Genomic DNA, 72,089 nt, shown 5'->3' on the forward strand with positions numbered 1-72,089 from the left:
AGCTCCTGGCCACACGTCTGAGCGCAAAGCGCCTCCTGGTGCAGGATGCAATGAAAACTTAGGATGGCTCTCTTTTCATGTTCACGGAGAAGCGCTACAAATCCTTTGTTCTTCCCCAACATACAGGGTGCACCATCAGTACAGACAGAAATAAGTTTATCCATCGGTAGTTTTTTTTCTTTAGCAAACTCCATGAAAGACATGAATAAATCCTCTCCTCTTGTTGTCCCTTTCATTGGCAAAACAGCCAAGCTTTCCTCACGCAGTGTGTCACCTGCAGCATACCTGGCAATGATACTGCACTGAGATAGATGGCTAACGTCTGTTGACTCATCTAACGCGAGAAAAGTATGTCCCGGCGTTTATGTCCTTAATTTGTGTTTCCTCGACTTGATTTGCCATCATGATGCTACGATCGTGCACAGTTCTTGCTGACAGGGGCATGTCTTTTATTCGTTTGATTATCTTGTCTTTATTTGGGAAGTCATCAAACAGTTCATTGGCCACATCAAGCATGAATGTTTTGGCGTACTCGCCATCTGTGAATGACTTTCCATTCCTTACTATTGCCAAAGCCCCCGCAAAGCTAGCGGAATTCCCGTCACCTTGCTTGGTCCACACACGTAGTTGCTGCTGACTCGTCTGCACTCTCCGCTGTAGCTCCTCGCGTGCCCTTTTTCTGCTGTCCCCCGCTGGATATTTCGATGCAAATGAAGCATGGTGCGTATCGAAGTGACGCTTTATATTTGACCGTTTCATCGATGCAATTTTATCATTGCATATTAGACATACCGCAGATCCTGCTCTCTCCACAAATGCAAATTCCTCTGTCCACGCAGCCTGGAATGCACGGTAATCATCGTCTTTTTTTCTTTTCGCCATCTTTTCCGTTACAAGGGTTGAAGCGGATAAACTAGTTGGCTATCTGATAAAATTGATTTCTTCACCTTTACAATGACCCGGACATGCTCGCGAGCCATTGGTTCCCGACCCGACCCACGGGTGACCCGTGACCCGTGAAATTTATCTTCAAAACTAATTTCTGTTTACTTTAAAATGACACAGTATTATTAAGAAATATCACAAGTATTTTAAAATCAGTTCCAAACTGATTTTTTTGAAAAAAAAATAATTTTCAACTCAAAATTGTCTGGGAGCCATATGCCGTCACCGGAAGAGCCATATATGGCTCGCGAGCCATAGGTTCCCGACCGCTGCCTTAACGTATAGCTTTATCTGCTTCCAGATTTTTATAGTACTGTCAACTAAAAAGCGGTTACTAAAATATAGCTTGATAACTGTAGTGAGGCTATTGAGGAGAGCAGGGAAGGGAGTCTTTTTGCAAAGCAATCATTCTATGAGTAACCATGTGGGCAGGAGTCTGTGGTAGAATGGGGGCCTTTTTTCCACCGTGCACAAATTGATAAGTGAGCAGCCCAGTAATACATTTTAAAGTTTGGTAGGGTAAAACCACCTGCATCTTTTTGTTTTGATAAGTGTTTTTTAGAAATGCGGATGGCTTCATAGTTCCAAATTTATAGTTAAATAATAAAAAAAATCAAATCAAAAATCAAAATAGTTCTAAACGAAGGCTATAATAGTTGAATCCAATTGCTGAAGTAAGACTGAGTGATAAAACATGGCTTTCACTGGAAGAGATGGAGAAAGTACAATCATCTTGATTGCGTTAATCTTCCTGACCAGAGAGACTGGAAAGTTTTCCAAAAGTCAATATTACATTTAACTTGCTCAATTTTATTTTGCCAATTCAATTGTAAAAGATTATCTGGATTTTTTTGTTACAATCACGCCAAGATATGAAAACTTTTTATATGCTTTTTTTTTATTAAAAGGAATGAATTGTAAAAAAAAAGTCATATTAACTACTTTAGAAACCGGAGTTAATTCACTCTTGTCCCAGTTGATAGAAAATCCTGAGAGACCGCAAAAATTATTAATTAGGGTCATGGAGTTTGGGGGGGTAATGATGGTTGTGGGTTGGAGATGTATAAAATGATGTCATCAGCATATAACGAAAGGTGATGTTTATATCCATACATGTCAATGGGGGGTATTAGAGGGTTCTGTTTGATGCTATCAGCCAATGGTTCAATGATAGCTGAAAACAGAAACAGGGAGAGAGGGCAGCCTTGATAGGTTCCATGATGAATTGCAAAAGGGCGAGAAATATTTTGGCATTTGGGTGTGAATAAATGATTTCATGAAGGAGGGTCCAAATGCAAATTTCTTGAATGTAAACGTCATACAGGGCCACTCCACTTGATCAAACGTGCGTTGTGGGTCTAATGAAATAACAACAGCCTCTTCTGTATGCTTTGTATAAAAAATATTGAAAAGGCGGCACAGATTGAAATACATACTATGTACTAAAGTATTAGAACACCTGGCCATTACACCTACAGAAGCTTTTATGATATCCCATTCTACATCCATAGGCATTAATATGGAGTTGGTCCCCCCTTTGCAGCTATAACAGCTTCCACTCTTCTGGGAGGGCTTTCCAAAAGATTTTGAATTGTGTCTGTGGGAATTTTTGCCCATTCATCCAAAAACAGTATTTGTGAGGTCAGGCACTGATGTCAAACGAGAAGACCTGGCTTGCAATCTCCATTCTAGTTCATTTCAAAGGTGTTCAGGGCTCTGTGCAGGTCAGTCAAGTTCTTCCACACCAAACTCACCCAACCATGTCTTAATGGACCTTGCTTTGTGCACTGGGGCACAGTCATGCTGGAACAGAAAAGGGCCCTCCCCAAACTGTTCCCTCAAAGTTGGAAGCATAGAATTGTCCAAAATACCTTGGTATGCTGAAGCGTTAAAATTTTCCTTCACTGGAACTAAAGGGCCTAGCTCAACCCCTGAAAAACAACCCCATACCATTATCCTTCCTCCACCAAACTGTACAGTTGGCACAATGCAGTCAGGCAGGTTGTGTTTTCCTGGCATCCGCCAAACCCAGACTCGTCCATCAGACTGCCAGACAGAAGTGTGATTCGTCAGTCCACAGAACACGTTTCCACTGCTCCAGAGTCCATTGGCAGTGTGTTTTACACCACTCCATCCGACGCTTGGCATTGTACTTGGTGATGTAAGGCTTGCACGCAGCTGCTCGGCCATGGAAACCCATTCCATGAAGCTCCCGGCACATTGTTTTTGTGCTGATGTTAATGCCAGAGGAAGTTTGGAACTCTGCAGTTATTGAGTCAACAGAGCATTGGCGACTTTTACGCACTATGCGCCTCAGCACTCGTTGACCCCGCTGTGTGACTTTACGTGGTCTGCCACCTTGTGACTGAGTTGCTGTTGTTCCTAAATGCTTCCACTTTTCAAGAATACCACTTACAGTTGACCGTGGAATATCTATCAGGGAAGAAATTTCACAAACTGACTTATTGCAAAGGTGACGTCCTATGACAGTAGCATGCTTGAATTCACTGAGCGCTTCAGAATGACCCATTCTTTCACAAATATTTGTAAATGCAGACTGCATGGCTAGCTGCTTGATTTTATACACCTGTGGCAATAGGTCTGCATGAAACACCTGAATTCAATCATTAAGAGGTGTGTCTCAATACTTTGTACATATACTGTATGTCTACCTGGCATAAAAATGTTAATGAGGTTTTTAATCAAGAATCTCACTTTGAAGGTCAATTTGGTCTGAATAATCCTAATCAGAAGCAGAAAAAGAAGGACAGCTTTAGGCATCAATAAATTTCATCTCCTGTGACGCACCTCACGTTGCCAAAGCATTTCATCATTTTAAGTTTTGGTTTTTATTAGTCCAAGCATTCTTATACTGGAGAACAGTTTTCACGTTGCCTCTGTCTTTTGGATCGTGAGTCTCTTCAGGAAATTTTAGGTGTGAATTGAAGTCAGGGATTCATCAACACCATAATAAGAGTCTTGTAGAGTGAGAAGTTGCCCGTTGCTTTGTAAACACATTATCTTGTGGATAGTTTATACTTAGTGACTAAGCTGAGACACAACCTTTCTCTGTTGACTAAACAATCATGACACCAAAAGTTTCTACTTGGCAATTTTTAGCTTCAATAGATATAATTTTCAGTGTGAGAAATATAGTTTTGTGGGAGTGCAGGAATGAGGAGACAGCGGGATCGAGTCGAGTTAATTCCGTTTACTCGCCACACAAAACGACACCGATACAGCACAATCTCTCGTGGCAACCAGCTAACTGCTAGGCTGCTGCCAACATGGCTCCACCGCGGAAACTCTAAGCAGTGCCTATGTCAGCACTCTGAATGTCTGCCTTAAAGGAGCAGCAGCCCCTGGTGAATCTACCCTGAATTGTGTATAGCCACAGTTTCTTCTTTGATAGTAACATGCATTCTGTTTGCACCTCATTGAGAACTATGTCAGTTAGTAATATGATGAGAAAATGCTCAATATGTAATTTAAAAAAAATCATTTTTTGGTTATTTTTTTTACCTTCATTAGACAGTGACAGTGAAGAGGCAAACAGGAAATGAGGAGGAGGGGGAGGGGGAGGCGGAGGTATGACATGCAACAAAGTTCGCCGACTGGAATCGAACAGGTGATAGTTGAGACCATGAGGCCATATGCGCTGTGACCATTCGGCTACGGGGGCCTCCCTCAGCATGCAAATGATTGTATTTTCTTTTGTCCTTTCACGTGTAACATTAGCCTTTTTGACCTTTACAGGATTACTTCACCCTTTACAATCGGTAGGCATTACAACAATCTAGACGTTTAGATCTAGTTTGTAATTTTGAATGGAAGAATTTTATTTGCTATTGCCTATTATTATTGACTTTTTGAAGTGCATTTGCATTGGAAAATGAGATGCTTTACAACTTGTTGGATTCTCCGCTAATCAGCCCCTGATTATTTAAAGGCACAGCTGATGGTTATCAAGCACAGAGCGATGCTGATGATGCAACATGTGAAACGCATAGTTTGCTCCTTTCCTTAAGAAAGTAGTGTCAATCCTAGCATACTGGTGTGCTTGAATTTTGTTTTTGGTATACATTTTCTCCGTTTGTGTCTCTGTCTCACCTCCTCACCTGTAACTCAAACACTGGAGGTGTTTTTCCTCACTCACACCCTCCTTAATATTCCAACGCTGTATTCTCTCAATCCCCAATCTCACTTTATATTTCAAACGTTTTGCTCATCCAGAGTAATCTAAAATCATTGTGGCGACAGGCATGGGCGCAAGTCCATGAATATTGGGATGGCATCCAGTCCATAGGGTTAGTTGTTGTGTCAGGAAGGGCATCCGATGTAAAATTTTGTCAAACAATCTGCGGATTGACAAGACCATATCGGTCGAGGCTCCATACCGAATCAGTCAAGGCCCGGGTTAGCAACAGCCGCCATTGGTGCTGTGCCCTCATGAGGGTACCGATAGAAACTGTAAAATCCACTGTGGCGACCCCTGAGAAACAGGGAATAAGCTGAAATAAGAAGGAGAAGAAGAGTAATTTAAGATAATTTTTAAGAATAACAGTCCAAACAACAGTAACAAATACCAAGACAAAAAACAAAACGATAGGCTGACACAACAACAAGATTTGCTACGAGCGGTGAAAGGAACTGGGGGGGGGGGTAATGTGTAGCCAATCTCTCTCACTCAGTCTGCCCATTCTCTTCCTCCATCTCCGTCTTTCTTTCTCTGGCAGTATTTTCATTTCATATCAGGCAACCTTTCACCTCCTTGTCAGACTCCCTCAAACCCCTGATACATTCCACTTGACCTCTATAAGGGGGTTTGGGGGCATAGAAACTGTGTGCATGTGAGAGAGAGAGAGAGAGAGAGAGAGAGAGAGAGAGAGAGAGAGAGAGAGAGAGAGAGAGAGAGAGAGAGAGAGAGAGAGAGAGAGAGAGAGAGAGAGAGAGAGAGAGAGAGAGTGACATTGTATATGTTTGTGTGACTTTGGGAAAATCAACTATACACTACCAGACCTCCTTAGTTGTTCCCTTAAATAGCAAAGAGAGAGAGAGAGAGGCAGAAACCAAGCGGGGGTGTGGGTAATTTGGAAAGCTAGAACAGAGGAGAATGAGTAAAGAGAGAGAGAGAGGGTAAACTAAAAAGGAGACAGGAAGATGTTGATGAAAAATGATGTGACAAAGAGGAAAACGAGCAAGAAAAGCAGAAAGAGGAATTGAAACAACAAAGGCAGAGCGAAGGGGGCCAGGGCAATGACATATATACCCAGGGAGAGAGAGGGGGGTGGTAATCTCTCATGTCAAAGGTGAGAGGTCGAGACAGAGATGGTTTTCTGGTCATATGACTGAAACACAAGAGACAGATGATAGCCAGCCTGGCAGATCGAAAGATCAACAGACCCAATGCGAGACAACAAGATAAGCTGGCCTAACAGATAGGAAGAGCTGTGACCGGTCGGCCAATCAGCCTTACGTGTAAAGAGCTGAGGAGGTGAGACGTGCCAGTTCTGTGAATTCGTTAGTCGGTTGAGAAGAACTCAAAGCAACTGGTCTGGTCTGGAGACATACTGGTGCCACTGACAGCCTGGGGGTAAAATCCTCCATTGGAGAGTTGCTACTTGAGATGAGACTGGTAAGGAAGGATATTGATGGCCGTTCGGTAAATACAGAGCAGAGTAATAAGGGAGGGACAAATGATGTGAATAAAGGATGGGGGGGTGATTTTTTTTTGTGTGATACTTTGGATATTTATTTAATGTGGTTTCAAGGGCTAAAACACATTGAAAGACTAGTTTGTAGACAAATGAGCACACAAATTACATTTTTTTTTGAGAAGAACGTCTTCGTCCTTGGATCCATCTCTCATGTCCTCCAAGAGTCATACTAATGGTCCTGTGAGACATTACTAGGCTTAGCCCCATGGGAGTAACCAGACTGCAATCTATGAAGCAGGACATAGACAGAGAAACACACATGTGTACCCACATGTACACACAAGTGCGTGCATGCATGCATGAGGGTATGCACATACAACTACGCCACAAAGACATGGCTGCGCACACACACACACACACACACACACACACACACACACACACACACACACACGCTTTGTTTAGGTGACCTCTGTCTCTTTGTCCTCTGTTATTTTTCTCAAAATATCCCTCTGTCTCATGACGTCTCTCATCAGTATTATTAAAAGCCCATTTGTGAAATGCTTTTAGTCCTAGTTATTCATTAGGGGGCTAAAATCTCTCTCTCTCTCTCTCTCTCTCTCTCTCTCTCTCTCTCTCTCTCTCTCTCTCTCTCTCTCTCTCTCTCTCTCTCTCTCTCTCTCTCTCTCTCTCTCTCTCAGTTCTTTCTCCTCTGGTCTGCTTGTTTGATTTTCCTTCCCACCCTTTGTGGTTTCTCTTACATCTAACACTTCTTTTTCTTAGCGGCTTGTTGATCAAGCAGAACGTATGACTGAATAGAAAATATATTCATTGTGGACAAAGGTGATCACAGGCCGATCAATTAATGATATAAATAATCCAGAGCTTAGTTTCACCCTCCAGTTAAATGCCGTCATTAGGCTTAAGCATGCTGCACATCCCCTCCACGGTTGAGCAGCAACCACGGCCTCTGTGACCGGTGTTTTACTCTGACAAGCAGTGGAGGTGGAGATAGACAACGAGCATCATATCGAGGCAACAGACTCTGTAACCTATTAGGCCACAGGGAGCTGTGATGCATGAATATTGGTATTCACTCCTGCAAGGGGAAATGAAGACGGTGTATTTATTGAAATATACCCTGTTGTCTGTGAGAAATGTTCCAAATATACATATACATTCGTAAAGGTTTTGGATGCACCAAATGTAAGAGCCTTTATTTTGTTTATTATCAAGTTATATTATCAAGTATTATTTATTATTTTATTGATTAGTTTATTATTATTTAAGTATTTATTATCAAGTTATATTATCAAGTACTATTATTTATTTATGTATTATTGTTATTTATTTATTGAAGTATCTGTTATGAAGTTATATTAGCAAGTATTATTTATTCATTTATTTTCATTTAAGAATTTATTATCAAGTTATATTATCAGGGTAACAATGGAAAGTATCAAATCTGCTGTGGCAACCCCTGGGAAACTGAACAAGCCAAAAGAAGCAGAAGATCAAGTTATATTATCAGGGAATATTGAAGATGATGTTGATAAATGATGATACCTCTTTATATCGTGTGTGTGTTGGGGGTGAGGCTATTACAAGTTTTACACAGTTGTCAGTATGTGTCATCATTGCAAAATCAAAAGAGGTACTCCAAGTCCCTTACACCAGCTTCTCTGATCAATAACAGCCTGTGACCGAGAATGAACATTGAGAAGAACAAAGTGCTTTAACAGCTAGCACAAGGCCTCACTCTTGAGTGAACAACTGGAGAATGTGGAACACTTTGTCTTTGTTGGCAGCCATCTCTTGCAAAGAGCCACATTTGAGGAGGAAGTGGTGTATCTTCACAGTCTTTAGATGACTGAAATTTGTGCGTAGCAACCACGTCCTTCAGACTGCCAGTGAACTCCTGGCCCCTAAACCCATCTTTAAACAATTACTGTGAGACAAAACCTTTATTGCTGTGAGATATGTGTTACCTACAGAATGTGATCAAGTAAACTAGGACATAAGTAGTAGTATTTCCTTCACAAGATACTCCACATCAGATTGGAGGATAGAAGAACTAATGCCAGCATGCTGGCTGAGACCCAACAGCCATCATTTTGGATGGGCAGGGTATTGTGCACATATATAAATGATTTTTAAGTTGCTAAAGTAGCTCCTGTATCAGGCAAGCATGCACAAAAAGGTTAGAAAATTATCATTTGGAGGTCAACCTGAGGTAAAGCAATGTGGACTCAGATATGGGAACATATGGCCTTGGACCAAGACACCTGGCAACAGCTGACACTTGACGCTTTGCACTTAGAGGAAGGGTATCTCACCTTTGCCATTGGTAGCCGGGTCTGCCACTCTCAGATGGGCCTACACAGTCATTGCAGTACTTGCAAACCCTGCTCAGATTTGCATCTTTTGCAGCTACTAACTGGAGTCGCTTATGTTCTGCGTCTGTACTCACATGCAAATTTATAAGACCGAGAACGGTTGCATGCATGACCAAGTAACAGGATTTGTTCCTGTATCTCCAGCAATGTCACAAATAGGGCTTTCACACTATAGATTGGAATCCGTCCATGTAAATCCGGTACCATCCACTTTTTTTTAAGAGTGAATGCCGGTGAATTTCACGAAGGATACGGGGCGGATATGCAGTGGCTTTGCTAGCACTCGAACAGTGCTACCATTTCGTTTAATTTTCTAACTCTTTTCTGTTCTTATTTTTATTTACTTGTTTTGTTTTTGTATTTTCATGTCTTAAAATGCCTGGATGTGTGTTCTTTTTAAAACAATTTTTTTTTTACTGTGCCAGTGTCTACACTATGCTTTTAATGTTGCACCAGAGAGACTGGTGTACAAGTCGTTTTGTTATACTGGAATGGTATGATGACAATAAATTGAATTGAACTGAACTGAATAGAATTGAACCCAATTGAATTCAACTGAATTGAATTGTGAATGCATCTGAATGCCATACCATCCAGATGAGTCCAGCAGAATGTTTGCTTCGTTAGCATCAATCTAGGAATAAAAATAATTCTTCAAAATACCAACTGACAATGAAAGAGACACGGTATGGATGCAGAGTCTTGGCCCAGTGAGGAGACGAGCATAATGCTTGATATCTGTGGGATATTTGTGTGAGATTAAGCACTAAAATGGGGAGTGACAACAGCACTTGGCTCTAGTGTGAATGGATCTGCGGGGAATCATCAGATACTAATAGTCTACGAAAGGAGATCATCCCACTTTCTGAAGGAGAGAGTGTATGTGTCCCTATGTGGTGTGTGTAAGCGGGAGAAAGAAAGAGACAAATGTTATCAATTTTCTCATCTTATAGATGACACCCAGTAAAATCCCCTTTCTGATTGCATATAATGAATGGTTTTAGCTCAACCCGGTATGCAGAAGCCCTGACCCTGTTTTAAATGATGCAGTGATGTATGGTCTGCCTCCAGGCACTGCATCTCTCTGTCAGTTGGTGTTGTGTGCATTCACAGCAGTACGGTGCCTGAGAAAGAGCTTACATGTATTCTAGTTGGCGATACCGCAGGTCTTTTCCTTCTATCATGGGTTAACTTTATGTGCGATTCAGTTTTTAAATGCATTGAAATGCTTTACAGTTGAATTCTGTGGTGACTGGAGGCATTAAGGCTTCATTGTACTGCGGCTTTACACAGCCGAGGAATTTATGATGGAATTTGAATGAGACATATTTTAAAGGAAAACAGCGACATGAGCACCACAACAAATTTCATCCCAAAAAAGTAATCAACATCAGAGTAACATATACATGAAATACGCAATGCCATTAAATTTCACCTTACCAACTAGCATCACAAAATTTTTTTAAAAAAAATAAAAAAAAATAAACAAGCAGACAAACAAAAACTCTGTTGTATGATATTTGGTCATGTAGTTGTTTCTTAGCTGTAACATTGTGTTATGTGAGCGCTCAGGTTGGCTTTGAAAAGCAGAAATGCAGCCAAATAAGGACCTTATGGATTCCTGTATTTGGGATTTCGTTTGTGTGTGTGTGTGTGCGTGTGTGTGTGTGTGTGTGTGTGTGTGTGTGTGTGTGTGTGTGTGTGTGTGTGTGTGTGTGTATGTTGTGTATATGTGTGTTTGTGTGAGTTTTATAATAAAGTAGTTGCTGACCCAGGCTTATGGAAAAGCACCCACGGGAAGGAAATTGGCCTTAATGGGAACAGAAAGATGTTCACTGGGAAAAATGTTCATGATTATGGCTACACACAGTCAGCACTTAGCTACTTTATATAATTTCTCACACAATATGCTGCTACCTTCTGACACTTTGGTTAAAAGTACTGTGCACATTAAAGAATTCATGTATCTCTTGCAAGAAGGGAAATGGCTTTAGCTATTTAGGCAACAAGTTTTTCATGCCAATGCTGAACAATGGAAATGAAATTGCTTTAATCACATTGCTTGCCAAATTTCTCAGCAGCAGCAGTGTTATTGAACAGATATGGTTAACTATGCAGTTCATGGACTGATTATTTTTTTAGTGACACGTCTTCCTGATTAGTGCACATACACACACACACGCGTGTGCGTGTGTGTGCGTGTGTGTGTGGCATGAAACAGGCTTGTACTGTCTTCTTATAAAGAATTTACTTGACTCACTGGGTCATTTTGCTCCTTATTTTTTGAGCACTTTCCTTACCATTGAGTGTTTCTTTTAACAAAGTTATGTGTGTGTGTGTGTGTGTGTGTGTGTGTGTGTGTGTGTGTGTGTGTGTGTGTGTGTGTGTGTGTGTGTGTGTGTGTGTGTGTGTGTGTGTGTGTGTGTGTGTAAATATGGCTAGTGAACCATTGTATCTGGTCATCAACATTATGCAGCAATTACCTAATATTGGTTGGTAGCTGCACATTAACATTAACTTCAGTTGCTTTACTTCCAAAACTGATACACAACCAGAAACAAACAGATGGCTCTTTTCTGAGGAGGCTAAGGCCAGTGAGTGTGTAACTGACTACTACGCAGACTACACTTTTGCTGACTGGGCAGGAACATCAGGGGTATCCAGGCAGGCTACGCAAATTGTCAACACAAAAGGATAACCCCTTCATAGGGGCTGAGCTTGCACACGCAGGAGATGGTTGCAAGGGGCAGGACAGAGTCCACAATAAACTTGATGTGGATCAGATGAGATGTGCTCTTCAATTAACACATAAGCCCACTGCCATGCCATGCTACGAGGAGGAACAGCCCAAGTCTCAACCAAAGCTGAGGGTGCCAAAACCTAAGTGCATGTATAGCATGGGCGGATCCAGGAGCGGGGCCAGAGGGGCACTGGCCCCAGCTGAAAGCTGATTGGCCCCTGAAGCGCCCCTGTCCTGTCACTTGTCACTTGACTCTTTACAGATGAGTAAACATCACAATCTGTGGGACCCCAAACATTTCTTGTAATTGTAGTGTGGGAGAGAAGGTAATAATGGGAAAGATTCACATGTTTAGGACTTGGATGCAGCTTGGATGTTAATGAGAATCGTGTTTACACGTGGGTATGGTGATTCCGGTGTGACATGAACGCAGCAGAGGCGGGAAACTGGTAATTCCGATGTGACTTGAACGCGGCACGAGACTGCGCGGAGAGCTGAAACGAACATCGGCGCGCAGCATCACGCCCGGTCCACCACAGGAACTTCATGGTAAATTACGTTCCCCACATGCGTTATTATTTTTCCCACCCGGATTCCGGGAAGACCCGCCCCTACTCTATCTCTGATTGGCTAACCCTAACCCCACCCTAACCCTAACCGTAACCAACCTAATCAATGGAGGCAACGAATACTAGCCAGTCAGAGGCAGAATTCCCGGAATGCGGGTTGGAAAAAAAAGGCTCCCCACATTAGTTTGTGTTGACGTGTGAATTAGCGTTTACTTGCTTCAGTCACTGAACTTAGGTTTGTCCAACGTTAGGTAGCAGCAAGCTACTTCGTCACTAGTTAACTACTCTATTGCTGGAATGCACTGTAGCTTGCTGGCTAACGTTAGCTCGTTCTCACATACAATTGCTTCCTAACTTCGGTCTCTTTCTGTTAACCAAAGTTACAACCACGAATTCACAATCTGAAAGACACTTCTTATTTGTGAAATAAAGTTTCAGTCATGCCGCAGTCATTGCTAAGTAAATGAAACTGTAACGTGCACGGATAAATAGACTCGCTAGGCCTTGTCGAACGGGTCGGACCCTTCAGTCGACTGGTTAACGTTGTCGCCCATGGTGCAAGAAATCCGGGTTCGCGTCCCGGCTCTTGCGATTCTTGGCTGCTCTCTGAATTCATTACAAAGTAATGCTGCGTCCCAGACACCTTCAGAAATAGGGAAATATCTGATCTCCCACTTGAAAAAGTATGATGGAAGTGAGTTCCGTCTTGAATTCAGCATGCCACTAATGTTAATCCATGCAGTGTTTAGTAATCTGCATTTTTGTCCATCCATTATCCAAATGGCTTATCCGAAGTCGGGTCACGGGGATGCTAGAGCCTATTCCCAGCAGTCATTGGCGGCAGGTGTGGAGACACCTTGGACAGGCCGGTATGATGGAAGTGAGTTCCGTCTTGAATTCAGCATGTCACCAATGTTAATCCATGCAGTGCTTAGTAATTTGCATTTTTGTGTTAACTATAATATTTGGCAGAGATAGAAAGGATGAAAAGTAAGGGACAGGCGGACATTCAATGGTTTTAGCCAAAAAGACACACAGCCAGCCAACCGGCCAAAATGAGTCAGAGCAGTATCAGAGCAGAGAGAGAGCAATGGAGAGTCCAACAGGAGTCAGCCAAGAGCAGGGCAGCTCCAACCGCTCTTCACCAGGTCAGAAAACATATAGGCACAGCAAAATAATAACAGGTAAAAAATAACTGCATTCTATATAACATGACATTGAAGTTTACAAATGGACATACTGATGTGAGATTATTTAAGCAAATGCCTAAATTCTTGTCCCTTAAGGTGATGAGGCTGAGCAGTGCATTCCCATGTCTACCAGAGCTCTCACGGAATGTTTCAAGCATTGAGTCTTTTCCTTAAAATTTGTACTAATATTTGTGATGGTGTAGTTGTCAGATGGCATGGTTTTAGCTGAATACAAGAATGGATTTTTGTGACGTGTATTTGTGTTTTAGCTACAAACTTGGATGCCTCGGATTCAGATGAAGTCAGCCAATGAGGTTGGACCAGAACCATCATCTCCAGAACCTCTCATCTCAGAGTCACCAAGCAGTTTTTCTGCTGCTGTAGGACCTGCTGGTAAGCTATTGTTTTCATACTGCTATTGTAGTGAGCAGAATATAAATTAGATAGGCTACTTCTGGATCAACATTTAGGTAATTACTGTTTGTGTATGTCATGATGACAGTTGGGTTATGGAAAAGGAGGTGCATTAAAATTTGAGTAAGCATTAAGTAAGTCTTATTTCATTTGCTTCTTTCCAGACATTCCCAGTATATTTTCTATGCACCCTAGTTTAAAATGAAATAAACATGAAAATTTAGAATGTTTGTTTACTTTCTAAGTTTTTTTTTTGGAAGTACACAATGTGCTTGAACAAGGCACAATTTCCAAAATATAGTCAATGATGTGCCTCTGCTCAACGCTATAGAGCCAACAGCAAACAAGGAATGACCGAGGAAATGTATATACACACTTTACTCACTAAGGAATTGTGCATGGATGTTGGACATATTCTTGGTCCCTCTGTTTAAAATGTGGCCCCTTTATGGCCCCTGCTTTACAAAAATCCTAGATCTGCCCCTGATGTATAGTAGCCATAAATCTATATGGACCCTTTGTCCGGTACTCTGTACATCTGTCCTGCTTGAATGTCTTCATCTATGTACCTGCACATCACTTGTACATATTACTGAAGATAACTTTCTATATGTTCAAATAAACATGACTTGACTTAATACATACAGTATGAAAGGGGAGGGTGCTGGGTATCAGTGGTACATCTGAAAGCCTGTCTTTACATGTTACCTCTATTTTTAAGTTTAATAAACTTGTACATTTTGTTTTGAACTTATGGTGTCTCCTTGTACTTGACACTGGGAACAGCAATGACCATCTGCTCTCATCCATACCAACATGAACTCTGTCTCTGTCAAATGACGGAAGCTAAGCAGGTATGGGCTTGGCTAGAACTTGGATGGGAGACCTCCTGGGAAAATTAGTTACTGCCAGAAGTGGTGTTGGTGGGCCAGTAGGGGGCAGTCTTCCCTCCTGGTCCTAATAAAAACAACAACTATCAAATCCCAATGACGCAGTGATGGGGACAGTGTGCTGTGGGAGATGCTGTCCTTCGGATGTGACCTTAAACCAAGGTCCTGACTCACTGTGGTCATTAAGGATCCCATGGCACTTATCACAAAGAGTAGGTGATTCCGCGGGCACCTGGCTCCATCTGGCCAACTAGTCATCCGCCCATGTAATTGGCTCAATGATTCCTCCTTCTCCACCTCAAGCTGATGTGTGGTGAGCGTTCTGGTGCAAAATGGCTGCTGTGCATCACCCAGGTGGGTGCTACACATTGGTGGTGGTTGAAGTGAGTTACCCCCTTCAATGTGAAGCGCTTTGGGTGTCTATAAAAGTGCTATTTATTAAATGTACTTATTATTATGAATATTATGATAATGATGATGATGATTATTATTATTATTATCATGTGAGGGGATCTAATAATGTGGAGACTTATTGGCACTGTTGGCGCCACATTTTGTTTATGGAAAATTTGAAGTTCTGCATGAAAATATTGAATGAAAAATGAAAAAAACCATGAACCGGTAAACAATAAACTGAAAATACACAGCTAAAAATGATTTTATTCTCACTTGAGGTGGAAAAGTTCACATGAAAGTAAAGTTATTATACAATAAAGAGCAATGAAAGCAGAATCTTTAAATGTCCCCTAAGTTTATAATTTTGAAGGAAAAATCATCAATGGTGCACATCAGTGGCAGCTGCTGACCAGAATTTTTGGTGAAGCAACCACACAACCCCCCCCCCCCCATTATATTTTTAAAACATCCCTCACTGATTTCAAATGAGCAGCCAGAACATCATCATCGCAAGGAAACAATTCTACCGTCTCTGTAGTTTCCTTTATTATTGGACTTTTCACTCTCATCATACCCCCTAAATGCCTGCTCCTGATGACCCAATAATGACACCGAATCAATCAACCTTTTCAGAATGTCACGGTTTTTCCAGACCATGTCGTTATGCTTTGCCAACTGGAGACGCCTGCCTTCATCAATCAGAGTATCAATCCTCACATTTCCCAACAGACAGTTGCACGGCTGCACTTGCATGCTCCTTTGACTTTTCATGGAGCTTAACAGATCTGTCAAAATTTCGTAGATCCTCAAATCCATCTCTTGCAAACTTTGAAGAACACCCATCTCCTGCAGCAGCACACTTAAACATCACGCAAGGCCAGCAATACAAGTGGTTTGTTAGCACGCTGCCCATTAGCCACTCCACCTTGACATACCTAGAACACTTAAAACTCCGACTTACTGAGCCCACTCTCTGTACCAGCTTGATGGGGGGCTTTGGTCTCCCCTGTTCTTTCACTCCTAGTTTTTCCTCATAGGAGAAAGTGTGAAAAGATTCCCGTAGGATCCAGTCCACGATGTTTGCATCCATCATAATTCTTCTTTGCAAAAATTGCAAAAGACAGGACAGGAGCCAGCTAAGCTAGTAGCTAGCTAGCTCAGCTAGTTAGAACAACTAACGTTAGCCTACAGTACAGGGCTACTACACAAAGGTCAAGATCAAAAATGCAAATATAAAGATGAACAATAAAGTTGAATAATAAAGATCTGAACAGATTAATTATTACAATATTTAAAATATATATACAAGAACCACCAAAAACTACTATTGTAGTCACTAATTCATCTTAGGCTATTCTCTTTTTCTTATCTTTCTTATCTTAAATTTCACCGTGCTTCGAATGCCAAAAGGTATGATGAAGATTGGAGAACAAGTCAATATAGGATTGGAAAGGCTGAACTGCTGTTCTCTGATTGGTTGGACGGGTGTCAAACATTTTCAGGTCGAGGAAAGACTGGGTGAAGCACTGTTTCACTGGGTGGGCATTAAAACGCGTCATAAACCATAACTGTCCAATCAACAATGTGTAAGGTACTACGTCAATTTAAATTCACTTACATTGGGTTAGTGAAGCAGAACACTCCCCTGTGTCACCTGAAGAGGACGCTGTGTTGCACAATACTGATGACACATTTTCTTTTTTAAACAGCGAAGCTTATTTGGTTTGATTCACAGAGGAAATAGTCATTCTAATGAAATGTTGACATATAAAAAAGATGTTTTATGTGATATGTGTGTTGTGTTTTTTTTTTTTTTTTTGGTGAAACACTGCTTCACCTGTTTGATAGAAACCTCCTCTGGTGCACATCCTTTACATAAATAAATACACATAAACACACTGTATGTGTACTGTGTGTGTGTTTGTACTGTATATTGTAGATCTGCAAAAATGTATGGTTTTTGTGGTTGCTCGTTTTGATAGTTACTGTTATCCAAGGAAAAGATTATAGTTATGATGCATAACATTTACATCAGTGTGGAGGCCAAATGTGGAAGAATAAGGCAGATATATTTGAGGTTGAATAGGAGCCCGGTCCATACCAAGCTCATAAAATACCTTTACCAACAGATACTAAAACAGCAATACCTAAAGTGCAGGTTCAGCAATGTTTGGTTTTTTCATTAGCAAGGAGGTGGCTGACTTTCAAACACCCAGGCTACATCACATTCTACCAGAGGTGTCATTAAGTGAAACAAAACGGCCACATCACCGCCTACATAGTATACCAGCACTTACCTCAGATCCCAATAATGGATTTAAGGGAATGAGAAACAAATGGATTTGCAGCTGAGACAAAAACCTGCAGACAAATCTACTTTCCATCAAGCAGCCACACAAAACCCTACAAAAGTAAATGATCCAAAAGGGAAAACGTCTGATACTCCTAAACTCTTACCAAAACATTTTGGTACCTGACACTCTAACAAGCACTGCTGCAAAGCACGCAAACCCAATTCAGCACTTACAAAATTTCCCACAAGGTGAATCAATGACATGCCAAAACCAAATTTGTCCCTAATTTGTAACAATTGGGTGAGTACCCATTTTGTCACAAACTGACAAAGAGAGTCAACACATGAATTGGAATTTAACTGGGGTAACTTATTAAGGTTTAAACAAGCCCAGTAAACCATATGTTTGGAAGTAAACAATATCAACAGTGAGTGCAATGCAGCGATGTGTGAGATATATGCTGCAGGGGCGTTGAATGGTGCAAACCTAAGGGCCAGACATGAAGGGGTGGATGCCCTGCTGGAGAGAGGATGAGAATGAGTCGATGAGACCGACTTTAGCTCTTAGCATACTGCCAAGGTGAGCCATATCGTCCCACAACCCTCCTACCTCTGACTATATATTTTTTTGTGATTTTGAAATACTTTAATGATCCCCGTTAGGAAATTATGCTCTACATTTAACCTATCCTAGCTGCGTAGCTAGGAGCAGTGGGCAGCTGCTGTGCAGTTCCAGTTCATCTTGCCATGCATCAGCCAGGGGCACAGACAGGAGTACTAACCCTAACATGCATGTCTTTTTGGGGTGAAACCAGAGCATCTGGAGAAAACCCACCACAGACACAGTGAGAACGTGCAAACTCCACACAGAGGGGGACCTGGGATGACCCCGAAGGTTGGACAACCCCAGGGCTCAGACCCAGGACCTTCTTGCTGTAAGGCAACAGCACTAACCACTGTGCCACCATGCCACCCATTTGCCTCTTGCATTGGCCCAGGAACAACGGGGATAGCCCACAAACTGGATGGGAGTGGCACCACATCAATGTATTCCTTTTTTAATTTTTTGATATTATGTAAAACAAATTGACAATTTGTTGTTATAATTATTATTTATGTGTAGCCTATTCTTTGCTGCTGCAATTCAGTTCAATTCAATTCAATTTATTGTCATTAAAAACAATGTGCAGGCACATGTTAAAAATGAAATAAGGGCTGCGGCTTTGCCAAATGGTGCAAGACAGACAGACAAACATAGCAAACATAGTATAAGATATATACAGATGAAGACTAAAAGCTAAATAAAAAAAGCACTGGGATGATTACATTTTGACTGAATCTCCAGTCACAATGCTGATCTTCATTTAATAGCGCCGGATTCCCTTAAATTTTAGTACGATTTCTCAAGAACTTACATTTTGACAACTGCTACACCCCTCAATTCATTTTACAATTCTTGCTGAGGAGGGATATGCCATTCTCTTTTAACCAATGTCATCCAATACCTGCTCTCCAAAGCACTATTACAATTCTAATGAGAATTGCCTCCTGAAATTAGATCAGACTCTACTGCCATTAGTAGGTCAGTAAAGGTACAGATGTGATTAAATTTGTGTCAGATTGAAATATCAGGGTGATGATGATGATGAAGGCCTTGGAGTGTCCACACATTACAGTCATGGCTCAGATACACTGCTTGCACTAATGATGAATCCAGAGCCAGCATTTGCTGTGACAGCTGCAGACCTTCAGTAACAGAAGTATGTATATCTGTAAGTGAGGGAGGAAGAACGCGACAGTCTCTCTGTGTCTGTTAGAGAGTTAAAGAAAGAGGGACCATCAGAGGACATTGAGACAGACAAATAGAGCATGCGGGAAAGCAGACAGAGCGACTGGGGGTGAAGGAGAGGGAGAGAGAGCGAGAGAGAGAGAGAGAGAACAAGAAACAATGAGAACGCCCACAAAGATGTCACAGAAGTAAGTCGAGAGGAAACGAGACAAGGGAGAGAAGGGAGATGTGGAATAATGTGTGTGTGTGTGTTTGTGTGTGTGTGTGTGTGGGGGGGGGGGGGTTCTACTTGTGTGTGTTTTGGTGGCTTTAATTGGGGCATCTGTTCTCTATGATTTGAGCCGGAAAGAGCCAGAAGTCAGAGAGGAAATGAGGGAAGAGGATAGGCAGGATGCAGGAATGATAGAAAGGGGATATAGGAACAATAGGAAGGGGATAAAGACAAGGGGTCATTCAAATAAACAAGATTAAAAAAAACGACTTGGCGATGTAGTGGAAGAGGATAAAAGATGGATATGTTTGGAGAAGCAAACAAAGATGAGAGACAGGCAAAGCCAGAAGGAGACAGAGAAATAGACATACAAACTGTTGAGATGTTTTCTGTTGGCTACTGATGTAACAGCTTGTCCTTTTCCCGTCTTTCCGAACTTTATCTTGTTGTACACATGCACGTTAGCCGCTACTACTAAAAAAAAAGAAGAAGAAGATAAATGATAGAAGGACTTGCGATACTACCCCGACCCCACCATCATCCACTAACTTGAACAAATATGTATATTCGGAAATTCACTCCTCCCTTTACCATACCTTGGTTTGTAACCACCCCCAACACCACCTTCACCTTTCAGTACATTCTGTCTATCTAAGATGGAAAGACAGACAGAAAGACAAACAGAAAAGTTGTTCTTGTATCAAGTGCATTGCATTGCACTTTTATGTGCGAAATGTGCTATAGAGATAAAGCGTGATTGACTGAGTCATTTGTCACTGTTCCTCTCTCATGACCTGTACCATGGGCCTATATAATGGACAGTTATGAACAAATATCCAAGAACCCATGTGCAAAGATCTTGAAGTTTGCTGATGAAACATAAGTGAAGCAGCTGTTCTTCTGATGCAGCATCAACAATCTGAAGCACATCTCTCCAAAGGCGTTGAAGAAGAAGGTAGATGTCAGGACCCTCTCTCTGATTTTTCGTGGCATACAGTCTTCACTGTTGGTTTATTCAAGTTCCTTGGAACGACATCTCTCAGGACTTCACGTTAGTGGAAAAAGAAAGATTTGTTCAAAGGGGCCCATCAGAGGATTTACTTTCCTGCAGCATCGGGAGAAGTTGAACCAACTGCAGGCAGTTCTACACAGCCATCTTTATGTCAATTCTCGACCCCCCCCCCCCCCAATTATGCCATATCTCTTGTTTGGTCACCCACTTCACGGGAAAGAGACAAAATGACTATGACTCAAGGTCCAGAGGGCACTGCTTTTATCATGGCCTCCATATATTGTAGTACAAGCTCACTCTTCTGGGAAGCAATACTAGACAGTAAAAACTACTGTAAAAAAAAAAGGCACAAGAATAGTTCCTTCCCTGAAGCTTTGGCCCTCATCAATAACTGACTTGCCATCCCCCTCTCACAAGCTTATCTCCTCTCACTCCCTGTCTCTTTCTTTTTCACACACCACCACTGAACCACAATAATCTATTGCTGCTATCCAGCACCCTCTTACACCATTATTCAGTCAATTATTTATATTAATCTCTGTAACCATTGTAAGAGTATATGGTCAGTATCTAGCAGGCTAACATATCATATATTCTCCATTTTACAAGTGTAGCTCACGTTATACTTCCCCTCTTTGCTGTATTCAGGTGAGCCCAGAGATAGCTTGAAAACATTAGAAACATTATTTTCAGGTCTGCATATCATCCATAGGGTCAGTGGTTGTGTAAGGAAGGGCATCCAATGGAAAACTTTGCCAAATTAGTATGCAGATTGACAAGACCATACCAGATCGGTCGAGGCCTGGGTTAACAACGGCTGCCATTGGTGCTGTGCCCTCGCAGGATACTGATGGAAACTATAAAATCTGCTTTGATGACCCGTGAAAAATGGAATAAGGTGAAAGAAGATTTTCTGGTCTGCATATACAAAATTCACATTTTATGCATACATAAACACACAAAAAAGGAAGGTAGATACTTAAATACATCAACCCCCCCCCCACACACACACACACAAGGTTTAGGCTGAAGCTTATGAGGCCTACCCTTTTAATATACACTATGTGTGACCTCGAAAGGTACCTTCAAACAACAAAAACAAAACATTAAAAAACACTCAAAAACAAACAAACAAAACCAATCAACACAAAAATACAAAACATTCAAAACAAAAACAAGACCAAAACAGTCAGAACAAAACAAACAAAGCAACACAAATCAAAAACAACTTACACATCCTGTACCCTGTTCTGCTATACTTGACCCCCTCGCCGATCATCCATCCCATATCCATTAAATATGTCATTTTCAAACATTCATTTAAACGTACCAAACGTTTTACATGTTTTCATTTCCTCACTACAGTTGTTCCATAAATTAACTCTTTTGACTGTGATGCAATGATATTTCACATTTGCCCTCACTAATTGTTTTTGAACATATAAATTCCTCTCAAATCATGTTGACTTTTATTTCATTTCAGAAAACTTTTAGATGCTACCAGGTAATAATTGATGTTTTGCTCTGTACATACCCTGAACTATTTTGAAGTCGACCAAATCTTTAAATTTTAGTGCCTTTAATTGGATAAAGTATGGGTTTGTTGCCTCTCTATAAGTGGTTTTATTTTCAATTCATATGGTTCTTTTTTGAAGGATGAAGATTTGATTAATGTTTGTTTTGTATGTAGAAACATCCACACAGAAAGTTTTATGTGGAATTATAAAGGAACAGTATAATGTGTATAACAAAGGTTGATTTATGAGATCTTTGACTTTACATTGTATTGCAATTGAATTTGACATTTTAGCTTTGATATAATTTATATGTGACTTCCAGTGTGATTTATTATCTATTATTACTCCAAGACATTTAATTTCAGACACTCTTTCAATTTCTACATCATTTATTATGAGTTTCGAATTTGAGTTAATTAAATGATTCCCAAAGATTATAAATGTATTTTTACTTAAATTGAGTTTTAGTTTATTAGAATCAAACAACTCTAGCATTCTCAATTCTTTTTCCACTGTATTACATTTTTTTCCAAATTCTTACCACAACAAAGTAAATTTGTATCATCTGCAAACAATAGAGTTTTTAATATTTTAGAAACCTCACAAATATTAATTATGTACAAAATAAACTGCAATGGTCCCAACACTGAGCCCTGGGGTACCCCACAAGTAACCTTCAATAGTTCTGAATTTCAGTTATTTATTTGAACATATATCTTTCTACTGATCCCTAATTTGGCTCACTTATTCTAATTTAGGAGTGATCTGATGATGCAAATATGATTTATTTCTACATGAAATAGGGGATATTAATTTAGTCTTTTTTGTTTGGAAGAAGCCCAAAGGCAGACTACAAACAAAACATTAGAGTAAAGGAAGGATTAAGAGGTGGTATAGGATAGCCATGATAGGCTAGATATGAAAATGGACACAAGAATGAGTGTGAAAAAACCGACAAAAATACACAAAATGGAATCCTGTTCTAAAATTATAAAGTGACAGATGTTCTTTTTTTTATAGAAAGACATTGAAAAAGAAAGGACAGGGGATATGAGAAAGATATAGAAAAAGACAAACACAAACAAAGTTTAATAAGAAAATTAGAAATGTGGATAGTGGTTATGCATATGATTAAATATTGAGGTAGAAACGACGGAGGAGGAAGAGGAAAGGTCAACTGAGTCACAAAAGGGAAAAACATTTGGTGAACCTTTAGGGTAAGAGGAGTAGAAGATGAATGTGTGTGTGTGTGTGTGTGTGTGTGTGTGTGTGTGTGTGTGTGTGTGTGTGTGTGTGTGTGTTCGCTGTCAGTGAAGATCTGCGGTCTGGCCCATAGAAACCCTGTTAATGGCCAAGGGGGCCGATGGCTTTTACTGCTAGGGGGAACAACATAGTCACTAATGGTGTTTCTCTTTAGCCTGTGCATGCGTGCGTGCGTGCATGCATGTGTGTGTGTGTATGTGCGTATGTACGCATGTATGTATGTATTTGTGTGTGCTCAAACACAATTTTGTGTATGTGAATGTGTATGCACATGCTAATACTGTACGTATGAGTTTATTTGAGAGTAAATTTGTATGTGCATGATTTGCAGAGTGTGTATGTGTATATGTGCGTGTGTATGTGTGCGTGCATGTGTGTGTGTGTGTGCATGTGTCGGTGTGCGCGTGCTTCTTTTGATAGAACTGAACGCAGCAAGCATAAAGCTATTATATTGTTAATGGACTCCTCTGTCCTTTTCTGCTTTTTGCTGATCTAAGATAGAGAGTTAAATAATCCAATAGGATGGATATAAATATGTTTGTTTGGGATAAAAGTCTGACAGACGCTAATTGGATAAGAGAGAGAGAGAGCGCTTCTGGTTTTATATCTCCATATCTGAGGCCTAAAAGGATCCTTTTTCACCCTAGCTAAAAAAAGATTGTGCTGCACACATAGTAAAAAAGAAAAAGAAAAAATGTTTACCAGTTGCCATCGAATATACTTATGCAAACAGTACATGTGGAGAAGACACATATATGACCCCCCCCCCCACTGGAGACAACTACAATGGTATAGTATTTTCCTGCATTTAGCTATAAGGTTGTAAAATGCTGCAGTAATTATTTGACTTTTTTCAAGTGAGTCAAATGTTTTAAACATCGGCATGTGAAATACTTCCTCAGAAATTACTTTAAAACAAGTTTCTTATTGGCAGCAAACGGCATCATTAACATGCAGCCAACACAGCTGGAGAGGAAAAATAAAAAGCACCAAAGCATAGGAGAGTGAGAGTTATCTCCCATTCCATCTTTTTCTTTTCTTTTTGTCTTGATAAATGTTGAACTGCTGAAGACGCTCTCTCTCTCTCTCTCTCTCTCTCTCTCTCTCTCTCTCTCTCTCTCTCTCTCTCTCTCTCTCTCTCTCTCTCTCTCTCTCTCTCTCTCTCTCTCTCTCTCTCTCTTTCTCTCTCTCTCTGACAGACACACACACACACACACACACACACACACACACACACACACACACACACACACACACACACACACACACACACACACACACACACACACACACACAGTAATTGTAAATAAATGGTGTATTATGTTGAATAATGTGTTTTGGTTGTAATAAATGTATCTTTAGATAACCCTTGTTAACCTTTTAAACTTGCAGAATCTTTTCTCTGTGTGACAGTTAAGGGCATATGGCATACAGTGCACACCAGTGTATACTTCACTTAAGGGATTAAAAATGACCGAAATGTCATTAGTATTCCACCGAGGTGTTGCATTGCCACTTTTTTGCAATTTGTGTCTGTTCTTTGAGCTGATACTGGCTTTCATTTACCAGGATACTAAGACCCTTTGTCTTTAAATATTAGTTTTCAACCGCTACCATAAAACCCCCAAAACAAAACAGGCTGCTTTATTATGATTTCACACCTTTCCCATAATATAAACCGCCTTGCAAAAAAAAAAAATTTTTTTAGTTACGAGGTAATATTGCAATTGAGTTGGGCATCGACTCTATCTTATTCATCCATCCATCCACCCATTGTCCACAACCCAGCAAAATCCATGTCTGGATCCAATGAGGAAATTCACACAAAACGTACAGGTGGCCACTTGGGCAGCAATTTTCTTGTCAAGATAACATTTCAGAAAATCATGGGGGGGGGGGGGTTGAAGAATGAAATTGTACCTGGCAATTTAAATTGATGTGCAAATGAGAGGATAAATAAAAAACCTGGTGAACCCTAGTGCTAGATCTCTGGCTGAAGAAACGTTAGTGCAAGGATTTGAGAGTTAGCAAGAACATTAAGAACGCTATTCATGTAAACATGAGGAATATCAATATGTGCAAATACTTTTATGCATTGTATAATGGATTACATTTATATAGCACTTTATCTTGATACCCAAAGCTCTTCATAGTAAAGGAGAGAAACTAGCCTCAACCGCCAGCGAATTTACGAATCCTACTACGGCCACGCCAAGATCCGCTCTACTCTGTCTGTGATTGGCTGGGTTGCATGCAACTCAACTGGACGCTTTAGCGCTCTACCGCACCCTCGCTGTGAGCGTTCGAAAGCGTCACAAAAGAGCTTCTACGCTGCTTCAATTCTGTATTTGGCTTTGCGGAGACGTTTCGTTTGGCTACTAAAGACAAATTTTTGCTTCCACGTTGACAAGACGCAATGAACCATTCATTTAAGTATATCTGGCCATGGAAGTTGCCGAATTATTTGTTCATTGCCTTGCTGTTGTTTTTTTTGAAATAACTAACGTTATGTAGCCTATAGGCTACCCTTTTGACCACATTCTTCATGAGTGATTTTATGTTAGCAGTTAGCAGTTAGCTCTAGCTCTATTACATTCGCAGTCAAAGCAGCCTCGTTAAAACGATGGTTTGTGGTGACTGCTCCGTAGTTACAGATAGGTTCTACTAAAGAGACGTGTCCGTGAGTTAGAGCAGCTGCTTTCGGCTAGGATTACGTTAGATGTGACGGGCACTCCAGATAGCTTTCGCCCCGGGCCTGACAGCAGACCTGCTATTGTTAGTACTAGCTCAGCTTCGTCGGCAGATGCGGCGAAGTTAGTTTCTGTTTACCGGCGTGGGGAGGCTCGCAAGAGCAAGCCATCGGTCGTGTGGCCTGGTCTGCAGTTACCTCTCCCTACTACCGGTCAGCGTGCTTCTCCCCCTCCTGGCGACAGAGTAAAGCAACGCACGCCAGTGATGGGAGACTCCATTACCCGCAATGTTAGATTAGCTTCGCTAACCTTGGTTCACTGTTTACCCGGGGCCAGAGTCTCCGACATAGAGGATAATCTTAGGGCGCTGGCATCACGGAGGGAGAGTCATGTAACCCAGGCACACAGCACCACTACTTTCAGCAACATTGTTATTCATGTCGGCACCAATAATGCTAGGATGAAGCAATTAGAGATCACAAAAGCCAGCCTAGTCAGAATGCTTCAGTTTGCCAGAAAGATTTGTCGGCATCAATTAATTGGCTCTGGTCCCTTACCTGTGAGGGTTAATGATGAGATTTACAGTAGGCTCACCTCAATGAACTGGCTCGTTACTGTAATGAGCAGGGATTCGGCTTTGTTGATAACTGGCCTTTCTGGGGCCGCCCTTACCTGCTGAAAGCGGACGGCATTCACCCTACTGGGGCCGGCGCTGCTCTTTTGTCTAGCACAGGGGTCGGGAACCTTTTTGACTGGGAGAGCCATAAAAGCCAAATATTTCTAAATATATTTCATTGAGAGCCATATAGTATTTTTAACGTATAATAAATTAAATATGTCTTACTTTTAATGCGACTTCTGGTGCTGCATGGTTTTGCTGATGGCCTTGTAGTCTGGTTCATACGTGGTGAGGTTGAGCTTCATGCAGGCGTTGAGGCTTCCATCAGTTAAACGTGAGCGTAGGTTGGTCTTAATGTTCCTCATATGCGAGAAAGACTGTTCACATGCATATGTAGAGCCAAACATGGTCAATACGGCAATACTCACACGCTGCCTTGTGTGGTATGTCACAGGAAGCTCGTTCCAAGTTTTAAGAATCAGCTGGTCTTCAGGTTGAAGATTTTTAATTTCTGTCCACTTGTGTTCCCTCGCCAGCTCTGCTCGCTGTCGCGCAAGACTTTCCAACTCTCCATTAAGTGACTTGAACTTACTCATCCACATGTCTGATGCCTTCAGGTCAGCAACTTCCAGCTCAAAGTCTCCGATAGAGACCCCGGGGATGCATGTCAGGTCGATTTTGTCCACTGCACACTCATGTGGATGAGTGATGAACTTGAAAAGACCAGTGCGCGCACGAAATTCTCCAAAACGTGCTTTGAATGACTGCAGGAGATTGAACGTAAAGCCAGCCAGCTGCTGGAGATCCAGATGTTGAGTGGAGTTACTTGCTAAGCATGCATCTCTAAATTGTTGCAGTCTTTCAAAGTGCAGAAGACGACCTGTTTCAATGTCCCTGAGAAAGACTTCCAGCTTGCTTTTAAATGCAAACACTGCTTGTTGAAGGGATGAGATTGTATTTCCAATACCTTGCATTTTCACATTGAGCTGGTTCAGATGGCCAGTTATGTCCACGAGATAGTGAAACTGCAGGAGCCAGTCAGTGTTGTCTAGCTCAGGATGCTTGACGCCTTTCATTTCAAGAAAAGTCCGGATTTCACTCAGGCAAGCTGCAAAACGGCTGAGCACCTTCCCCCTTGACAACCAACGCACGTTGCTGTGTACAAGCAGACCGGGATAGTGATTCCCAACTTCTTCTAACAGAGCTTTAAACTGGCGATCATTTAAAGCTCGGGCAACAATAAAGTTGACCACTCGAATGACCAGAGACATCACCTCGCCAAGCTCCTGGCCACACGTCTGAGCGCAAAGCGCCTCCTGGTGCAGGATGCAATGAAAACTTAGGATGGCTCTCTTTTCATGTTCACGGAGAAGCGCTACAAATCCTTTGTTCTTCCCCAACATACAGCGTGCACCATCAGTACAGACAGAAATAAGTTTATCCATCGGTAGTTTTTTTTCTTTAGCAAACTCCATGAAAGACGTGAATAAATCCTCTCCTCTTGTTGTCCCTTTCATTGGCAAAACAGCCAAGCTTTCCTCACGCAGTGTGTCACCTGCAGCATACCTGGCAATGATACTGCACTGAGATAGATGGCTAACGTCTGTTGACTCATCTAACGCGAGAAAAGTATGTCCCGGCGTTTATGTCTTTAATTTGTGTTTCCTCGACTTGATTTGCCATCATGATGCTACGATCGTGCACAGTTCTTGCTGACAGGGGCATGTCTTTTATTCGTTTGATTATCTTGTCTTTATTTGGGAAGTCATCAAACAGTTCATTGGCCACATCAAGCATGAATGTTTTGGCATACTCGCCATCTGTGAATGACTTTCCATTCCTTACTATTGCCAAAGCCCCCGCAAAGCTAGCGGAATTCCCGTCACCTTGCTTGGTCCACACACGTAGTTGCTGCTGACTCGTCTGCACTCTCCGCTGTAGCTCCTCGCATGCCCTTTTCCTGCTGTCCCCCGCTGGAGATTTCGATGCAAATGAAGCATGGTGCGTATCGAAGTGCCGCTTTATATTTGACCGTTTCATCGATGCAATTTTATCATTGCATATTAGACATACCGCAGATCCTGCTCTCTCCACAAATGCAAATTCCTCTGTCCACGCAGCCTGGAATGCACGGTAATCATCGTCTTTTTTTCTTTTCGCCATCTTTTCCGTTACAAGGGTTGAAGCGGATAAACTAGTTGGCTATCTGATAAAATTGATTTCTTCACCTTTACAATGACCCGGACATGCTCGCGAGCCATTGGTTCCCGACCCGACCCACGGGTGACCCGTGACCCGTGAAATTTATCTTCAAAACTAATTTCTGTTTACTTTAAAATGACACGGTATTATTAAGAAATATCACAAGTATTTTAAAATCAGTTCCAAACTGATTTGTTTGAAAAAAAAATAATTTTCAACTCAAAATTGTCTGGGAGCCATATGCCGTCACCGGAAGAGCCATATATGGCTCGCGAGCCATAGGTTCCCGACCGCTGGTCTAGCAATATAGATAGCCGTTTACGTTTAGTTTGACACTAGGGATTTATCATTCAGCAGGTTGCAGGTGATTAGAGAGCCTGCTAGGTTTAAATCTAGTGCGGATGTGGAGTCAAGTAGTTTAATTAATATGATTAGTCAGGGAATTTCTCATAGTGTAGATTATCAGTCTGATAGCTTGGTCTATAACATTGAGACTGTTTCCCTACCCTGCTGTATTGCTCCCAAGCTCTCCTCTCCTAAATGTGTGAATCACAATAATCTAGTAATTATTCCTACCACTGGTAGTGGTGAAATGTGCAACAAAGTACCTAATAATCTACAGAACCAAACGGCTAATGTTATCAAGAATGTGACCACATATCGTCCAAAGCGTTGGTTGCCAAAACTGTCAACAAGGTGTCTAATTCCAATTAATTTTTCACCTATTGTTAGCTATAAAGTTCTGCCTACTACTGATCACTTCCACAAGATGCTTAAATGTGGTTTCATAAATATCAGATCACTATCTACCAAAGCTTTACTAATCAATGATCTGATTCTTGAACATAGTTTCGATATGATTGGTTTATATGAAACATGGCTGAAACGAAATGTTTTCCTTCCCTTAAATGAAGCTTCCCCACTAGACTATATTTATGCCCATGTACCTCAGGCAAATAAACAAGGTGGGAGCGTTGCTTTAATATATAAATCTATTTTCAATCTGACTTGTAGACTTGAATCTAAATTCCAGTCTTTTGAAGCTCTTGTTCTTGGTCCATCTCCCTCAGTCATGAATAGACTCGGCTCAGTCCAAATTGTGATACTCTGTCAGCCTCCTGGCTGTTACTCATTATTTCTTGAAGATATATACCAAGTCCAGTTGCACTCGATTCAATTCCTTTGGATAACCATGACTTGGATGAATGAGAACATTCACAGACATATTTCTTGAAGACTTTGGAGAATTTTTCTCAGTCCTTGTTACTCACTCTGATGAGATTCAAATTCTTGGTGATTTCAATATTCATCTGAATAAGGCTGCTGATCCTCTAAGTAAAGCCTTTCTGGCACTAGTTGATACTTTTGGGTTCACTCAGTTTGTTCAAGAGTCGACTCATAACACCCTTGATTTGGTTTTATCTAAAGAGATAGCTGTTTCTGATCTGAATGTCTTGCCAGCCACATCTGCTGTGCCAGATCATTTTCTCATGAAATGTGAAGCATTATTGTCCAGTTAATGTCAGCACAGATGTAATTGCCACTCGCCACATTGGTCCCTCCACTGTAGCTGCATTTGTCCAGCAGCTGCCTGAAGTCTTGGCTCCTTTCACTGTGGTAACTGACTGTTGAAAATTTCACTAGTGACTTACATGTGGCCCTCTCTAGTCTCCTTGATTCAGTTGCACCTCTCACTACCAGAGCTAGGCGACTAAAGGGGCCTACACTCTGGTTTAATGATGAGACACGTGCTGTTAAGCGGACCTGCAGGAGACTGGAACGTAAATGGTGAAAATCAAAATTGGAAGTTTTTTACCTAACGTGGCATGAGTGTTTATTGAAATACAAGCGTGCTTTATCTGCTGCAAAAACAGCGTATCTCTTTCACTTAATCAATATTAATAAACATTACCCCAGATTTCTCTTTGACACTGTATCTAAACTTACTAAAAAGCAGCCATCTATTAGCTGCTCACCATTCACGGCCCATGAATTTCTAGATTTTTTCTGCAATAAGGTTGCTGAGATCTTAAACAAAATTAGTTCTTCAACTCCAGCTACTCCTGCAGAGCCTGTCTTACCAAATTCATATCTATACAGTGAGTCACTGACAGTCCTGGTTATTACAGCTTTTTAGACTATCTCTCTCAATACTTTGATTAAGTTCGTGTCAGCTTCTAAACCAACTGCTTGCCTACTTGACCCCTTACCAGCAAAACTTTTTAAAGACCTCTGGCCTTTTCTGGGACCTAAGATGCTAGATATTGTTAACTTATCACTTACTACTGGCATTGTTCTCAGCAGTTTTAAGACAGCTGTGGGTAAGTCTCTACTTAAAAAACCTCACCTCAATCCAGGGTCTCTTAATAACTAACGACCAGTCTCTAATCTTCCATTCTTTTCTAAAGTACTAGAGAGAGTTGTGTATCATCAACTTTCGACCCATATAAAAGAAAATCATCTATATGAACCTTTTCAGTTGGCTTTCAGGCCCTGTCACTCCACTGAAACTGCTCTGACCAGAGTGGTGAACAATTTTTTACTAGCTATGGACTCTGATTCCACTTCTGGGCTTCTACTACTGGACCTCAGTGCAGCCTTTGACACCATTGATCACTGTATACTGTTAGATAGATTAAATTGTAATTTTGTTGTCTCTGGCTTAGCTCTCTCTTGGCTTAAGTCCTACTTATCTGGAAGAACAGTGTCTGCAGTTATGGAATAAATTTCCATTGCTATGCTGATGATACTCAGCTGTATGTGCCTATAAAAGCTGATGATCCTACCCAAATGACTAATTTAGAGGCCTGCTTGGCTACTGTGAAAAACTGGATGTCGCTTAACTTTCTGCTTTTAAATTTGGATAAAACCGAAATGCTGGTCATTGGCCCTGCTAGACACAAACACCAATTTGATCAAGTAATGATAACAATCGACAACTCTTGTGGTTTCACAAAGTGTGGCAGCCAAAAATATTGGTGTTACGTTTGATTCCAGCCTTTCCTTTGATAAACATATTAAAGAAATCACCAAACCTGCCTTTTTTCACTTACGTAACATAGCTAAAATTCGGTCTTTTCTCTCCATGGCTGATGCAGATACTCTAATACATGCATGTGTGTCATCCAGACTTGATTACTGTAATGTTCTGTTCTCAGGTCCGCCACATTCTAGTACTAAAAGTCTTCAGATGGTTCAGAATGCTGCTGCTAGAATCCTAACTAAATCTAGGAAATTTGATCATATTACACCAATTCTTGCCTCCCTTCATTGGCTTCCTATCCATGTTAGATCAGAATACAAGGTGCTTCTGCTGACTTACAGAATCCTAAATGGGCTTGCCCCATCTTACCTGTCTGATCTTAAACCATACATTCCATCTCGAGCTCTTCACTCTCAAAATACAGGGCTCATGTGTTTACCCAAAGTTAAAAACAAGTCGACTGGTGGCAAGGCCTTTTCCTTTCGGGCTCCGTTCTTGTGAAATAACCTGCCTGTTGCCATCAGACAACCAGAGTCTGTTGAGTCCTTTAAATCCAAACTTAAAACTCATCTTTTTGCCTTAGCTTACAATTAGTTGTCTTTAAGTTGAGTGCTTCACAACCTGTACTGCATGGCGGGTCGGTTTTCTGTCTCAATAAATTTACCAACCACTGCCTACAAAATTATAGAGTTATAAGTAGTCCGCGGTGGTGTAGCGGTCTAAGCATCGGCTTTGTGTCGATGCAGTTGCCCACTGGGGACCGGGGTTTGCGCCCCGGTCTCGTCAGATCTGACTATGGCCGGACTTGACGAAGCAGCAATAATTGGCAACGCTGTCTTCGGGAGGGGGGCAGAGTCGGCTTGTGTTCATCACATGAATGCGTCTCTGTGTGTGTTGGAAAAAGCAGTGGTTCAGCCTGGATTCGCCTTGTCACGAAAGTGGGGAGGCGTCTCCTTCGAGACTGCCACCCGGAGAGATGCAGTTAGCGAATGCATACAGTACGATGGTGGGTGTTTGAAATAAAAATAGGGATCGATTGGCCACTAAATTGGGAGAAAAAGGGAAAAATCGGAAATAAAAATAAAATAAAAAAAGATTATAGAGTATAGATTATGACTAATTGATGACTTAATTGATTATGACTAAAGACTATTGCAATCTGTTCTCTTCTCTCACATGTCTTTTCTCTCTCTCTGAGTGATGTCTTCTTTCTCTTTTTCTGTGTGTGAATGATGTCATGTGAGTCTCCCTTGTGTGCACGTTCAGTCGATTCTCCTCCCAGGTCTCCGTGGTGATGGTGGTTACCACTTGGACGCTGCCTGCCATTCCCCTCATCACATTTTCTTTTTATTAATCCACGTAAATGTATTTTTTTACATGAAGATACTGGTTGCGTGGCTTGGTCCTGGACTATTCTGACGGCGTCTGGACACTGCTTGGCATCCTGCGCATCATATTCTTCATACATTTTATAAGTCCATTATAATTGTGTTATCCTCTTTCAATGTTGTATTGTGTAAACTGCATAAACACAACATCCATTGCACGTTGTCTGTCTTGGGAGAGAGATCCCTCCTCTGTTGCTCTCCCTGAGGTTTCTTCCTGTTTTTTCTCCATGTTAAAGGGTTTATTTTAGGGAGTTGTTCCTTATCCGATGAGGGGGTCTAAGGACAGGATATTGTGTTGCTGTTAAGGCCACTGAGGCAAATTTGTAATTTGTGATATTGGGCTATACAAATAAAATTGATTTGAAAATTGATTTGATTTACCTTACAATGAACTGTATTCTTACAATGAAGTTTGTGTTCTGCATTTAACCCATCCTATTGTATAGGAGCAGTGGGCAGCTGCAGCGCCCGGGGACCAACTCTAGTTCTTCTTCCCATTGCCTTGGTCAGGGGCACAGACAGGAGTATAAATCCATGCAGACATGGGGAGACTATACAAACTTGCTACCAGAAGATTTACAAAAATTATTTGTTTTTAGTTCAGAGGATGAGGACCATAGAAGGAAATTTAATTTTAAACATCAGTATGCATGTATTACTTTAAAGCAGATGTATAATTCGGTATGTGGCGTCAAACTGTGGATTTCTTTAGAGAAAGATCTAAAGGGTTGTATAAATATCTTCCAGTTCAAGGAAATGTATAAGGAAAGAATAGTTAGACAATATGGAGTTGTCAGGTAATGGGTTTTCAGTTGACGGTGAATTATCGTGTATGGCTTTTTGATTCTTTTTCCTTTCTCATGTTGCTGTAAGTATACGTAAGTTGTGGAGTAACTGACTGACAAACCATCTATTCTGTTGTTTATTTAGGTTTGAGTAAGGGGCAGGTAAAATAAGATTTTCTTCTCCCTGCTCCTTTTCAATCATGGAATGTGTAAATTGATTTGTGTTTAATTGTGAATTACTTGTTTCTGTCTGGAGCTGTGCATTACCATGAGTGGAGTAAATAATAATGAAATGAAATGAAACTCCGCACAAAAAGGACCTGGGATGGCTTGGGGTTCGAATTCAAGATCTTCTTGCTGTGAGGCAACAGTGCTAACCACTGGGCCACCGTGCCGCCCAAAAGTGGTCAGAAAGGAGAGAGGCAGGTTAGGAACTTGGCACAAGAGACATCCAACTATATAGAATAGACCACCACACCCATGGCACAATAAGTGCCATGGGATCTTTAATGACCACAGTGAGTCAGGACCTCAGTTTAACGTCTCATCTGAAAGATGGCATCTCCTACAGCATAATGTCAATGTCACTGCATGGGGGCATTGGGATTTGTTTATTAAGGGTCAGAGGAAATACTGCCCCCATCGGGCCTGCCAACACCACTTCCAGCAGCAACTTCGTTTTCCTAGGAGGTCTCCCATCCATGTACTAGCCAAGCCCACACCTGCTTAGCTTCTGTCATTATGCTGAACCGGGGTACATGTTGGTATGGCTGCTGCCGATGCACTATATATGACTTCTGTATATATGACTCTTCCTCATTCTTAGGTCTTCTACTAGAGGCCTGGGAGTTTGAGGGGTTCTGCTCTGTACCCAAGCTGTTCTTAGAACTGCACCCTTCTGGACAGAGAGCTTAGATGTTACTACTGAATCTGTCTCAACCACTCTCCCAACTTGGGGTCACCCAAGTGCCCCTACCACCAGTGGGACCACTTTGGCCTTCTCTTTCTAAACTTAGCACAAAAAGTAAGGAAATTTGTGTTTGGTAGATTATTTCTTTGTTGTAACAAATCTTCTTGGCAATACATCTTATATCAGGCACCTGATTGTCAGCACCTGGGGTACCAGAAGCTCAAAACAAAGAGTCAATAGCAACAGCAAAATAAACTGTTTGGCATTGGCAGAGAAGATTTGGCAAATTTTTCATGGGCAAAACCCACATACTCAGCTCTGCTGCTCATCCCACAAATGCATGTTCCTTACACATGTGGCACCATTTAAAAGGGAAATAAACAGGCGTTCCAATGGTGTAAGATTTATTGCCAAGAAGCATTGTAACAACAAAGAAATAATCTACCAAACACAAATGCCCTTACTTTTTGAGCTAAGTATATATCCTCCCTTGTTCTTCTTTCAGCCTTTGGTATTTCTCCTGCTTCTAATATTCCTTTTTCTTGATATTATTGTTACTTGTGATTGCTACATCTATCACTACTGCAGCTTTCTGTTTCCGTGACTATTATTACAATGTCTGGTCAGTACTTGTTTATCTGTCTGGATATGGAAGTCCCACAGGACCTTATCTCAGTCATTCTCAACCACTCTTTGTGGCATCTCCCAACTGACTTGGGAGGTTCCAGCCTATACTTGATGTTTCAGATGTTCAGATACTTGATATGCAGATGTACACAATTCCTGCAACTTGGTTGTGTTGCTTAGTGTATGTTGTTCTTGATTTCATCTGATACTATGTGCTGGACCACCCCAGATAGATCCCTGCTTCTATTGACCTGGTGCTGAGGGCCTGTTCTTGTGGTGCTATTATTAGCATCCAGTGCTTCCCCAATCTGCCACTGCCTGAGATATTCCATTAGCAGTTCATCCTTGGGAGCCATTCTACTGATGTACTCATGGATGTTTTGTGTTTCATCCAGGACAGTGGCCCTTATGCTCACTAACCCCCAGCCCCCCTTTTTCTGGCTGGTGACGAGTCTTTGGGTGCTGGATTTTGGCTTGAATCCTCCATGCATTGAGAGGTAGTTTTTTTGGCCTTGATATCAGCAGCTCTCATTTCCTCTCCAATCAAGCTTATTATACTAGCTGGATATCTACAGACTGGCAGGGCGGATGTGTTTATTACTTAGATGTTGTTCTTTCCATTGAGCTGACACTTCAGGATCCGTCTTACTCTGTGGAGATTCTTGGATGTTGCTGTCTTCCTTTCCTTCCTTCCGTCCTTCCTTCCTCCCTTCCTTCCTTCCTTTCTCCTCATGATTCCCATGTGACTGTGGAACACCCAGGTTCTTGTATAGCTGTCCTGTATGTCTGCTACATATGTGGTCTACAGGTAGTTCAGGCCCTTCAGTATCCCTCCTCTCCTTGCTACCATCCTCCCAGATTTCTCCAGTCCAAATCAATCAATCAATCAAGTTGCATTTTATATAGCGCTAAATGGCATTCCAATGTCATTGCTGTAGATCCTGGTAGGGTGGATCAGTGAATCAATGGCTTGAGAGGAAACTGAGAAGGTAATTTGGTGTGGGTCTGCCTTGCTGACCACCCGGCTGGCTCATCAGCCTATGACTGACTAATTTCCAATAGTGATCTAAAGTCAAGAGCTGCCACTCTACTGTTGTACTCTGTCAATACCAATATAACCTCTTTATTTTTATTCCAATAACATTTGGGAAAATGTAATAATGCATAGTTAAATTTCACTACTTTTGCTCTCCATGGGTATAAATAAAAAGCCAGAAGGCAAAGCTCTCAATTTACCAGTCAATTTTCCTTCCAACCCTCACCTATGGTCACGAGCTATAGGTAGTGACCTATAGCTCATGACCTGGGTGAGATCACAGGTACAAGCGGCTGAAATGAGTTTCCTCCATAGGGTGTCTGGGCTCAGCCTTAGAGATAGGGTGAGGAGCTTGGACATCCAGAGTGAGCTCAGAGTAGAGCCGCTGCTCCTTTGTGTCGAAAGGAGACAGTTGAGGTGGTTTGGGCATCTGATTAGGATGCCTTCTGGATGTCTTCCCTTGAAGGTTTTGTGGGCACATCCAACTGAGAGGAGACCCCGGGATAGACCCAAAGCTCACTGTGGGGACTACATGTCCAATCTGGCCTGAGAATGCCTTTGCATCCCCCAGGAGGAGCTGAAGGGCATTGCTGGGGAGGGGGATGTCTGGAGTGCCCTACTTAGCTTGCTGCCACCACGACCCGACCCCAGAGAAGTGGCTGATGATGAGATGGGTATAAATAATTCTTACTTCCAACTCCACAACAAGACCCCATGCTCGTAAAATATGTCTTAACATCGTGGTATTTTACAGGCAACTGAGTTATATAAGGCCTAAAACTTGTTGCAATTTTCAGAGGGTATAAATCTTGGCAAACATACCTCCATGAGGAGGTAATTATTTAACGATCAGTTATCTGGAGGCTACAATGACCAGCGCATTACAACAGGTATTAACATTTCTCAAATGGGGGCGTCCAGGTGGTGTGGTGGTCTATTCTATATAGTTGGATGTCTCTTGCGGGTGGGAAGCCAGATATGGGTGTGTGTCCTGCTGGTCACTGCGCTAGTGACTCCTCTGGTTGGTCTGGGCACCTGTACAGGGCAGAGGGGGAACTGGGGGGAATACGTCCCCCTGGCGAAACTCCTCACTGTCAGGGTAAAAGAAGCGGCTGGCGAATCCACATGTATAGGGGGAGGCACGTGGTAATCTGCAGCCCTCCCTGGATTGGCAGACGGGGTGGAGCAGCAACCGGGATGGCTTGGAAGAGTGGGGTAATTGGCCAAGTACAATTGGGGAGAAAAAAGGGCAAAAAAAGATCCCAAAAAAACCAACAAAAAAAACCAAAATTCCTCAAATGTTAAATTTCATCCTGGAATTTGATTGACTATCCAATGACACTGTAATTTCTTCAGTCATATACTGTCACTCTTTCTTTACTCTTTGATCCACAAAGTTAGAATTGGGAATTTTCATCTTTCTTCCACTTTGACTTCTGAGATTAAACATCGATTCTGAAATAATTAAATCAAGCTCATTTCTGCTGCCTCTCTCCTTTACTGTATCATCAACAAAAACATCTTAATCAGAAGCACACACAGTCTGAACGACTCCATTGTTCCCACTAAAACAACATACATCTCCACGGAGACAGTCAAATGCCACACTGCTAACATCTCCCTTAACCCTCTGTTCTGCAGCTTTGTTTTGCAAATTTTCCCTCATGAGCAGTGAAAACAAAACAAACAAAACTCTTTCTAAGAACATCATTAAGACTATTAAACACACCCAGTTCTATTCCTATTGCTCATTATTTCAAGTTTCTTGCCAGGTGAGAATGTAAAAACGTTTTTTTGACAGCCCAAAACCTTAACAGGAAGTTGTTGACTGCTATACGTGTAAAAATCATATATATATACAAATCCAAAAAGTTTTAATTCAAAGTTAGGCAGAGCCACAGTGAAATGATGCAAGCCAATCGTGATGGTGCCTATGAATTTTTTTTAAGCAGCCACTTATTTTATAATCTTCTTCCCATTTTAATCAAAGTCACTGAATTATGCATCAAGGGCGTACCCTCGCATCTTCTCTGAACATAGATTGTTCTACTTTTTGCGCTTTGAAATACACTAGTCTGCAGTGTTAACATCACAAAGATGCATCAACTTTTACACGAGTCTTCATTTGGATCGATAATGATTCAAGGATATTGTGGTGGTTTTAGAAGCATTTGGCCTCTAAATAAGCCACTCCCCGACGTTTTTAGCTTTCTAGCAGGCCCCAGTACATCAGTGTGGAGCCACATACAGCCCTAGGGAGATATAGAAGGGGAGAGGAGAGGCATAAAACAAACATTTTACTGCTCCTTTTAAAGGGCGTATACCTCTGTTAGAAACCACTGAGGGATGTGGTTTCTATAACAGGTGCTTTTTGTGGTCTCTGTGTGTGTGTGTGTGTGTGTGTGTGTGTTCCTATTCTGTATGTTAGCTTATTATTTCTGCTTTGGATAGAGACTCTGACAAGCACGTTAAAGCGCAAAAAAACACTTGAAAGTACATTTTCCCATCATTTTATTGAACCTATTTTGGATGTTTGATGCAAACAACCCCATTCAATAGTTAAAAAAAATACTATTGTTGTGCATGTGGCCTATTTACACAACTACGTTATAAATAAAAACACAGGAAAAGGGAACTAAGTTTTCTGGTTCTTTACTCAGTGCCGTGCAACATAACATAACATAAGCATAAGAACACTCCGCACCTAATAACAAATGCAACGTGTTACTACAACAGAACATAGTCCTTTATTATACTGTAGGCTATACACTACACTCCTCCCTTTTTATTTAACTAGTGCATCAACTTTTTTTAAATTTTATTTTATTTTATGGGGCCCTATACAAACATAAAAAACTCAAACAAAATATTTTAGCCTTAACATACAATTACCAACTTAATAATAAGACCCGTTTAGAACTGAAGTCTCTGGGGAGGTCTTCTCTGCCTCTCCGGGTAACGTCTGCCCTGAGACGTTTGCTTCGGGGAATGAGTTTCTACAGGTACATCAGCTGGGTTAACAGCACTGATGACAGTCTTATCTGTAGATGAGGCTGATGTGGTCACATCAGGAGTGTGTTTCTATGTCAGGTGAGTCCAGGCAAGGTTTTGTGTTTTTCACATGAGCATCCAGGATTTGGTCCACATGACGTCTCCATAAGTTCTCTCCGACCTTTACTTTAAACATCAGTGGCCCATCTATGGTGGAAATTGTACCTGGCTGCCACTTTTCAGTCTGGTAATCACATGCAAGGACTGACTGTCCCACACTGAAGCTCCGTGTTGACTTAGCATTCACATGTTTGAACTGTCTGTTCTCCACATTACGCCGTACATCTGGTTTGAGAAGATCAATGCGGGACCTCAGGTTCCTGTTCAGAAACATCATCGCTGGAGTCTGATTAGTGGTTGCATGTACTGCATTATGATAGGCAAGGATGAATTTGTCTATCTTGTGTTGCAGTGGTCGATTTTCGCTGTCCATAGCTTTAATGGCTTTCCTGAATGTCTGCACAAATCTTTCTGCCAAGCCATTTGTGGATGGATGGTAAGGGTCAGATGTAAAGTGCTTAATTCCATTGTTTTTCACAAAATGTTGGAATTCTTCAGAGACAAATTGTCCTTCATTGTCTGTGCAGATTTTTTCTGGTATGCTGTTCCTGGCGAACATGGTCCTCAGAATTGTAATGGTCTTTTCTGATGTGGTTGTCTTCATTTTGATGACCTATGGCCATTTGGAATGTGCGTTGACACCGATTAAAACGATAGAGTCCATGAATGGTCCTGCAAAGTCGATGTGCACTCATTGCCATGGTGATGAGGGCCACTCCCACGGATAGAGAGGGGCTTGTGGTGGTGTGTTCTGGATCATTTGACATCCAGAGCAGTTTTTTGTCAAGTCCTCAATGTGTTTATCGATTCCTGGCCACCAAACATAGGCACGGGCAAGGCTCTTCATCTTCACTGTACCCAGGTGCCCCTTGTGCAGTTCCTCAAGTACTCTGGTGCATAGCTTGGGAGGAATCACAACTCGTGAACCACACATTAGTGTTCCCCAACACACTAACAACTGCTCCTTCCTCGCTGAGAAAGCTGGAAACAGTGTGTTACCATGCGCTGGCCATCCCTTTACCATGATGTCATACACTTTTGACAACATAGGGTTATTGCATGTTTCTCTTTCAATGAGGCTGTTTGTCACTGGTAATTGTTCAGCTATTGTGTGAAATACCTCTGCTGAATCAATTTTTGTATTTAACACTGAAGTCAGCAGTGGTAAACATGACAAACCCTCTGCATTGTCATGTTGCTTGGTCCCCTTGTGTTCCGTGTCATACATGTGACCCCCTAAGAAAAGAGACCATCGCTGCAGCCTTTGTGCTGTCATCACTGGAATGTCTTTCCTTGGGTTGAAGATTGATACTAGAGGCTGATGGTCAGTCAACAGGGTAAACCATACAGGTAGTGATTGAATTTTTTGACTTTCCAGACAAGACTTAGGCCTCTCTGTCAATCTGTGCGTAGTTGCATTCAGCTGAAGTTAGCGTTCTTGAGGCAAAGGCTATTGGTCTTTCTGAGCCATCTGGAAACTTGTGTGACAGCACAGCTCCAATTCCATGGGGTGAGGCATCACATTTCAGTCGGATTGGTAAGGGTGGGTAAAAGTGCACGAGCACCCCTTCCAAAGTTATGAGTCTTTTAGTTTGTAGAAATGCCTTCTCACAGCTCTTAGTCCACTTCCATTGAGTCCCTGTCTGTAACAGTGCATTTAGTAGGTGCAGGACTGTGGATAGGTTAGGCAAGAACTTGTGGTAATAGTTCACCAGTCCAAGATATGCTCTCAGCTGAGACACATTTTTAGGTGCAGGTGCCTTAAGCACAACTTCTATCTTGTCTTGAGACATGTGTAAGCCATCCATGTTGATCACATGTCCACACTATGAGATTTCCTTTTTAAAAAACTTGCAATTCTGTCAATTAGCTCTGAGCCCATATTCTTGTAACCTGATGAGCACTTGCTCAAGGTTAGAAAGATGTTCGTCGTCATCTTTGCCAGTGATGATAATGTCATCCAGGAAACTCTGAGTCCCTGGTATCCCCTGCAGGGCCTGGTCCATTGCCCTTTGCCAGATTGCAGGAGCTGATGCTATCCCAAACACCAATCTGTTGTACTGGTAAAGTCCCTTGTGTGTATTAATTGTCAGGTATTTTTTGGACGCATCATCGATTTCCATTTGGAGATAAGCTTGGGCCAAATCAATTTTTGTGAAATGTTCCCCCCTGACAGGGAAGCAAAGATGTCCTCAATACGAGGTAGAGGATATTTTAACTGGGTTAACAGTCACTTTAAAGTCTCCACATAGGCGCACTTTGCTTGGTTTTCCTGGTTTTGCGCTGGACGATTTCTTCATCACTGGGAAAATAAGCATGGCCCATTCACTCCAATCCACCTTTGATACGACCGCAGTCTGCTCCAGATTTTCCAGGTCTGCTTCTACTAAAGGACAGATTGCATATGGCACTGGTCTGGCTTTGTGAAATTTTAGACATGCATTTTCCTCAATCTCAGTCTTTGTCTTCATGCCCTGAAGTGTTCCTGTTCCTTTCACGAACACTTCCTCAGAGTCAACGGGTATTTGTGACAGTCTCTCCGGTGTGGCCTTGCTGCCCTTCTTAGCCGAAACAAATAGTGCCTTGATGGTGTGCCAATCCAACTGGATTTTCCTGAGCCATTCACGTCCCAGCAATGGTGGTCCCCCCTTTTTCAGTACATAAAGGCTCAGCAGCTGTGATTTTTCTCTGTAGGTCACTGTCACTTTAATTTTACCTTTAGGACGCACTCTCTGTCCTGTGTAAGTGTTTTGCAGTATTTTAGTTCATTTCAGAGGTATGTGTGAAAACATTCGTTTGTAGTCCTGTACAGAGATCACTGTTAAAGCTGAGCCTGTGTCTAACTCCATTTTTAATCTTACATCTGCCACTTGTGGAGTGATCCATATTACTCTTCGATCATCTGTCTTTCATGCTGTGAAGTTGCAGACGATGATTCACTCTTGTCTGATTCGTTTTCATCAGAGCTGCTTTCTTTAATTTTGTGTACATTGCTGTAGTTTCCTTTCTGGGGTTCCTTGTTTCTCTGTAGTTGTCATTTTTCTGCTGTGTACTAGCTTTGCATACTCTTGCGCTGTGGCCCTGTTTCCCACAGTTTCTCCATTCTTTGTCTTTAAACCAACAGTCACCAGGGTCCTGTGACATGCTCCCACAATGGTAACATTTCTTCCCTTCATTTCTGTTCAGTGACATTTTATTTGTTGCATATTCCAGAGATTTTTGTTGTATTTCTGAAGCACCCCGTGCTTCTGTTTCCATTGATATTGCCATGTTCAGAGCTTTCTCAAATGTGAGGTCTTTTTCACACAGGAGCTTCTTCTGTGAGGTTTCACAGTGCATGCTACACACTAGCCTGTCCCTCAATGCATCCGATAGACCTGCTCCAGATTGGCAATGTTCTGATAATTTGCGTAATTCAGCACAATATTAAGAAATGCTTTCATTTTTGCTATGATTCCGTTGCGAAATTTAAATCTTTCAGCAGTGACCAGTGGTTTGGGGTTTAAATGCTGTTGGAGAGTGTCTACTATTTGCTTGAACGTTTTGTCAGCTGGCTTTTCAGGGATTAACAAGCTCAGCCCATATGTTTTTGTTCCCATAACACTGAGTAAGACACTGGCTTTCTTTACATCATTAACATCGCTAGCATCGCAATATAACTCTTTCAATGTATGTTGCCCGGTCATCAATGCCACTATCAAGTGCTGTCATAGTTCCAGTCATCGCCATCTTTGTTAGGTTAATTTAAAACAAGAAAAGTAATTCAAGCACAGAGGGATGTTAAAGTCATACACACAGTATTTATTCATGCATTTTTGCAGCTAAACCGATCCTCATTGTGTATATTCCAAGATACTGTAAAGAAATTGTTTCAACCCATATTACAACTTTTTCTACTATTATTTAAATACTATTTATCAACAAAATTCAGTAGATTTCTCCATTTCCTAAACATTTATATCCACTTTTTGTTGCCTTCACAATGTATTTTGAAATAAATTGAACCAAAGGTTTTATTATTTGCAGTATTCTTCTACACCACCCATCCATCCACTAATAAAATACTTCAGAGTAATTTTGTGTTTTAGCAGTAATTGTAATGCATAAACCATTTTTGACACAAAGTATGGAAAATAAAAAGTTGACACTCAAGTTATTGTGACTCTAATGGAGAGGAATATATGTAGTCAACCTTCCTTTTCACCAGCATCACCCCACCAGCATTTAATATAACAAAGACTTTTCCTTGAAAAACTGTATGTATTAATTTCTTTAAAAAAATCTCCAAGTAATCAATAACTTCCAAGTAATAGTTAAATGTCTTTAGACAAGTTCGTTGCGGTATTGTAGTGGCCAGTGATACAGAGAAATTGCAAAAAAAGTCAATGAGACGAGGATCCTTCAAAATAAGACTTTTATTGATGAATCAACAAAGTCTGAGTCAGGTCTGCAGAGTGACTGAAAATCAGACAAAAGCCTCCCTGTCTTTATACCATTTACAAATCTAGTGAACAATCTACTGGTGTCAGTCAATGTCCTGCTGTTAATCAGGGACCTTGTTGATCAGGACATGTTGGCGGAGCAGGAGCCTCTCTATCGATGTAAGGATGACATTAGGATGTCTTCAGTCATCGCCCTTCTACAGTCTAATGGTTGTCTTGATATGCTACTACTACTGCTACTACTGTCTTCTGCGTAATAATGGTTACACTTACATGATGGAATGTCACTTATCATACTTTTGGGCATAAACACGTTTATCTTCTACTGACATTATGTCCTGGTTATAGGGCCTTGTGCTACTTGCCACACTTGTTTGTCACTCTAGTCACATGAAATGACGGATACCCACATGTGCCCTTACGTACTACCATAGTATCAAAAAGCATCAGGACCACCAGAGCAGTGAAATGTACTTATTAATCTCCTGGGACTCATTAACATAACAATCTGTTGAATCATCTCTCCATGGGACAAACATGTCATGATTTATGAGCCACTGAGGTTCCAAATGAATTATCACCCAACATACGAGGCACACACACACACACACGCATGCACGCATGCCCGCACACACACACGTGTGTATATGTATACACATGTATAGTTCTTTTTCATTTTCTCATTTCTCTCTCTCCCTCTCCTTCTTGATTACTATCAGTCTGTCTTCTCTCGGTCTGTTTATCTGACGATCTGTGTCCTCTAACTGGACATGTGTAATGGCCAGGACAGCCAGTAGCTGGCCAGCTAAAACAGAAATTATTTAGACTACTTGTTACTGGAAAAAGGTAATATTTATATTACTATAACATATTATGGAAGCTAATCAATGCAAACGAAAATGTTATGAAACTGAGCTCTTTATGGCTCCCCATGAGAAAAGCCGGAGTGAATAATGGTCCCACGTTTCAGCTGCTTCCCTTTTTTTTGTTGTCTCTCCTTGTAGTTTCAATTGGTTCAATTCGGTTCAGGCTAGCTTTATCGGCCTAAATGACAAGAAAAACCAATATTGCCAAAGCATTCAACAATACAAAGATATAATTTATCATCATTTCATACAATAGTTAAAGTTCAACTTTATTATCATATGTGCTGGAAAACAATTATATTCTTGTGCTCTGGCTCTCTCTGCCTTAACGCAAAGGACACAAGGACACCCCCCCCCCAAAAAAGAAAAAGATCCCGTCTCTTGTATCTATGGAGGCACTGAAGGACATAGGGATTTTTTGGGGGGGGTTATCTCATTTGAACGACTTAGTATCTCGTTTGATCGACTTAGTAACCTGCTTGAATGACTTAATAACTCGATGGAATGACTTAGTATCTCGTTTGAGTGACTTATTCAAAAATTACAAAAAAAACAAAAAATCAAAAACACGTAAAAGTGTTATTATGTGTCGGACAACATTATGGAAAGGGTCCCTACAGAGATAAACCCTTTTCTTCCTGTTTTGCTTCTTCCAGTCTCTGTTTTAACATTCATTCATCATCTGCTTCTCCGGGGTGGGGTCGCGGTGGCAGCAAGCTAAGTAGGGCACTCCAGACGTCCCTCTCCCCAGCAACAGTGATCCATTATTATTTGTGCACGGGAGCGTGGTATGAGACAATATAGATGAGGCATTTGAATTTGATGGCCGCCTGTATTTATTTGAACCAGAGTATACAGATGAAGAGTTCCTAGAAATAGAAGAGAGGACGAGGGGGGGGTGCAACAGGCAGAGAGTGAATCAGCTTCTTTGGCTGACAGTAGTCATCGGCCGATGTGATCGGCGATTACTGGTTACATATGCATGCCGGTTTCATATGCATATGAAACCGATCGCCGGTTTCACAAACCGATCACCATCATTACACATAAGGATGTGATCGCAAAAAGTTGAATCAGTTCATACTGACACAAAGTTTAGTAGGAGAAACGTTTCATAACTAATCTAAGTGATTTCATCAGTCTGAGCTGACTGCAGGTATCCCAACCTTATGAGCAGCACAGCTGCATAACAACCCTGCAGTCAGCTGAGACTGATGAAGTAACTTAGATGAGTTAAGAAGTGTTTCCATACGTATGAAACCGGTGATCAGTTTTTTATGCATATGAAGCAGCATATAAATGCATATGCATATGAAACCGGTGATTGCTGAACTCATGTGAAACCGGCAATCATCAGGATACATACCCACATCCGCCTTCCCACCCGCAGACACGGCTTACTGTGTCTGTAGGGACGCCCGACCAAGCTGGAGGTAACACGGGGATTCGAACCGGCGTTCCCCGTTTTGGCAGGCAACGGCATAAACCACTATGCCACCCGGATGCCCGGGATCCTGTTTAAGCCCTTTTTAAGATAAGATGCTTTAGAGAAACTCCTTACAAACTGAATTGGCTTTGTAGGATGGATGCTATGATCCTCTTAGCCTCAACATGCTTTTGGGAAATGTTGCCCTGGTCTTTTATGTAATAGGATGTCTCTCCTCTAATAGTGTCATATTCTCTACCCTACTAGTCCATCATTATGGTTTACATCAAGCTATACTCTTCTCCCACTGTCTAAAGAGATCATGGTAGTGGCCGCTGTTTCCTCTGTCGAAAACTGTCCCCGTTTCTCTGTTTCTATTTCCTTTTTTTTGAGTCTATTCTGTTTGCGCTGAGCTGTTTGTGTTATCCGTTGGTGTTTTTGTCAAACACCAATGAATCTGGTTTACGGAATCCCTCTGCCATGATTGTCTCTTTGAGTTTCAGTGATTATTTTTCTTCTCGGCCTCTATACGATAGCTTCCATGCTAGCCAGCATTAGCCATTAGCCTTCAATTTGAGGAACGCCCTACGCTGATCGGAATGTGTTACCTTTCAAACTTGTTTTCCTTGACACGTTGTTTGACGAGACTACTTCCATGTCTTCTGGCACCATGTCGTATGATGAGTGGTCAGACACTGGAGAACGTTTGTTCCAATCGGTCAACAAGTTGATCGACTGGGACAACAGAGCTCATCTTATGTAACCGGCAGACCGACTACTGACGTACTTCCTGTAGCAGTAGTAGGCGGTTACCTTAGTTAGTACGGTGGCTGTTACATGTCAAACATGTATTGGAACAAATACAATGTTCTACAGCGATGTCCTTTTCAAATGAGTTAAATGCCCTTTCACTCCTTTCTCTACTGACATTGTCTTTTGTCTCCCACATTGTCTTTCTGTCTCTCTTACTTGTCTCCTTCTCTCATTTCCTCCCGTAGATGATCCTAATTTCCTCGGTTCCTTCCCTGTCTGTCTCTGGTGCCCTCCTCTGCCTTTGATCACCTCTCCATACTCTCTCTCACTCTTTCTCTAATGTTCACTCGCACCTGTCATGCTTTTGCCACACTTCACCTCTTTTTGCCCTAACAGGTCAATATAACTGTTTTTCCTTGTCTCCATCACCAACACACACACACACACACACACACACACACACACTGATCACATCTCTGCACCCTGCCCCCTCTTCCTTCTCTCTCTAACTCTCCATATCGACCTCCTCTCTGCTCTGCCTCCTGCTTTGGTTCCTATCAAGACTGCATCCCTGTCTTGCTCACCTAGTCCTAATGAGAGACACATACACACGCATACACACACACACACACACACATACACACACACACACATTGTTAATTCTATGCTTATGAGGACCCACACTGACTACATTCGTTCCCGAGCTTTTAACCCGTACCATTAGCACTACATGTCTAACCATACCCTTTACTCTAACCTTAACCTAAACTTAACGTTAACCCTAAACCCAAATCCAAACGCTAAAATAGACTCTGGAAGAAGTGAAGATGGGCCAAAATGTCCTCACATCGAAAAAATATTCTCACTCTAAAAAAACAAACCAGTCCCCATAAATATTGCTGAACAAGAACACACACACACACACACACACACACACACACACACACACACACACACACACACACACACACACACACACACACACACACACACACCTCAGGACCTCCCCAGAATTTAATCGTGTAAGAGAGAAGAGTTCACATTGTTAAATAGTTATGATATCAAATAATACCCCTAATGTCTCTAAGAAACTGCTGAATTTGTCCCTGAAAGTTGAATCAGTTCATCGGGACACATTTAGTAGGAGAAACCTTTAATCATTCATCTAAGTGACTTCGTCAATCTCAGCTGACTGCAGATATTCCCAATGTTATAAACAGCACTTAGGTGGGCGATGACACGTTTCTCTCAATAAACTTTGTGTCCAGATGATCTGATTCAACTTTCTGGGATTTCCTCACCTGGAATATTGAGCAGGCATCAAGACATGCTCAATTTGTATTTGTGGGTGTGGGTGTGTGCATACATGTGGTTTAGCAAGTGTGATTTAGTTCTTGGTTATTTGATTTGCAATATGTTACCAATTGTTTATGTCAACTTTATTTTTCATATAGAAATATGCGAAATAAAGAATATGTTGTTATACTTGGCAAAGCCCAAAATGTCACCACAGGCCAAAACAACCCAAATTCATAGATAAGCCCAAGTCACTAAAGGGAGCTGAAACTTTTTCTGTGTATAGATGAGGGGAGGAAGGTCACATATATTAACCAAACGCATTGCTCCATAGAACTCAATAAGAGTTATTCAAAAGATGATACAGTCAATGCAAAGACTCAAGCTAGGCCAAAAGGAGCCAATGCAAAGCACACCAGAGCCAAAGGAGGATCGATGGACAGTCAAAAGGAGTTCAGTTGAGCTCCAGGGATTAAATGGTCTCCCTCAAGGCTTGGTAGGACAATCCATGTATGGTAAGGTGATAATCAATGGATGCCATGCACTGCTTTGATGGATAGTGGCTCAATGGTCTCTTATTTTGAAGAATGGTACTCCCAACACCTGTTGCACATACATTGTACCTATCCACCCCATTTCCTGTTTGATCCTTTTGGGCTTAAGCCAGTCTGTCTGCCCATACGAAGGTTTCATTGCCGTGCAACTGGAATGCCCCGAAGATGAGGTCAAGTCTGGACCAAAACTTGTGCTGGCATTTTTTGTGCCCAAAGGCCAGTGGACTGGATCGGGTTCCTGTTAAAATAGGAACCAACACCAGAAAATTCAGTCATGAGCCTACAGCAAAGAATTATGCTGGATGTCGACGAGCGGCCCAGACCTGGCGTGTCTGTATGTAACTTTTAAATAGTTTTAAATGTTTTACACAAAGTACTAAACGTTTAGAAACATACCAGCACTGACTGCAATGATAATTTCTTTAGCTAACAGCTCAATATCACCTCTAATCCCCCTAAATAAAGACAATTTGAGTTGTATTTTTGTTGTTCATGTCCTCTTATTGCAAATGAAAAAATGACAATAGACATGCTTCAATTTTGTAGCATCATTTCAAACCAGTGAAGAAACATCCCATGAGCCCACCTTTTACCAGAGCTCCAGTATTTCAATCACAGTGGTTTTTTGTGTGTTTTTTTAAAATGAATATTTATATGATTTAGGCTATCCAGAGGCAATGGCATCTAAGAACAGATTATACTTATTTTTCTGCTAACAGAGTAGGCTGTAGTGTACATTTAATCAATTTAGGTAGACACATAGGTGACAAGTTCTGTGTTAAGATGTCCGCTAGGAGGTGAATGGTGATGCCTCTGTAACCCAGCTGAACAAATGAGATAAAATAGAAATGAATAAAGTTATAAACAATTGAACTATTGTGGTGGACACGTATTGGGGACAGAATTCAACCCAGGAACTAAGGGTTAAGTCATGGTTGCCCTGGCAGGTTAACGCACGGTTAAGTTATGGTTGTCCAGCCAGTATTCTGATTATTCTTGCCACCTCCGCTCAGTCGAGCTGTGGGTTTTGTTGTCTGTCTGATTTACCGTGGATTAAAGAACGTTGCCTACACGGCTAAAGTGTGAACCTACGGTCTTCTCCGTTCCTTCGGCTCTACACTGGTGACCCCGACGTCGGTTTTCGGATAAGTTTTCTGAAACCACACACATTATGGCTACGAACGCCGTTGCAATTAAACTGCCGGAGTTTTGGGAGTCTTCCGCGGCTACATGGTTCGCGCAGGCTGAGGCACAGTTCGCGCTCAGAGACATAACAGCGGACGAGACCAGGTACTACTACGTAGTGGCAGCGCTGGGGTGCGCTACGGCTTCCAGGATAAGCGGTTTCATAACCAACCCACCGGCCGATGGTAAATACGCCGCACTTAAACATCTCCTCCTTGAAACTTTTGAACTGTCAGCAACGGAGAGAGCACGTCGCCTCTTCGCAATTCAGGGCTTGGGAGATGGCAAACCATCGGAGCTAATGAGCAGGATGTTAAACCTACTGGGTCAAGAAAAGCCATGTTTCCTGTTTATGGAGCTGTTTCTGCGCAACATGCCGCCCCACGTCCAGACTGCGCTCGCTAACTCCACCATCACTGATCCCCGTGAGCTGGCAAAGGAGGCTGACCGATTCTTCGTCGCTACACAACGTTCCTCCCATGCCGGGGTGCTGGCTCCTACCTTCACTGGCCCCCCGCCGACATCGCGGGCGTGGCCCGACGGTGGCGCCACAGCGTCAGACCGCTACAAGCCCTCTGGACTCTGTATGTACCACGCTCGATTTGGTGCGAAAGCTAAACGGTGCCGTTCCCCCTGCAACTACAGGCCGACGGGAAACGAGAGGGCCAACACTCAGTAGTGGCCATGAGTGTTGGCGATACGAGCAGGCTACTCTTCATCCTCGACACCATCTCCGGTCGGCGATTTCTTTGTGACACGGGCGCACAGAGAAGCGTGCTCCCTGCTACTGACGTCGACATCATGGGCGGGGAGCGGGGCCCCCAGTTGGCGACGGCTGACGGCAGCCCTATCCACACCTACGGCGTGCGGTCTGTAGAACTGTGTTTTGGTGGACAACGTTTCACGTGGGAGTTCGTCATGGCCAATGTAACGCTTCCCCTCCTCGGAGCTGATTTTTTGTGCGCTTACGGTTTGCTAGTGGACATTCAGAACAGCCGTCTGGTCGATGCCTTAACCTTCTCCTCCTTCGCATGTACGCGGAGGGAAGCGGCCTATGCAGGTCTAGCCAACTCTCTCTCAGAGGCAGACAAGTTCACCCGCCTCCTCGCTGAGTTCCCTGACCTCACCCAGCCTACCTTCTCTGCACCCACCGCTAAGCATGGGGTGGAGCATCACATTGCTACGAAGGGGCCCCCGGTCTACGCCAGAGCCAGGCGTCTCGACCCCGCCAAACTCGCCATTGCCAAGTCTGAGTTCGAGCACCTGGAACGCATGGGGATCATCCGCCGCTCTGACAGCCCGTGGGCGTCCCCACTCCACATCGTCGCTAAGCCTGATGGAGGTTGGCGCCCATGCGGGGACTACCGCCGACTAAATGACGCCACCACGCCTGACCGCTATCCTGTCCCGCATATCCAGGACTTTTCTGCAAACCTGTCTGGCAAATGCGTCTTCTCAAAAGTCGACCTGGTCCGTGGTTATCATCAAGTTCCCGTGCACCCCTCAGACATCCCCAAGACAGCGGTGACAACCCCATTCGGCCTATTTGAATTCCTACGAATGCCATTTGGACTCAAAAACGCGGCCCAGTCCTTTCAGCGGCTGATGGATTCAGTGCTCCGTGGCCTTCCTTTCATCTTCGTCTATTTGGACGACATACTCATCGCCAGCGCCTCCGAGGAAGAACACCTGTCCCATCTTCATGCCCTCTTCACACGCCTCAGCCAGCATGGGCTGATCGTCAACCCGGCGAAGTGCCGGTTCGGGCTGACAGCCATTGATTTCCTCGGGCACCGCATCACTGGGGACGGGGCAGTCCCCCTGCCCTCAAAGGTGGAAGCGGTGGCGGCCTTTCCGCGTCCCCAAACAGCTCGTGCGCTCAGGGAGTTCATCGGGATGGTGACATTCTACCACCGCTTCATTCCTCGAGCCGCCTTTATCATCCGGCCACTGTACGAGGCGCTGAAAGGCATGTCCCCCAACCAGGCGGTCGACTGGACAGCAGAGCGGGACCGTGCGTTCACCGAGACTAAAGCTGCGCTCTCCCAGGCTACCCTGCTAGCGCATCCTTCACCTACAGCGCCTATTTCCATAACCACGGATGCATCGGACTATGCTGTTGGTGCGGTTCACGAACAGTGGGTGGGGGGGGCTTGGCAGCCTTTGGCCTTTTTCAGTCGCCAGCTTACACCCCGAGAGCGCAAGTATAGTACTTTTGATAGGGAACTCCTCGGTCTCTGGCTCGCCGTCCGGCATTTCCGTTTCCTGCTAGAGGGCCGCGAGTTTACTGCGTACGTGGACCACAAGCCCCTCACGTTTGCCATGTCCAAGACGGCCGAGCCATGGTCCGCTCGCCAGCAGCGACAACTCTCCTACATTTCGGAATTCACTACCGACATCCAGCACGTCGCTGGTAAGTCTAACCAGGTAGCTGACTGCCTGTCTAGGGCAGTGATTGGAGCGGTCCACCTAGGCCTTGACTATGCACAGATGGCTGCTGACCAGGCCACGGACCCGAGCATCCTCCGTCTCCGGGCCTCCGACACGGGGCTCCGCCTGCAGGACGTTCCTTTCAGCGACACAGGTGTCACCCTCCTGTGTGACGTCTCCACAGGACAGCCCAGGCCCATCGTCCCGCACAGCTGGAGACGCCCCGTATTTGAAGCTGTGCACGGCCTCTCTCATCCAGGCGGTAAGCCATCCGTGCGCCTGACCTCTGCTAAGTTTGTGTGGGAGGGACTTAAGAGAGACGTGAAAGCGTGGGCCGACTCGTGTGTTGCCTGTCAGCGGGCTAAGATACACCGCCACATTAAGGCGCCCCTGGAACGCTTCGCAGTGCCGGAGAGACGATTTGACCATGTCCACGTCGACCTGGTTGGTCCCCTACCCCCCTCCCATGGGTTCACCTACCTCTTCACTGTGGTGGACAGGACTACGCGCTGGCCTGAAGCTGTTCCCCTGGCATCCACGACGTCTGCTGATGTGGCCCGGGCTTTTATTGGGTCGTGGGTCTCACGTTTCGGTACGCCTTCCGACCTTTCATCTGACCGTGGGCCACAGTTTACCTCAGAGCTATGGAATGCTGTGGGTGAGGCTCTGGGCGTCAAGCTTCACCGCACTACCGCCTACCACCCTCAGGCAAACGGCCCATGTGAGCGCTTCCACCGGTCCATGAAGGCTGCGCTTCGGGCTACTCTCAAGGACTGCAACTGGGTTGACAAGCTCCCATGGGTCATGCTGGGCCTGCGGACCGCCCCGAAGGAAGACCTACAAGCCTCCTCTGCGGAGCTGGTGTACGGCACGCCGCTGCGAGTCCCAGGCGATTTCATGCCCAATGCAACGCGTCCCTGGTCAGCTGTGGACCAACGAGCCTCCTTGCTGGACGGGGTCAGAGCTTTCACACCCGTCCCTACCGCCCAACACGGCGCTCCGGTGTCCCAGGTGCCCCCAGGTCTGCAGTCAGCGGACTACGTGTTCATCCGTCACGACGCACACCGCCCCCCTCTGCAACCCCCTTATGACGGCCCCTTCCGCGTCCTGGAACGGGGAACTAAGCACCTGGTGGTGGATTTTGGGGGCACGGCCGAGCATGTTTCAGTGGACCGAGTTAAACCCGCACACCTGGACTTGACGCAGCCGTTGGAGTTAGCCCAACCTCCTCGTCGCGGTCGTCCCCCGGCTCCGCCTCCTCCCCCCGTGGAGGCCCGAGCTGCCTCTTCTGCTCCTCAGGCCGACCTCCACAGGCCCGCGTCAATGCCTCCCACAGACACTCCGGCCCCTGTTATCCGGAGCCGCCGCGGACGGCCTGTCGTCCACCCGCGCCTGCCTGACTTCGATTACTAGGGCGAATTCTGGGGGGGCTCATGTGGTGGACACGTATTGGGGACAGAATTCAACCCAGGAACTAAGGGTTAAGTCATGGTTGCCCTGGCAGGTTAACGCACGGTTAAGTTATGGTTGTCCAGCCAGTATTCTGATTATTCTTGCCACCTCCGCTCAGTCGAGCTGTGGGTTTTGTTGTCTGTCTGATTTACCGTGGATTAAAGAACGTTGCCTACACGGCTAAAGTGTGAACCTACGGTCTTCTCCGTTCCTTCGGCTCTACACTATTAACTTAAATTCTAAGTTAATGCTTTTATTTCTGTTACTTTTCTGTTGCAACCATTCCCACCCCTTAGTAAATCAACCGGAAGTTTACGGCGAAGTTCTAACCGGAAGTGCACTTTACGAGCACAAGGGGCTTCGTGATGCAGAAGAGTCCTTCGAGATGAGTTGCCATGTTGAGACCAGGAAGATCTGGAATCAGGAACACTGTCATTTCACCTCATGTACTTGCGCGCATGAAATGAAACGAAATGCCGTTTCCCCAGCAGAGCAACATACAGACAAAAACACATTCAAGAACTAAAGTACACACATATTCAAACCAACACATATATCCAAACTAAATAATAATAATAATAATAATAATAATAATAATTAAAAAAATCAGTCTAAGGCAGGGGTCGGGAACCTTTTTGACTGGGAGAGCCATAAAAGCCAAATATTTCTAAATATATTTCATTGAGAGCCATATAGTATTTTTAACGTATAATAAATTAAATATGTCTTACTTTTAATGCGACTTCTGGTGCTGCATGGTTTTGCTGATGGCCTTGTAGTCTGGTTCATACGTGGTGAGGTTGAGCTTCATGCAGGCGTTGAGGCTTCCATCAGTTAAACGTGAGCGTAGGTTGGTCTTAATGTTCCTCATATGCGAGAAAGACTGTTCACATGCATATGTAGAGCCAAACATGGTCAATACGGCAATACTCACACGCTGCATTGTGTGGTATGTCACAGGAAGCTCGTTCCAAGTTTTAAGAATCAGCTGGTCTTCAGGTTGAAGATTTTTCATTTCTGTCCACTTGTGTTCCCTCGCCAGCTCTGCTCGCTGTCGCGCAAGACTTTCCAACTCTCCATTAAGTGACTTGAACTTACTCATCCACATGTCTGATGCCTTCAGGTCAGCAACTTCCAGCTCAAAGTCTCCGATAGAGACCCCGGGGATGCATGTCAGGTCGATTTTGTCCACTGCACACTCATGTGGATGAGTGATGAACTTGAAAAGACCAGTGCGCGCACGAAATTCTCCAAAACGTGCTTTGAATGACTGCAGGAGATTGAACGTAAAGCCAGCTAGCTGCTGGAGATCCAGATGTTGAGTGGAGTCACTTGCTAAGCATGCATCTCTAAATTGTTGCAGTCTTTCAAAGTGCAGAAGACGACCTGTTTCAATGTCCCTGAGAAAGACTTCCAGCTTGCTTTCAAATGCAAACACTGCTTGTTGAAGGGATGAGATTGTATTTCCAATACCTTGCATTTTCACATTGAGCTGGTTCAGATGGCCAGTTATGTCCACGAGATAGTGAAACTGCAGGAGCCAGTCAGTGTTGTCTAGCTCAGGATGCTTGACGCCTTTCATTTCAAGAAAAGTCCGGATTTCACTCAGGCAAGCTGCAAAACGGCTGAGCACCTTCCCCCTTGACAACCAACGCACGTTGCTGTGTAAAAGCAGACCGGGATAATGATTCCCAACTTCTTCTAACAGAGCTTTAAACTGGCGATCATTTAAAGCTCGGGCAACAATAAAGTTGACCACTCGAATGACCAGCGACATCACCTCGCCAAGCTCCTGGCCACACGTCTGAGCGCAAAGCGCCTCCTGGTGCAGGATGCAATGAAAACTTAGGATGGCTCTCTTTTCATGTTCACGGAGAAGCGCTACAAATCCTTTGTTCTTCCCCAACATACAGGGTGCACCATCAGTACAGACAGAAATAAGTTTATCCATCGGTAGTTTTTTTTCTTTAGCAAACTCCATGAAAGACATGAATAAATCCTCTCCTCTTGTTGTCCCTTTCATTGGCAAAACAGCCAAGCTTTCCTCACGCAGTGTGTCACCTGCAGCATACCTGGCAATGATACTGCACTGAGATAGATGGCTAACGTCTGTTGACTCATCTAACGCGAGAAAAGTATGTCCCGGCGTTTATGTCCTTAATTTGTGTTTCCTCGACTTGATTTGCCATCATGATGCTACGATCGTGCACAGTTCTTGCTGACAGGGGCATGTCTTTTATTCGTTTGATTATCTTGTCTTTATTTGGGAAGTCATCAAACAGTTCATTGGCCACATCAAGCATGAATGTTTTGGCGTACTCGCCATCTGTGAATGACTTTCCATTCCTTACTATTGCCAAAGCCCCCGCAAAGCTAGCGGAATTCCCGTCACCTTGCTTGGGCCACACACGTAGTTGCTGCTGACTCGTCTGCACTCTCCGCTGTAGCTCCTCGCATGCCCTTTTCCTGCTGTCCCCCGCTGGATATTTCGATGCAAATGAAGCATGGTGCGTATCGAAGTGCCGCTTTATATTTGACCGTTTCATCGATGCAATTTTATCATTGCATATTAGACATACCGCAGATCCTGCTCTCTCCACAAATGCAAATTCCTCTGTCCACGCAGCCTGGAATGCACGGTAATCATCGTCTTTTTTTCTTTTCGCCATCTTTTCCGTTACAAGGGTTGAAGCGGATAAACTAGTTGGCTATCTGATAAAATTGATTTCTTCACCTTTACAATGACCCGGACATGCTCGCGAGCCATTGGTTCCCGACCCGACCCACGGGTGACCCGTGACCCGTGAAATTTATCTTCAAAACTAATTTCTGTTTACTTTAAAATGACACAGTATTATTAAGAAATATCACAAGTATTTTAAAATCAGTTCCAAACTGATTTTTTTGAAAAAAAAATAATTTTCAACTCAAAATTGTCTGGGAGCCATATGCCGTCACCGGAAGAGCCATATATGGCTCGCGAGCCATAGGTTCCCGACCGCTGGTCTAAGGGAACAAACGCCAGCCAGGATGACTCGGAACCGCCGGTCTTCATAGGCTAGCAGTAGCCTGTGCCGATTACGCGTCCTGTCAGACCGCCCTTGGTCTTACGTCATCAGGTGCAGCTCCGGGCAAGGCCGCGGTCCCTGAGCCCGCAGCGTAGCAGACTACGCTCTCGCAGCCGATGCAGAGCCAGCCAACAAACGAAGACTACAACTAGTTGCCTCGTTTACAGCCCAGTAGAAACTATGTCAGAACAGGTACTGAAGTCGAGCAGATATCAGATAATAGTCAAATGGTTTCCCTGCAGAACCCCGAGATCGACACATGCCCCGGTAAGTTAAAGCTAGCTTCGCAGCTACATTTTGTTGATTTTGTTGTTAGCAAAGAAGCTACTTCCATGCCAAGCCGTTCTAGCGTTTTACTGTGATTTTTGTTGTTGTTGAATGTTTTAAGTGTCTGAAAGGAAACGGTTTTGATGTTTAAAGAATAAGTTTCAGAGTAATATTCACCATGTTACTAAAAAAGAGAGAAAAAATGTGAATTTCCCCTAATATGGAGCCCATCACTCACATTGTTAGATGATTATATGACTTGTCAAGCAGTATTTTTGATAAGAAATGGACTACAAACTTTAGTTTTACTGTTACTGCTAAAAGCATTTCTAAAAGTTATTGTGTTTGCTCAATTGGTGAAATAGGTAGTGTTTCTACAGAAAAATACAATTACAATTTTGCTTTTACTGAAAGAGAGGTTTGTAGGTTCAGTGTTAATGTTTAGGATGTGTTATTGAAATATTAAGCTGAAGCAGTTTAATTCTAATTTCATGTTGATATTTGTCTTGTGTCAAAACATGTTAAGCATGTATTTGGTTAGAACAAAATAATTCTAAAATAAGTTGAGAATTTGGAATTTGAACTAGAGAATAATTTTCAATACGTTAAGTATTTGCACTTAGCAGAGCTTCGTTGATTTTATGCTCTGGTGTGATGTTGTACAACAAAAGAGAAACATAAGAGAAACCTAGGAGGGAGATTAGTCATAAAGAAAATAAGAACAGAGACTATAAGCCTGTTTGTAAATGCAGGTCAGGTCTTTTACTGAGTGAGAAGATCTGTGAGGACGATCCAGAGATTCCAGTAGATGGCGAGCCACCCAGCTTGATTCCCAGGAACCTAGATCTACATTGCCACTGACACGGTGGATGAACTTTCTGCTCTGTGGTAGGATCGTGCCAGTCACATAACTGGTACCAACTAGAACACACGTATAAAGATTGCACTGTTGACATACCGGACTTTTGACAGATCAGACCAACACTGATCTGAACTCAACAAGATTGACTTTGACTAGACATTGACTTGGAAATCACTCGAATAGGTAGAGAGATCTCAAACAAGGGCACTGATACTTCTAAGGACAATTTTCTTTTGGGCCCCGTTATTTTTCATATTAATGTAAACATGTTTCATGTGCATTATTTTCTATATGCAAACTAAAGTTGCAAGTTACTAAATTCATTTGTGTTGTGGTAGCTCTTTCCAATCCTAGAAAGACGTGTTTACTCAGGAGTGGGTTACACCTCCACATTCAGGGAAAGAGGAAGAACATCCATTGTTTGAGGGCAGTGACAACACATGATTTAAATTTCAGACCAAATAATTAGAAATAATCCCACTCAATATATAATGGACTCTGCAGGTCTCTCTGAAGATGCTGTGTAGGGCCTCCTCATCTTCATCTGATACCACAAAATGTTACAATGACTGGGTGCCCCAAATGCTGCATATCAGGGAAAATCTGTAGAAAACGGGTTCACTTATAGGAGGCTCTGTAAGATCAGTGACTCCATCTGTGACTGTGGGAAGATGGTGGTTAGATGCAACAGGATACATGTTAATCAGACATTTGAATTTGATAACACTGGCCTTTAGATAGCGTGGGGAATTTCATCCCGGGTGGTAGTTGGCTCTGAATAGTTATCACCCAGGCTGTCATCCATGACCAATAAATGTACTGAAGAGCTGACAATGTCAAATCTTCAGCCAGGGTGAATGGTGGTGGTCTAACCCTGCCCCAACCCATTTTATAGGCCTCAGCCTTCGTCCTGTTGGCTGCAGAGTGTTGGCTCTGAATAGTTATCACCCGGGCTGTCATCCATGACCGATAAATGTACTGAAGAGCTGACAATGTCAACTCTTCAGCCAGGGTGAATGGTGGTGGTCTAACCCTGCCCCAACCCATTTTATAGGCCTCAGCCTTCTTGCTGTTGGCTGCAGAGTGAAACTCAACTATGAGCCGAAGTTTATATTAACAATTAAAACTGCTGTAGGTAACTATTTTATCAAATGTGGTGAAATTCCCATTATATACCGGAAGGGATCCATTAAGTAAATGTACTGTGAAAAAATCTGCTACCTCTGGCTGCTCCTGGGGCTGTATTCTGATTTGCCAATATCCGTTTGGTCTGAACAAAACAATCAATCACCACTGTCCCTAAGTCAGTGCCAATCATACTGTGTGCAAACATAGGACAGCCGACCTCCTCCCTCCCACTCCCCAGCCAAGCACTGCTGGTCAAAAAAGTGCTTTTTTTGTCAACAATGTGGGTGTAAATAAGAGATTCGCTGAATTTTTGATATTATTTTTAAATGCATAGATTATTAATAGCATTACATTTTACTTTCTTTTTTTAACTACTTTTTATTAATCCCCATGGGGCAATTCTTTCTCTGCATTTAACCCATCCTAGCTGTGTAGCTAGGAGCAGTGGGCAGCTGCTAGTGCAGCGCCCGGGGACCAACTCCAGTCGTCTTGCCATACCTTGGTCAGGGGCACAGACAGGAGTATAAACCCTATCATATATGTCTTTTTGATGGTGGGGGAAACCGGAGCACCCAGAGAAAACCCACTGCAGACATGGGGAGAACATGCAAACTCCACACAGAGGATGACCGGAGATGACCCCCAAGGTTGGACAACTCTGGGGTTTGAACTCAGGACCTTCTTGCTGTGAGGCGACAGCGCTGCCGTTTTTTTTTTTTAACTTTTTATTATTCTTAATGACATTGCGGCTCTTGGACAGAAGTCCTTACAAAAGGTGCCACCGATGCTTTGGAAATGGCAATCTTTATAAATACTTTACCCATAAGTAAAACTGCTCCACAACAACATTTGTGTAACAACAAAATTTGGAGAAATATATATTTTCTTTTTGCAGGTATATATTGAGAGCTGAACTGAACTGAATTGAATTGAATTGAATTGAAGATGGTTTTCTAACATCATCGTGCACATGTATAGTTCAGTCTCAGCCTATTCAGAGTTGAATGAGCTTGATCACCAAAAATGGGGGAAAAAAGCGTTTTTATGTAGATGTCTGCACAGTGGTGCAGACACGGGCTTTCTAGACAACAGCAGCTCACAGTGTCGCAGATGTACATGACTCTAAAATCTCTAGAGCTCATCAACAAGTTGCTGATCACCAGTGCTGACACTGCCCTCCAGAGCAAACCCAAGTGTTAAGTTCAAGTATGAAGTCAGATAACTAATGCACATCAGTCAGTACATCATAAACTTGTAAAAGCACCAACATTTAAAACCCCCCTCTGATGAAAATCAAGTTAACCTTGTTAACATGTCCATGTGGTGTTAGGGAATGTTACAAGACATATCAGGAGCAAAATAAGCTGTCAGCACCATGGCTGAGCATATCTGCTTTGAAAGTATTTTGTAAAAGAAAGTTACCCTTAACAGCTAAACTAACCCATTTCCTGGAAGTGTACAATACATTCAGAGGTATAGGGAATACCAAGTCTGATTCAATATCAAGCCATGTAGACTCTGGGTCTTCTTGAAACCAGTCTCAAATATATCTGTAGAGACATGGGAGCTGGTACAGTCTAATGTTAGGAACAGCTAAACCGCCCATCTCCAGTGGATGCTGTAGACGGGGCAGTTTTAGTCTCAAAGCTTTGTTTTGCCATAGGAAGGCTATGGGAAGACTATTCAACTCTGATAGTGATTTATACGATAATAACGAAGGGACCATTTGAAATGGATATAATAAGCATGGTAGAACATTCATTTTAAATAGGTGTACCCTCCCGAGCAATGACAATAGGAGACTGGACCAGAATTTATTTGGATTAATCCCATGCACTCACAGGTGGACACTTCACATACACGTACACACTGCTAGTATCTGCCTCACACACTCCCTGGAACACTCTCCGGATTACAGCCTTCTTTCTAGTCCTTTCTCCCTCTTTATTCTTTTTTTTTTTTGCCCTTTTGTATCTGTTTAGGTCGGGGTCATGCTGGGGTCATGTGTGGCTGCTGTTTCTCCCTCTCATAGCCTCCCCTTCCCATCCCCCCCTGTATGTGTTTGTGCTGTTTATCTGTTGTCTTGTTTCACCCCGTTTATTGTAAAGTAAATTTGAGTGTTAGAAAAGCGCTAAATAAGATTGATTTATTATTATTATTATTATGATAATACAAATCAGGTAGAGAGGGGGTAATATGGATGCTTAAATAAGTAAATCCTGATGGAGACTATCGAGAAGGAGAAGGATCAGCAGCTACACAAGGGTCCTGCTTGGAGAGAGACATTGCCTCAGATTTTGAGTAGTTAGTTTTGTATCCCGAGAATGTAGAGAACATATCGATAAGCTAAATAACTCTGGTAGCAGACCTGGGAGGATTACATAGGTAAATTATATGTCATCAGCATACTTAGATATTTTGTACTGCTTTGCCCCTATTTAAATGCCCCTAATGCTAGGCTCTGTATGGATGGCCTCTGCAAGTGGCTCTATAGAGCTCCATGTGTCACGTGACTAGTTTTGTTTACACGGCCATTTTGGCAGGAAGAAAAGCGTGTGCGCTGAGCAAAAATGAATGGCGCCAGCGTCGATTTCAAGCCGTCAGAGTTCACTGTGCATTTTAATTCTAAAGACGTTAAACGCAATATTGCAAAACTTGACAGATTAAACATTACTGACCCTTATGATGCCCCCAGGGTGCATTTCACGAGTATTGAAACAGCCGGAACGGGCAACGTTCCAGACCTGCAGTATTCCAGACATCTACAATTACCTGATCAACTTTCCCTCGTCCTACTCTGGAGAGTCTTTGAAAGCCTACAAAAGCCTGGAGGGGTACAAATGGATGAAATCTGGATTTGTGACAAATATTCAGCTTTGCAGTCTACCGACTAAAAATTGCTTTCTCGTCACTGGAAGGGTAAGTGTCACTTCATGTTAACTAAAGTTAGCATAAGCAGTGGGCAGTTTAATGTAATCGGTGTCATAACTTGTATGTAGTGTTAGCTAGTCTGTATCTTCGATTTACCAAGACTTAACTACATCATCACTGTGTGAATGAATTTCGAAAGGCACCACTTCATACATTAAATTACACTCACCGGCCACTTTATTAGGCACACCTGTCCAACTGCTCGTTAACGCAAATTTCTAATCAGCCAATCACATGGCAGCAACTCAATGCATTTAGGCATGTAGACATGGTCAAGACGATCTGCTGCAGTTCAAACCGAGCATCAGAATGGGGAAGAAAGGTGATTTAAGCGACTTTGAACGTGGCATGGTTGTTGGTGCCAGACGGGCTGGTCTGAGTATTTCAGAAACTGCTGATCTACTGGGATTTTCACGCACAACCATCTCTAGGGTTTACAGAGAATGGTCCGAAAAAGAGAAAATATCCAGTGAGCGGCAGTTCTGTGGGCGAAAATGCCTTGTTGATGCCAGAGGTCAGAGGAGAATGGCCAGACTGGTTCGAGCTGATAGAAAGGCAACAGTAACTCAAATAACCACTCATTACAACCGAGGTATGCAGAAGAGCATCTCTGAACGCACAACACGTCGAACCTTGAGGCAGATGGGCTACAGCAGCAGAAGACCACACCGGGTGCCACTCCTTTCAGCTAAGAACAGGAAACTGAGGCTACAATTCGCACAGGCTCACCAAAATTGGACAATAGAAGATTGGAAAAACGTTGCCTGGTCTGATGAGTCTCGATTTCTGCTGCGACATTCGGATGGTAGGGTCAGAATTTGGCGTCAACAACATGAAAGCATGGATCCATCCTGCCTTGTATCAACGGTTCAGGCTGGTGGTGGTGGTGTAATGGTGTGGGGGATATTTTCTTGGCACACTTTGGGCCCCTTAGTACCAATTGAGCATCGTGTCAACGCCACAGCCTACCTGAGTATAGTTGCTGACCATGTCCATCCCTTTATGACCACAGTGTTCCCATCTTCTGATGGCTACTTCCAGCAGGATAACGCGCCATGTCATAAAGCTCGAATCATCTCAGACTGGTTTCTTGAACATGACAATGAGTTCACTGTACTCAAATGGCCTCCACAGTCACCAGATCTCAATCCAACAGAGCACCTTTGGGATGTGGTGGATCGGGAGATTTGCATCATGGATGTGCAGCCGACAAATCTGCAGCAACTGCGTGATGCTATCATGTCAGTATGGACCAAACTCTCTGAGGAATGTTTCCAGTACCTTGTTGAATCTATGCCACGAAGGATTAAGGCAGTTCTGAAGGCAAAAGGGGGTCCAAGCCGGTACTAGCAAGGTGTACCTAATAAAGTGGCCAGTGAGTGTATACCTTAATGTTAAACCGTTATGATAAACAGCAGTTACTGTAAAACGTTTTGTTCAGCAAAGCGTTTTAAATGGATTGGACGTAATCGGGTGACAGAGGGTTATCACTCTTTTCCCCTAAAGCATAAGTAAATAGAAAATGTCCAGTCACGTTTTAGTGAGCAACAGGCTTAGTTCTTTAATCTTAGCCTTTGTTAGCACCGCAAAATCCACGCCATAATGCATAGGTTGAACTTGCCTTTTAGTACAATACAATTGTCAGAAGCCGTAATAAAAGCCTGTTAAATAAATAATATATTAACGTTAGGAAGTGTTGTATTCTGTACCTGATATGAAGTAGTCACTTCACATGCGGAATCCGTTGCTTGTGGGGTCCCATCGCTCAGTTTTCTTCTATTCGCTGGTAGCACGTTTTATGGCATCCACCCATCCATTATCCAAACCGCTTATCTTGCTCTCAGGGTCGCTGGGATGCTGGAGCCTATCCCAGCAGTCACTGGGCGGCAGGCGGGGAGATACCCTGGACAGGCCGCAATCCATTTATGTCGTCTTTCGGGATCTTTAGGAATCCGATAAAATGCTCTCCCTTTTACTTGTCCACAACTGTTTTGGCATCCTGGCGCACAACAGCTATCCACCATATTCACTGTATAAATACAACAGATGAAGAGACTTGCTGCTAGATAGCAGGCCCACTTTCCTGCCAAAATGGCGGTGTTTTGATTTCGACTATTGCGTGACGTCAACTACCGGAGCTCTATTGCTAATGCAAAGAGTAAAACGGTAATGGTAACTTCCGGTTATGGCGAGGGACTTGGGGGTCGCACATCTCAAGCTCTGCAGCTACCGTGTAAATTAATCCTACAATACTAATCCGAATCTTGTCTAAAGTCACGCAATACGTGTATAAGAGTACCCAGAACTAAAATGTCAGGGAAAAACCCGAAAGAAAAGGCAAAGAGAGAAAAAGAGAAGGAGAAAAGGAAATCGCGACACGAGGAAGAGGCTGAGAAGGTTAGCGACGCCATGCAGGTTGAAAATATGGCTAACGAAGGAGACGACCACGAGGAAGAAGATGACGAAATGTTAGACACAGATAAGAATAGCAACCTAGATATCATGAAAGCCATACAGTCTTTGAAAAGTGGACTTTACAAGAAAATTGATGGAGTGCAAGCGACAATTGCGGATGTAAAGAAACAAATACAGGAATGCATGGGTCGCATGGAACAGGCCGAACAACGGATTTCTGACGTGGAGGACGACGTTAAGAAGCTAACACCCCGAGTTAGCACGCTGGAAAGCACCGTCAAAAGCCTTACTGACAAAGTGCAGGACTTGGAATGCAGGAGTCAGCGAAATAACGTAAGGTTGGTGGGCCTACCGGAGAAAGAAGAGGGCCAGGATGCACCTGCATTTTTGGAGAAGTGGTTGCCGGAGGCTCTGAACATGGATCCGCGGGAGGGCTTGGTAGTGGAGCGGGCTCATAGAATCGGCACTCCGGTAGACTCTCGCACGGGTCGTCCAAGGACATTGATCATGAGGTTCATGAACTTTAAGGACAGGGAGCGAGTACTAAAGGCAGCCAAAACCAATGGACAGGTCCTTTACAAGAACACGCCGGTCCGTTTTCACATCGACCTCTCTGCTGGGGTGCACAAGATGCAGCGCGACTACGACCAGGTCCGGAAGAAGCTGAGAGACCAGGGGATCCACAAGCACAGAATCGTCTTTCCAGCCCGGCTCCTGGTAACACACGACGAGAGACCCCACACCTTTCAAACCTCAGCAGAAGTGGAGCGGTTTATTCAATCCCTCGGATAAGGACTGATGCAGTAGGCTATTAAGCTCACTTTATTTTATTTTATTTCCATTTACAAGAAAGATGTAGCTACGTGTTCGGGCTGTCGCCATTTTGTTTTTGTTTAGGCTTTATTTTTCTACCTGGACGGAGTCTGGTTTATAGCTAGACTATTCAGCTTTTGTGGAATGCACTTAACCCTGAATGAGAGACAATGTCCAAGCACCAGCCGAAATGACATGGGCACATCCAAGTAGGCCTAGACCTAAGGGACAGAGAGAGTCATCATCGGTTTATGCACCTGTCGGAGGACGGAAGGCCCAATGCATCGCGGACTCTTGTGACCAGGCTACAGACTTTTCCCTCTCCTCGTCTTCCAGTCTGCATGCACGGGTTCCAGGTTTGTGTATGTGTTCGGATGGTTAATTTTATATATGCCTACATGTTGTTGGCGTTGAACAGTTCATTAATGATGTTATGTGTGATTAGTATTTAGAAAAAGTAAGATAGCGAGCTAGAGCGAAAAGAAAAGAAAAGTTAGAGAAACTCGTTTTAGCGGTAGTTAAACGTGGGATGGGAGGGGATGTCCAGAGTTCCTGGACTTTAGGTTCGTATGGGGTTGAGGGTGGGTTTTTGTGGTTTCATTTTATTATTTATTCTTTCATCAGTGGGTGTGGTTTGTCAAAGTACTTCTTCACTACGGTTCCTAATATAACATACCGGAATCAATGTCAGAGAGTTGCAAGGTAAAATTTACTTCGTGGAATTGTAGGGGTTTGATCAAACTCACAAAAGTGAAGCAGGTAATGAGCAGGATAAAATCCTTGAAATCAAAAATCGTTTTTTTACAAGAAACACACATGGTGGATGAGGACGTTCCCAAAATAGCAAGACGATGGCAGGGTCAAGTGTTGTCTGCTCCTTACACCACTCATGCTAGAGGGGTTATGATACTAATTCATAAATCGGTTCCATTACGGGTACAGCATGTAGTTAAGGACCCTGCAGGGAGGTATATTATAGTCCAGGGTAGGTTATTATCTGAAACCTTAACTTTGATAAATGTTTACGGCCCCAATGAAGATGACTCTAAATTCTATAATAGTCTGTTTTTGACTGCTTCAAATCATCCTGGGAAATACATAATAGCTGGTAACTTTAACTGTACGTTAGATCCTTCAAAAGACAGGTCAACTGGTTTAGATGATACCCACAGTAAGTCCAGAAAGACGATACACCATTTTATGAAGGAATTGAATCTGTTTGATGTTTGGAGGCATGGTAAACCGAATGCAGTAGAATATTCCTGCTATTCCGGTACTCATAGAACTCACTCACGCATAGACTACTTTTTGGTTTCAGCGCTACTTGTCTCCAAAATAGATGAATGTCATTATAGTAGTATAGTTCTGTCTGACCACGCTGCAGTATCCTTGACCTATGAAGATAATAACTTAGTGTGCGACCCCCCCGAGATGGCGTTTTCAACCCGAGTGGCTTGCGGATCCTACATTCATAGATTTCTTAGATAAGCAGATTGACCTGTATTTTGAATGTAACAAGTCCCAGACTTCTGCTAGCACAAGGTGGGAGGCTTTCAAAGCCTTTATCAGGGGCCAAATCATTTCCTTTACTAGTTCCAAGAAAAAGGCTACACGACTTGAAATGAAGACATTAGATGAGGAAATTAAAAAACTGGAAACAGAAATATATAATAATAGAAATATACCTACAGATGTTCATACAAGACTGCTACTGCTTAGAGCACAGTACAATGAACTGGCAGCTAATAAAGCGGCTGCTGATTTAATGAGACTCAAACAGTCCTACTATGATCAGGGGGAAAAGCCCGGAAAACTTCTAGCATGGCGCATTAAACAACAACAAACAGAAAGGTCTATTAATTGTATTGAAGTCCCAAGTGGTAGAACTATAGTGGACCCGACAGAGATTAATGAAGCCTTTAGAGACTTCTACGGGAAATTATACAGCTCTGAGTGCTCTCCTAATCTGGACACGCAAACACAATTCCTAGACAATCTTAATATTCCTAAAATTTCAGAAGAGGAAAGTAGAGTATTAGATCAAGATGTAACTGCATTGGAAATTGCAGAAGCAATTGGGTGTATGCAGGCTGGAAAGTCAGCGGGTCCAGATGGCATCCCTATAGACATTTATAAAAAATTTCAAACCAAATTAATACCACCCCTCTTGGAGATGTTTCAGGAATCCTTTGAGAATGGTCTTCTCCCTACATCTATGAGGGGCGCCCTAATCACTTTACCCCCAAAACCGGGGAAACCAAATACAAAATGTGAAAATATGCCTCCAATTAGTCTCCTAAATTCTGATACAAAAATACTCTGTAAAATTCTTGCAAGAAGATTGGAGGATCTTCTACCTAGAGTAGTGGGAGAAGACCAGAACGGATTCATTCAAGGGAGACAGGGTTTTCATAACGTTAGACGAGTGCTCAATATTTTATACAGTCAGAGGGAGGCGCTGACACGGCCTTACTTTCACTTGATGCAGAGAAGGCCTTCGACCGTGTTGAATGGCCTTATCTGTTTGAAGTGTTAACACGATTTGGCCTTGGGGATACATTTATCAAATGGGTAAGATTGCTTTGTACAGGGCTTACTGCAGAAGTTTTGATGAATAGTAAGGTTTCTAAACCTTTTAACATTTGTAGAAGTTACCCTCAAGGGAGCCCTTTATCGCCTTTACTTTTTATCCTAGCGATAGAACCATTTGCTATAGCGGTGAGGACACACAGCGATATTTATGGAATTCGAGAGGGACATCTGGAGCACAGGGTAGCACTCTTCGCCGATGATGTGATATTAATGCTTAGAAATCTGCATAAATCTATCCCAGCGCTCCTAAGCCTTATTGAATCATTTGGGAAAATATGTGGTTATAAAGTTAATTACTCCAAATCATCTATAATGTTACTGAATGAAACAGAGAGGAAGAATGGTCTTGCTTATGCTTCTACCTTCAACCCAACAGACACATTTACATGTCTGGGAATAAAAATTGTCCCTGAGGTGAATAAGATTGCTCAGTCAAATTATGAGCCCATCCTGGACGCTAGTATTGCTTCAATAGAGCATTGGACATCCTTACCTATTTCAATGATCGGCAGGATTAATATCCTAAAGATGAATATACTTCCCAAATTTCTTTATTTGTTCCAGAATATCCCCCTACCCCCTCCTTCATCTTTGTTCACGAAAATCAAGAAACTGTTTACCAACTTTATTTGGCAAAATAAACGTCCTAGATTACGTCTGTCTTTACTTTATCTACCATATGATCGAGGAGGCCTGAAATGTCCAAATATCCAATGGTATTACTGGGCAGCACAATTAAGGTCGATTATGTTTTACTTCTCATCTGGAAGTCCCCCAGCTTGGATTGATCTGGAAGCCTGCTCTGTTAAACCAGGCTTACCATTGCACCTGTATTTGTATTCAGCAGACCATAAATATCTGAAGAAAAATACAGACAACCCTATAATATTGAATATGATTGATGTTTGGTTCGATGCTTGTAAGTATTTGAATATAAATATGTCCCGGTCACGCTTCAGTCCTATTTGGGGTAATGCCAATTTCAAACCAGGGCAAAATGATAGGGGATTTAAATTATGGGCTGAAAAGGGGTTAAGGAAAGTGCAAGACATGTACAGGGAGGAGGATGAAGTATTCATGTCCTTTGAGGAAATATCTACCAAGTATGACATTCCAAGGAATCATTTTTTCAAATATCTTCAGCTAAGGAGTTTTATATCATCCTGTCAAAGCCATTCATTAGACATTCCTACCATTTCTATATTAGAAGTTGCAGTCACAAAACACTGTTATGATAAAGGTTTAATTTCAACTATGTATGACTTATTTGTATCTGGATCTGATGAATCATCAGAGACAAAACTGAGATTATGGGAGGGAGATATAGAGGAGGAAATATCTTTAGAAGAATGGAGTGAGGCATGTAAAGAGGCCCAGAGACAGATAGTTAGCAGAAACCTAAAGCTTCTACAGTATAAATGGCTGATGCGTACATATATAACTCCTGTTAAATTGCACAAGTTTAATGACAATATTCCTGATACCTGTATTAAGTGTAGTGAGGCAAGGGGGACGCTGTTTCACTGTATATGGGAATGTGTGAAAGTGAAAACCTTCTGGCAAGATGTTGTTGATATGATTGATCAAATTTTGTCAAAGAAATTACCATTGAGTCCAAAGCTTTTTATTCTTGGTTTATATCCTACCACCCCACATTTACATAGCAATGAGTTCAGATTTATAGATATGTGTATATTACAAGCAAAACGTGTAATTGCTCTTAATTGGAAAAGTGTTGATGGACCAAGAATTGGTATGTGGGTTAAAGAAATGGCTTCAAACATGTCAATGGAAAAGATAATGTATATTGTTAGACGTAAACAAAGTGTTTTTGATAAAATCTGGGGATTGTTTCTGTACTTCCTAAGACGTAATACTAATGTTGGTAACTTGCTTCATCAAGAACAAGCTCTGGGGGATTAGAACAACTCTATCTGACTGTTTATATGCGTAAAAGCAACTGGAAAAAAAACCACGCCCTCTAATCAGTCTGTGAAAGAAATTATTGTTATTATTATTTTATTTTATTATTTTTATTAATTGAATTTTTATCTTTATTATCTTCTTTAACCCTGCTTTGAATTTTATTACTTGTTATAGGGACAGGGTTATGGGGGGGGGGTAGGGTGAAAATGTTTGCTGCACTGTGCTATTACTTGTTTTGATGTAATTTGCAAACAAAATTCAATAAATATATTGCTTAAAAAACGGTAATGGTGATAGCGGGCAGCCTTGTGTAGTGCCTCCTTTAAGTGGAAAGACTGGAGATTGTTTGCCATCTCTAATTACAGAGGCTTTTGGAGCAGCATAGAGCACCTTTATCAATTTAAGGAAGTTAACCCTCAGTCCAAAATTAGCAAGGACATGAAATAGGTGTGGCAATTCTACCCAATCAAAAGTTTTTTTCTCCATCCAATGATACATTCAATGCCTTGTCTTTTACCTTAGCACCATATTGTATTATATTTAATAACCACCGTATAATATTGTATGAACTATGTCCTTGTATAAAACCAGTCTGGTCCACAGACACTAAGCATGGTAACACATCCTCTAGATGCCGTGCTAATATTTTGGCCAATATTTTCCTGTCTAGATTTGATCACAAGATTGGTCGGTAAGAAGAGCACTCATCTGCTGGTCTGCCGTTTTTGTGAATCAAATAAATACAGGCCTCAGTTGTTGAGCTTGGAAGTATACCCTCTTCAAAAGACTGAGCCAGCACAGCAAGCAGTGGCTCTATTAAACAGTCTTTGAATTCTTTATAAAACTCTGCCATTAGGCCATCAAGCCCAGGGTCCTTATTGTTCCAAAGTTTGCTTATTGCAGCAACCACTTCCTCTTGGCTGATGGGGTTGTCCAGCAGCTCTTTTTCTTCTGTAGATATATGTGGTAAGTACAATTTTGACATATAAATTCAGCATGTTTAGTTTGGACATATTGGTCTCAGACTTGTACAAACCTTCATAAAATGACCGGAAGGTAGCATTGATATCTTTATTATGGTGCAATATATTACCGAGGTGGTCTTTTATAGCTGAGATAGCCTGTGATTGAGTTTTTTTACGTACTAGATTTGCAAGGTATCTACAAGGTATCTACTACTCTCACTCCACTTCCTCAAACCTAATAGTGATAAAACCGAGGTCCTCTTAGTAGGTACTAAATCTACTTTGGCTAAACCTGATAGTTTTTCCCTAACTATTGACAACTCTATAATTCCTTTGTCGCCTCAGATTAAGAGTCTGGGTGTCATCTTGGACAGCACATTATCTTTTGAAGCTCACATCAACAATGTTACTCGGTCTGCATACTTCCACCTATGCAATATTTATCGTTTTCACCCATCACTTACATGTAACAGCACCGCCATATTCATTCACACCATCCCGTATTGACTACTGCAATTCTATCCTCTTTGGTCTTCCCCTCAAGTGTCTTCATAAACTTCAACTGGTTCAGAATTCACTTGCCTGTATCATTACCAGAACTCCTTCCATAGATCATATCACTCCTGTTCTTCAGCAACTCCATTGGCTCCCTGTTAAATACCGTATTGACGTCAAGATACTGCTTCTCATCTTTAAGGCCCTTAATAACCTAGCTCCTTCATATCTTTATGAACTCCTTCATATCCACATGCCCTCCCACACTTTCAGATCCTCTTCTGCTCTCTATCCCACTACACCATTGGTCCGCTTGACTACCATGGGGTCTAGAGCCTTCAGTCATACTGCCCCCCACCTATGGAACTCTCTCCCACAAGACCTTCACAACATTGAATCTCTTTCAACCTTCAAATCCCATCTCAAAACGTACCTTTTCAAGCTGGCATATTCAGTCTGATCCACGCTTCATTGAGTTTTGTGCAGATGATGATTTTAAACTTATCTGTTGTATTTATTAACTTTTTATTGTCTACCCTGCTTTGTTTTGATTTTATGCTGTCTGATACAGTGCTGCTTGTGTTTTTTTT

Source organism: Lampris incognitus, chromosome 6 (assembly GCF_029633865.1).
Source record: "Lampris incognitus isolate fLamInc1 chromosome 6, fLamInc1.hap2, whole genome shotgun sequence".
Lineage (NCBI taxonomy): Eukaryota > Metazoa > Chordata > Actinopteri > Lampriformes > Lampridae > Lampris > Lampris incognitus.